This window comes from Silene latifolia, chromosome Y, assembly GCF_048544455.1.
Source record: "Silene latifolia isolate original U9 population chromosome Y, ASM4854445v1, whole genome shotgun sequence".
Lineage (NCBI taxonomy): Eukaryota > Viridiplantae > Streptophyta > Magnoliopsida > Caryophyllales > Caryophyllaceae > Silene > Silene latifolia.
The window spans coordinates 184010315-184082403 of NC_133538.1; the positions used below are offsets into that span (position 1 = coordinate 184010315).

General features: G+C 41.7%; 1 protein-coding gene and 1 pseudogene across 1 annotated transcript; one reads left to right on the forward strand and one right to left on the reverse strand.

Moving 5' to 3' along the window:
• Positions 1 to 42066: 42066 nt before the first annotated feature.
• Positions 42067 to 45158, forward strand: LOC141629586 (laccase-13-like; annotated as a pseudogene).
• Positions 45159 to 45579: 421 nt separating this feature from the next.
• Positions 45580 to 46635, reverse strand: LOC141634142 (SWR1 complex subunit 6-like). Its single transcript, XM_074446425.1, has 4 exons — positions 46466 to 46635; positions 46231 to 46342; positions 46040 to 46149; positions 45580 to 45945 (listed from the first exon to the last, which is right to left on the reverse strand). Exons 1-4 carry the CDS (start codon positions 46568 to 46570, stop codon positions 45742 to 45744), a joined length of 531 nt encoding a protein of 176 aa, XP_074302526.1. The 5' UTR covers positions 46571 to 46635; the 3' UTR covers positions 45580 to 45741.
• Between the last annotated feature and the right edge of the window lie 25454 nt (positions 46636 to 72089).

The window sequence follows — 72089 nt, forward strand, 5'->3', positions numbered from 1 at the left end:
GTTTTTAGCATTCTAGTTGTCAAATTAAGTCTGTCTAAGTAACCAAAAGGGGTTTGTTTGATTTGTGTTCTAAACTAAAGCAATAAAATAAAAGGTTTAAAGAGAGAAATTAAGTCGAGAAAAATATAAGAGAAATGAGCTAGGACATCGGTTCACCATGGATTATTATGGGTCATAAGTAGGGTCAAAGGTCTGTCTCAATTACTGGTCTATAGGGCAGTGAAAAGGTCCTCTTGGTCCGCTATTCGCCCTAGAATGCTTCTAGCGGGCTCTCGCAACTTACTAGGGCACTCTAATGTGTGTGACAGGTCTAACCCTTACCAGGCTTTCGATCTTAGGTCGGGGTTTACCAACTTAATTAATCAATTACGTCGAATTAACCAATTAATCACAATTAAATATCACAATTAACAACATAGACCAATTATATCGACTAATCTAATTACCTAATTAATACCGCCTCAATCCACGGCTCCCCTAAATTCCAGCAAAAGGAGGTTTAGCTACTCATAATGGAATTTGCAATAACAATTGAATAAGACGATAAAGGGGAAGAATTCATAATGAAATTAATTGAAAGACTAATAAGCATAAATTAAACTAATAAGACTAGTAAGAAAAGTAGAAATAATTAATAAAGAAGAACAAAGGGGAAGAGGAATTAAAATTAGCAAATGAATCCGAGTCCGAGTAATAGAGAAAAAGGGAGAAATTCTAGATCTAAAAGTTGTAGAGAATTATTACGTACTTCCGTTTTTAGCAGCCAAAGGTAGAATAAAAGATAACCTAATGAATTATTTTTCTAGTGTTTTTATACCAAGTCCCAAAAGATAAAACAAATAAATAACTAAAAGCCCAAGCACGAGATAGACGCGGCCAATGAAGCATCTGTCGATCGACACTGAGTCTCCGTCGATCGACACAGTTGGACCCTGTCGATCGACACAAACACTAAGTCGATCGACAGCCACCAATAGCTCCAAAAACAAATCTTCCTGTGACGACGCCAGGTATGTCGATGGACCATCTTCCTCTGTCGATCGACACACCTGTTCTGTCGATCGACACACCTGTCCTGTCGATCGACACAGCAACTCTTCACCGGTCGTCCGTCTACATCTTCCAACACAAGGTCGAACACGGACTCATCTCCTTCCTTAATTAATGGGTTTTGGCTCATAATCGCACATTCGGACCTAAAACCTGCACAAGTCACACAACTCACCCAGTAGCGAGAAATGGGAGGAAATAATAGTGTATGGTCGTAATAAACCATGAAAATGCGTGCTAAATGAAGGGAAATATCGTATATAAATTGCACGCATCAACCATGCATTATACACTTCAATTAGAGTCGTTCGCGAGGTCGCTCCGAGTCACGTTTCTCTTTCTCCCCGGTTTTTCACCACATGCCCTGAGTCGCTTGAAGAGTTACCCTATTAAATTTCAGTCCCAAATAGCAAATATTTATCCATTGAATTATCCGATTTTGCATGAGTCTTCGGGCTCCTTTATCTCATATCCCCCCTCTCCCCCCCCCCCCCCAACCCGAAACATCCTCTGTTGTTTCTCAAAATTTGTATTGAAGTTTTATCTAACCCGAGAAACCTTCAATGTGATTTACGGACATTATTATTCTGGAACCCTGTAATCCCCAAAACCGTGCATTAAACACTTTAATTTGAGACGTTTGGAAGGTCGCTCCGGGTCACGTTTTCTTTTCTCCCAATTTTTCCAGCACGTCAGGAGTTACCCTATTCGATTCCAGCTCAAAATAACATCTTTTAATCCATTTTTATTAATTATCCGATTTTCAGAGGAGGTTTGTTTATCTCACACCGGCACCCTAAAACGTCCTCGATTGCTTATTTGACCCGATAAACCGTCTATGTGATTTATGGACAAAATTTTTTTCCGGGACTATGGTATCGTGAAAATCGTGTAATATACACTTTAATTTGAGCCGTTCTGAAGATCGCCACGGGTCATGTTACTTTTTCTCCGAGTTTTACCACCATGTGTCCCGGGTCATTTCGGGAATTTCCCTATTCGGTTTTACCCCCAAATAATATTAACTACAAATCCATTGTTCCTAATTACTCCGTATACTATTTTCACACAAGACCCGTTTATCTCATACCGGCACTCTCAAACATTCTCTGTTTTTCTAACAATTTGATTGGCTGTTTTATTTGGCCGAGTAAGCATCCGTGTGGTTTACGGACATTTTTTTTTTCTGGACGCTGGAATTCCGGAAATCGTGTATAATATATTTTAATTTGAGCCCTTCGAGTGGTCGCTTCGGGTCACGTTTCTTTTTTTTTCGCCCAATTTTCTTCCACATGTTTTGGGCATTTCAGGAGTCACCCTATTTTATTTCAGCTCTAAATAACAGCTATTACTCTATTGTTCCTAATTATCCAATTTGGAACATGAGACTCGTTTATCTCATACCTAGACCCTTAAACATTTGCTATTAATTCTCAATATTTTTGTGGCAGTTTTATCTGACCTTAGAAACCGCAGGTGGATTTACGAACATTTTTGTTCCGGGACTCTGTAATCCCGAAAGTCGTGTATTATACACTCCAATTTGAGCCATTTAGGAGGTCGTTTTAGGTCAGGTTTCTTCTTCTCTTGATTTTTCCACCACGTGTCCTGAGCCGCTTCAAGAGTGACTTTATTCGATCATAGCCCCAAATAACAACTATAAATCCATTGTTCTTAATCATCCGATTTTCACACAAGGCTCCTCTATCGCATACCGGCACCCTCAAACATCACTTGTTGCTTCTCAAAATTTGTATGGCCGCTTTATCTCATCCAAGAAACCATCCATGTGATTTACGGACATTTTTGTTTCCGAACCATGGAATCTCGAAAACCGTGTATTATGCACTTCAATTTGAGTCGAACGGGAGGTCGCCCCGGGTCACGTTTCTTTTTCTCCTGGTTTTAACACCATGTGTCATGGGTCACTTTAGGAGATACCCTATTCGATTTCAGCCCCAAATAACTATTAATCCGTTGTTCCAAATTATCCGATTTTCACACGAGTCTCGTTTATCTCATTTCGGCACCCTCAAACGTCCCTCATTGCTTTTCAAAGTTTATGTGTGTCGGCTTTATCTGACCCGATGAACCATCCGTGTGATTTACAAACAAAAATGTTCCGAGACCTGGAATCTCGAAAATTGTGTATTAATACACTTCAAATGGAGCCGTTCGGGTGGTCGCTCGAGGTCACGTTTCTTTTTCACTCGGTTTTTTCTACCACGTGTTCCAACGACTTCAGGATTCACCCTATTTGATTTCAGACCCAAATAACAATAATTAATCCATTGTTCCTAATTCTCCATTTTAACACGAGGCTCGTTTGTTGGGTTCCTTATATTGATGATAACATGCCCATTTGATTTGTGTTATCTTAGTTTACCTTTTCAGGATTAATGATGTAATCAAGCTTGGATTAAGAAGTGTTGAAGTTGTTTATTATCCCATTGTAATTAGTCGCGTGTCATCTAATGTACAAGCAAGAAAGTTAAGTATAGTAGAGTAATAGAAACAGTCCAGATGACTGTTGCTTCAACAAGTAAACAGCTGAGTGGACTATGCCACAACTCGTAAAAACTTGAAGCTTCCTTTTTATCTTTCAAATGCTTTCACGTGACTCATATTTTTCAAAGATAAAAATTCAGATTTTTATTAAGGAGGTAGTATCCAATAAAGAGTGGTTTGAATTATTCAAAATGTTTCCTCTTTGCGCAAATTCAATCCTTTGGACTTTAAGAAAACAAAAAATGCTTTTTGCCATATTTGTGTTAACTTGTCATCATGTGACTTGTCTCACATCCTTTGTTTTCTGATTTTGCATGAGCATTTAAGGTTATCTTTCAAACCTTCTTTCTCTATTCTTACCTTTGCAAAAGACTCCTTTTTGGTGCAAGTTTTTAGGTGGTTGCTATTGCCCTTCACATGTGAGGTCTTTGACCCTTCAAAACCCTAGCAACCCCTTCACTCACCTCCTCTATAAATACCGAGTCCCTCCTTCATTAATTCCTAAGACTTTTCTGATTTAATTTTTCCAACTTTGCAAATTGTTTTAAGAGTTTAAAACCGTGTCTTTGCAAAATCGTTTAAAAGTCTTCAAGTGTCTTCAAGTTGTTACAGTCGTGGCCACTGTTGCTTTTCTATACTAAACTCTCTTGCTTAATAATTGTTGATCTTGTAAAAGTTGTCCACCTCTATTCTTTGTTAAGAATGTGTTAGTGGAAGCTTGATCCTATAACATTCTAAGTGTGTTAGTAGAGTTTAGGACGGAGTAGTCTTTAACTCTTGACAACCGGAGTAGGTTGTGAGTTGTTGAGTTCTAGGACGGAGTAGTCCTTTAACTCTTGGCAATCGGAGTAGATTGCGAGTTAGCTTGTCATAAGAACGGAGTAGTTCTTGTACTAGCTTTGCAACCGGAGTAGGTTGGCGTCTTTTATTACAAGGGTCTTTTAGTTGTCGGAGTAGATCACTAAAGGAAAGTAATAAAAAGGTAGATTGGACGTAGGCACTTGAGTTTCTTGCCGAACCAATTCAAAAATCTCGTGTTCAAGTGTTTACTTTATTTCCGCTGCTTTATACTTTGTTTGTTTGTTTTGTTTCGCTTAAACTTAGAAGTAACAATTCATCATACTGTCGCATTTGGTCTGCAGTAATATTCCACAAACTGAGACAAATAGATACAGTCAGAACGATTGTTGCTTTCATACTTCAAACAAACATTCATCGTGATACTTGTTCAATCTTTCTATATTATTCAAAGTATGCTCTAATCTCTTTTGTTCTTGTAACTCACTTTAATTCAATAAAGTTGAAGTTATAAATTTTTAAATAGTACCTAATTCACCCCTCCCCCTCTTAGGTACTTGAATCCATAAACTCAACAATTGGTATCAGAGCCTCGTGCTCTTGATCGAGGCTAACCGCCTTAGAGTTTGATTCGTGGGTAATGGATTCCGAGAAACACTCCAAGATCCCGGTCTTTACCGGTTCGAATTTTGGATGGTGGAAACTCAAAATGGAACATTACATCAAAAGTATCGATTATCAATGTTGGAACATCATCCAAAATGGACCTCTTGCCATTGAGGAAACCGATATTCTTAACGGTTTCACCAAGACAAAAGAGGAAAGAAATTACAATGAGAACGACTTCAAGCTTGCCGAAAAGAATTCCAAAGCAATGTCGATTCTTCAACGTTGTGTTGGTGAGGGGGAAGTTAGTCGAATCTCCGGGTGTCCTACGGCAAAATTTATTTGGGATTCCCTTGTACTTGCATATGAAGGGACGTCCCAAGTAAGAAAACACCGTATTGACCTTCTCATGCAACAATATGAAATGTTTAGAATGTCAAAGGACGAGTCTTTAAATAGTTTCTCTTCTCGTTTTTCTTGTATTATTAATGAGCTTCAAAGTCTAGGAAGGAATTTCGAGTCCGAGGACATCATTCGAAAAATCCTTCGTAGTCTAACCCCTAAATGGCAACCTAAAGTCACCGCCATAGAGGAAGCTAAAGACTTGTCAACCCTATCTCTTCATGAACTAATGGGATCACTAATGGCTCACGAGTTTAATCTCGATAAGCATTCTAGTGAGTCATCAAAGGGAAAGAGTCTCGCCCTCACATCTTCTCCAAGTGATGAAGAAGATGAGGAGGAAGACGAGTTTGCTATGTTCACAAGGAACTTAGCCGGGTTGGTCAATGGACAAGGTAACAAAAAGTTCACTAATAATTACTCGATAAAACGCTTTCCGAAGAGACGACCTACTTCCACCATGGGATGCTTTAAATGTGGTGATAAAACTCATCAAATTAAAGAATGTCCCAAGTGGGAAGAAATCAAATCTAAGGAAAGAAGAGAAAAGGTTAAAAAGGAATATAAACATAGAGTCATGAGTGCTATATGGGGAATGTCCGACTCCGAGGAAGATGAGGAACTCATCGAGGAGGAACTTGAGGCTAAAATGTGTCTTGCAAATCATGGTAAAGAAAAAGTCTCAAAAACCTCAAAACTTGAACACTTAAGATGCCTCATGGCTAACCCCGACGATTCCGACTCCGATTCCGACAACGAGGTAAATCATCTAAAGGCCAAGGCTAGAACTTACTCCAAAGAGAAAGTATGTAAGCTTCTTGACCAACTTCTTGATAAGTGTCGGTCTTAAACCAATAAGCTTGATATAATGCAAAATGAGATTGAGGAAATTGCTCAAGAAAACTTTAATCGAAAAATGAACGAAAGCAACAGATGCGTTCATTGTCACTTCGAGGCATATAATGAAGTCAAAAGAGTCAACAAGTTAAACAAACATTTGACTAAAGAACTAGAGCGTCTTAGGTTGACCCCCACGGACGTCTCGGACCTTGAAAATGTCAACACAACTTTGGTGATGCAAGTTTCCCAACTAACCAAGGAACGTGATGACATTTTGAAGGACAAAGATGCTCTTGAAAATGAGATCTATGACCTTGTAGTTGAAGTTGTAGACTTAAGAGAAATAGTCTCTAAGACTGTTGCTTCTGACCACGACTTAGACAAGTTTAAAAGAAAAAGTGAATGGTTGGAAAATGAAAATGAGTGTCTTAAAAGTGAGGTTGTTTGTCTCAAGAATGAAATAGAAGATCTCCATGATAGGCTTACTTTCTTTCAAAAAGGTATGCCCGAATGTAGCACTTCTAGGTCTTCTCCTCACCATAGATCCGATGAAGTTGTTGATCTAAGCAAGAGACTTGACGAGATGACATCTAAATATGAAGAGTCCAAAGAAAGAATCATTTATCTCGTGTCTAAACTCAACAATCACACCCATGACTTCATTGTTGAGAAAAGATTGTCCATAGAAAGTGCTAACAATGATGAACTTAAAAGAGAAAAGGAAAAGAATTTGCATCTTCTCTCTCGTGTCAATGACTTGACCAATGAACTTGTTAATGCTAAGAACATCACTGAAAAATGGGAAGGAAGTCAAACCGTGTTAAACTTCCTCACGAATCAAACCGAGAAATGTGAGAAATCTCTTTGGTTTGGGGTTCAAATGGACAGTCAGGTCGATTTGTTGTATCCGAAGCCTAAAAATGATTTTAGAGGAAGGAAGTATGTAGGTCTTCCCGAATACATCATTTGCAATTATTGTGGTGACAATGGTCATGTTTTTAATGGATGTACAAAACGATTTGATGACATTGATAAGAACACCAAAACATTAAAAGAAATGAACATTAAGAAGGACACCACAAGTTATGTTGATCACAAAAAGGGACCCAAATTCATTTGGGTTCCTAAACTCAAAAACTAATCTTGTGTAGGGCATGGTGAGAGGCGGCCGCAATTGGTACTTGGATAGTGGATGCTCTCGTCACATGACGGGTGATAGAAGCCAATTCCTCTCACTTAAAGCGTATGATGGTGGCACGGTAAGGTTTGGTGACAACAAGAAAGGTGAAGTAATTGGTATTGGAAAAGTTGGTAAGTCATCCTTACTTTGTGTCGACAATGTGCGGCTTGTCAAAGGTTTGAAACATAATCTCCTTAGTATTTCTCAACTTTGTGATAAGGGTAATGTTGTTGAATTTCATGCCAATATGTGTCGAATTTTTGATGCCACTACTAATGAACTAATACTCGAAGGAAGACGTGTCAAAGATGTTTACTTAACTAATTTGAACTTTCTATCCGGTCACACCATGTCTTGCATGAGTGTAATGAACAATGATCCTTGGTTATGGCATAAAAGGTTTGGTCATGTTAGTACAAAAACTCTTAATACCCTTAAAAGACTTGATTTAGTTGAAGGCATTCCTAATATAAAATTTGACATTGATAAGGTATGTGATGAATGTGCTAGAGGTAAACATGTTAAAAGTTCCTTCAAATCCAAAAGAATTATGAGTACATCTCAACCTTTGCAACTTTTACATATCGACTTGTGTGGACCAATGAGAACTAGAAGTAGAGGTGGTAGTCGTTATGTGTGTGTTATTGTTGATGATTACTCTAGGTTTGTTTGGGCACTCTTCCTAAGCTCTAAGGATGAGACATTTGATGAGTTTCTAATTTGGTTAAAGAAGATTCAAAATAAACTTGGTTTAAAACTTGTTTCAATGAGAACCGATCATGGAACCGAATTCGAAAACTCATCATTTGGTGCTTATTGTGATGACAATGGTGTAGACCATAACTTCTCGGCTCCTAGAACCCCACAACAAAATGGTGTGGTTGAAAGGATGAATAGAACCCTTGAAGGAATGGCTAGAACAATGTTATTAACTAGTAAGTTGCCTAAGAACTTTTGGGCCGAAGCGGTAAATACCGCTTGCTACATTTATAATCGTGTCATGATAAGGAGTATTTTAAATAAAACTCCCTATGAATCATTGCGTGGAAGAAAACCCAACATTTCTTATTTTAGATGTTTTGGAAGCAAATGATTTGTTCACAACAATGGTAAAAATAACTTGGGTAAGTTCGATCCACGTAGTGATGAAGGAGTATTTATTGGGTACTCCGATCATAGCAAGGCCTATAAAGTTTACAATAAACGAACCTTGTTAATTGAAGAAAGCATCCATGTCATTTTTGATGAATCTAGTGTGCTTGGGCAGGTACAAAACATGGATGATGATGATGAGGATGAGGATGATGAGTTTGAGATTGGTCTTGTTCGAAAAGACTTCGTGTTCACGGATGAAGAAGCTCCCAAAGACCGAATTGCAACAGATACGTAGATGTCACCTTCAAAGGAGAGCAAAGAACTCGGGGGAACACGTAATACTTCGATTCCTCTCTGGAAGCAACAGACCAACGACTGTTGCATCCACCTCGTAATCAAGTAACCCAAAAAAGTGAGGATGAAGAACCTTCCAGGCCAATAGAAACAATCATTGTGATTTCGATCTTTGTTGAGGGGGAACAAGAAACCATTGTTCCAAAGAAGTGGAAACATCAAAGCTCTCATCCACTCACTAATCTCACAAGCGATCTCAACTCGGGAATTCGAACAAGATCATCCGTCAACAATCTCGCTCACCTCAATAAATTGGGTGCTTGCCATGCAAGATGAGCTCAATCAATTCAAAAGAAATGAGGTATGGCACTTAGTCCCTAGACCGCCTAATCGTACCGTCATTGGTACTAGGTGGGTCTTTCGCAACAAGCTTGATGACTCGGGAGAAATTGTAAGGAACAAGGCTAGACTAGTGGTGCAAGGTTATAACCAACAAGAGGGTATTGATTACGATGAAACCTATGCACCGGTAGCTAGACTTGAGGCCATACGATTGCTTATAGCTTTTGCGGCTCACAAAGGCATTAAACTCTTCCAAATGGATGTCAAAACCGCTTTCTTAAATGGATATTTGGAAGAAGATGTCTTTGTAGAGCAACCACCGGGTTTTGAGAACAATGATTTGCCTAACCATGTTTTCAAATTAGACAAAGCTCTTTATTGTTTAAAACAAGCACCAAGATGTTGGTATGATAGATTGTCTAAATTTCTTATTGAAAATGGTTTTAAAAGAGGCTCCGTTGACAAAACATTGTTCTTGAAGCTTGATCCGTTGAACTGTTGGTTGTACAAGTATATGTTGATGACATTATATTTGGTGCAACAAATGAACTCCTTTACTTATATTTTTTGGAACTAATGAAATCGGAGTTTGAAATGAGCATGATGGGTGAGCTAGGATTCTTCCTTGGGCTCCAAATTAAGCAATCAAAGGATGGAATCATGATCCATCAACAAAAGTATATCAAAGAAATGCTTAAGAAATTTGGGATGACTAATGGTAAGCCTCATGATACACCTATGGTAGCCGGGTCCAAATTGGACAAGGATGAACTCGGTAAGAATGTTAGTGATAAGGTGTATAGAGGTATGATAGGCTCACTTCTTTACTTGACCGCAAGTCGTCCCAACATTCTCTTTAGCGTGTGTTTATGTGCTAGGTTCCAAGCAAATCCGAAAGAATCACATTTCAAAGCCGTTAAACGAATTCTTCGGTATTTGATTGGAACACAAAATCTTTACCTATGGTACCCTTTACATTGTCCTTTTGATCTTATAGGCTTTTCGGACGCGGACTATGCGGGGTGCACGGTAGATAGAAAGAGTACCTCCGGAATTGCAACGTTCTTGGGTCCTTGCTTGACTTCTTGGGCCTCAAAGAAACAAAACACGGTAGCTCTTTCTACGGCCGAAAGTGAGTACGTTAGTGCGGCACATTGTTGTTCTCAACTCCTTTGGGTAAAACAACAACTCTTGGATTTTGGTATTATTTTTGACTCCATTCCTTTAATGTGTGATAATACGAGTGCAATAAATATCTCCCAAAATCCTATTCAACACTCTAAAACCAAACATATTGATATTCGTCACCATTTTATTCGTGATCATGTTGAAAAAGGACATATTAAACTTATCTTTTGCAAGACCGAAAATCAAATTGCCGATATTTTTACTAAACCACTTGCAAGAGAACATTTTGAGAAATTTAGACTAGAAATTGGGTTAATTAATAGCTTGTGATTTTTAGTATGAGTTTTACAAAATTCCTTAATTGATTAAATTAAATTTGGATATATGTTATTAAGTGTTCTAAGTGCATTGACATCATGTTTAGACCAAAATTGACACCGTATTTGTGAGTCGGTAATCACTCAACCTCATATCTAAATTTACGTTTATTATATGCTACCTTGCGTTTTTATTTCGAGTGATTAAATTTTGTCTAGTCGGGGCAACCACCTCACTTACCTCATTAAATGGGCCATTAACTACTTCAATCCACTACCTATCCCTACCCGTCCAAACCGCCTAAACCCACTTACCCTTCCATCTCCCAAATCCATTAACTCCATCAAAGCTAACCTACCCTTAACCCACAATGGTAAAAACCTCCTTTAACACAACCATACCCATCAAACCCACAAAAATTACCTCCCCTGTCACATCAAATCCGCCTACATCACCAACTCCAACCATGACTCCAGTCAAAACATCTTATGCATTCCCTCCACAAACCTCAAACACGACCCCTTCAACAAACCCAGATCCACCTAACCCACAATCATCACCGAACCCCACTGCCCCTCCATCATCCGACGACATACCTATCGCCACTATGGTAGGACGGCGCACACGAGGTGGTCGAAAGAAAAGCTCCTCTATTCCAAGCTCTTCCTCTGAACCAGTGATTGTTGAAGATGTTGAAGAAGAGACCGATTCGATTTAAATGAGAATCGTCTAAGTCCGCGAGTCGACCCGACTCCGGCGAAAAAGACCAACAAAAGGAAAGAAAAATCCTCATCATCCCAATTACCCCCAATCTCAGAAAATGTTGAACAAAGTAACATCGAAAACCCCATTGTTGATACCCCAATTGAAAATCCCAGTGAACCTCCTCAGAAAAAATCGAAACCACTGAAGAAAAATCTTGTATACCTTGCTCCCTCTGATCCGGTCTCCCTAACCTCAAAATGGGACTTGGCCATGGTTTGGGATCACCTTGAGAGTATTGACCTCCCCACTTCCATTTATAAAAATTGTGAGAGGTTAATGAACATCAAAGCCATTCACTCCCCTCGGGCTTACAACCAAACTTGGTTTGACCCGCCTGCCTTTCACTCAGTCCGTGATATGGTTTTAGCTCAAGGTTGGGAGAAGCTGTTGGAAATGCGTGAACCGGTATTTGTGAGCGAGGTAATTCAATTCTTTGCAACGGTTCGGATCGAGAAGTCGGGTGAGGCTCTTACGGCTAAGGTGAACGGTAAGCCCCTTAAATTGTCTCAATCTGATTTCGCTACTGCTCTTAATATTCCAGTCGGAGGCTATGACAAACTCCCCTCCGAAACTTGGGTTGCCTTACCATATGCCTCCCCTCTTAGCATTGCTCAAACCGTTTGTCCCAAAACCGTTTCTCCTGGACCCGTAAGCAACACCCAAATCCCACCTCCTCGTCGAATTATTTTCAACATGTTGTGTAGGTCTATTTACCCCTCGGGTGATAGGGGAAAACTCACCATAGCCCAACAATACCTAATCTATCATATTGCTACCCATAAGAAGGTGAACCTAGTCGGGTTAATGTTTAAACGTTTTCACCTTATTTCGACCAAGCTTAAATCGACCTTCTTCTAGTATGATTTACCTACCCTATGGCATGTGGTTATCGGTTGTGCTCAAGGCACAAGGGGTGTTGGTAAACACTAGCTTGGGTTCGTTGGATATGTGTGATATTATGAGTGATGGGCAAATGGGGAAGATGTTGATCAAAATTGAAAATGATGAATTGATTTCTGTGAAAATTAAGAAGGACCCGGAGGTTGGGTCATCAAGTCAAGTGAATACGGGAAATATGCGGGAAGTGCTTAATGCCGTGGCTGAGTTGGGTGCGTGGATTAGGGAAGATGCTCGTCAAAAGGACTTGGCAATCTCGGCTCTTGCTTCTACTTTGGAAATCATCCGTGGAGAGGTGGATATCATTTCCACCCTTGTGTCAACAAAAGAAAGTGGTGAAGATGCTAATGTGGATGATGATCCGTTGGGTAGTGGCTCGGATGGTGAACAAGCCTCCTCCCCTTAGCCTTTCCCTTCCCTCTCGGCCTATTAATATTTTACCCTTGCCATCTCATTTTGTCCCACCGGTTGTGCCTTTCTAAGACTTGTTTTCTTGCTTGTTATTTTGAACATTTGGTGGTGTATGTTAAACTCTATTTAGCTTTGTTGAACTTTGATTAACATATGCTTAATCCTTGTTAATGTTGACCTTGTTACCTTGTCACATTTACATGTGTCGTTTTGTGTTTTCTTATGAAATATCTGCACTCTAATGCTTGTGACATCCCTATCCTTTTGATGATGTCAAGAGGGGGAAAAGGTAAACTCATGCTCTAAATCTCCTTGCTTATTGATTAAACTAATGGCTTGTCTAACCTTCTTAGCTTGATTCTTGTTTGGGGCAATGTAAAATTGTCAAGATAATTTGATTCTAGCTTTTGCCCTTGGTAAGATAATATTGTCCTTTCTCTATCATTTGATCTTGCTTGTTAAAATTCTTGAATCAAGGTGTTTACATTGTTTATACATTCGTTTGGGGCTTGTCATCATCAAAGGGGGAATTTGTTGGGTTCCTTATGTTGATGATAACATGCCCATTTGATTTGTGTTATCTTAGTTTACCTTTTCAGGATTAATGATGTAATCAAGCTTGGATTAAGAAGTGTTGAAGTTGTTTATTATCCCATTGTAATTAGTCGCGTGTCATCTAATGTACAAGCAAGAAAGTTAAGTATAGTAGAGTAATAGAAACAGTCCAGATGACTGTTGCTTCAACAAGTAAACAGCTGAGTGGACTATGCCACAACTCGTAAAAACTTGAAGCTTCCTTTTTATCTTTCAAATGCTTTTACGTGACTCATATTTTTCAAAGATAAAAATTCAGATTTTTATTAAGGAGGTAGTATCCAGTAAAGAGTGGTTTGAATTATTCAAAATGTTTCCTCTTTGTGCAAATTCAATCCTTTGGTCTTTAAGAAAACAAAAAATGCTTTTTGTCATATTTGTGTTAACTTGTCATCATGTGACTTGTCTCACATCCTTTGTTTTCTGATTTTGCATAAGCATTTAAGGTTATCTTTCAAACCTTCTTTCTCTATTCTTACCTTTGCAAAAGACTCCTTTTTGGTGCAAGTTTTTAGGTGGTTGCTATTGCCCTTCACATGTGAGGTCTTTGACCCTTCAAAACCCTAGCAACCCCTTCACTCACCTCCTCTATAAATACCGAGTCCCTCCTTCATTAATTCCTAAGACTTTTCTGATTTAATTTTTCCAACTTTGCAAATTGTTTTAAGAGTTTAAAACCGTGTCTTTGCAAAATCGTTTAAAAGTCTTCAAGTGTCTTCAAGTTGTTACAGTCGTGGCCATTGTTGCTTTTCTATACTAAACTCTCTTGCTTAAGAATTGTTGATCTTGTAAAAGTTGTCCACCTCTATTCTTTGTTAAGAATGTGTTAGTGGAAGCTTGATCCTATAACATTCTAAGTGTGTTAGTAGAGTTTAGGACGGAGTAGTCTTTAACTCTTGACAACCGGAGTAGGTTGTGAGTTGTTGAGTTCTAGGACGGAGTAGTCCTTTAACTCTTGGCAATCGGAGTAGATTGCGAGTTAGCTTGTCATAAGAACGGAGTAGTTCTTGTACTAGCTTTGCAACCGGAGTAGGTTGGCGTCTTTTATTACAAGGGTCTTTTAGTTGTCGGAGTAGATCACTAAAGGAAAGTAATAAAAAGGTAGATTGGACGTAGGCACTTGAGTTTCTTGCCGAACCAATTCAAAAATCTCGTGTTCAAGTGTTTACTTTATTTCCGCTGCTTTATACTTTGTTTGTTTGTTTTGTTTCGCTTAAACTTAGAAGTATGATTCATCATCATATTGTCGCATTTGGTCTCGCATAATATTCCACAAACCGAGACAAATAGATACAGTCAGAACGATTGTTGCTTTCATACTTCAGCAAACATTCATCGTGATACTTGTTCAATCTTTCTATATTATTCAAAGTATCCTCTAATCTCTTTTGTTCTTGTAACTCACTTTAATTCAATAAAGTTGAAGTTATAAATTTTTAAAATAGTACCTAATTCACCCCCTCCCCCTCTTAGGTACTTGAATCGATAAACTCAACATCGTTTATCTTATACCGACACCCTCAAACGTCATGTGTTGCTTCTCAAAATTTGTGTCGATTTATTCGACCCAATAACATTCCATGTACATTTTTGTTCTGGGACCCTGGAATCCCAAAAAACGTGTATTATTTGCTTCAAATTGAGCCGTTCGCGAGGTCACTCTCGGTCACGTTTCATTTTCTCTCGTTTTTTCTACCATGTGTCCTGGGTCACTTCAAAAGTTACCTTATTTAATTTCAGCTCCAAATAACAAATTCTAATCCATTTTTGTCAATTATCCGATTTTTAGAGAACGCTCGTTTATATTACACCGGCACCCTCAAACATCCTCTGTTGCTTCTCAACTTTTGTGTCCCGCTTTATCTGACCCAAGGAACCGTCCGTGTGATTCACGGACATTTTTATTTCGATTTGAGTTGTTCGATAGGTCACTTCGGGTCACGTTTCTTTTTCTCCTGACTTTTTTACCACGTGTTTTGGGTCACTTCCACATAAATTAAAGAGAGAAAAGGGGTGCTTTTAGCATGAGCAGACCTTTGTTGTCTCTCTTCGTACTTGTGATTCTGATTCAACTCTCTTTTTATTTATTTACTTACTCTTCTTCTGCCAATCCGTTTTCAGCTTATGGTTTTCTGCTTTCTTCTATCACGTTGGTCCATAGTATTAACAACCGCTCTTCATCGAATGGCCTGCTGGTGAACCTCGAATCACCACCAAGGTCGCCATGAAGACTTTTTGCTGGAACTGCAGAGGTTTAGGTGATCCAGGCACCCCCTTGGTTCCCTTTCTTGCCTGGAGTGTTCGCAAATTTGGTATTTCAGTTATATTTTGCAAGAAACTAAGTGCAGAGTCGAGCCAGTGGTGGATAAAACCAACTCTATGGATCTTCCCTCTTTTTGTGGCATTGACTCGGTTGGACTTAGTGGAGGGTTACTTCTTAGATGGGATGTTAATGTTAATCTTGTAGATTAAATGATATTGTAATGTTTTTTGCTTTTGTTTATGGTGAACCTCGGGTGTCTTCTCGGCCGTTACTTTGGAATCAACTTTCGAAATTGAGAAATATTTACTAGGCTTTGGTATTCATGGGTGACTTCAACCAAGTTGAGTTCTTTGCGGACAAATTGGGTCGCTCTCACGCAATTTGAGGCCGTGATGATTTCATTACGTGGAGAACTGAGAATGATCTCTTGGAATTACCTCATTATAGACCATCTTTTACTTGGACAAATTGTCAAGAGCAAGATCATTTGGTTCTTCAGAGACTTAACCGTGCTTACGCTACTCCGCCGTGGATGAAATATTTCCCCGATGCGTTTGTATTACATCTACCTATATTGGTTTCTGATCATGCACCAATAATTCTTCATCTTGCCATAGATAAGCATAAGGCTAAGAAACCGTACAAAATCGACAATTGGTGCTTACAACATCCGGATATTATGGATCTTGTTCGTCGTGCTTGGTCGACCTAGGTTAATGGTTCCTCCATGTTCGTCTTATCAAGGAAGCTGACCATCATCCACTATGCAATTATGGAATGGGCAGTACGACAACGACGAGTATGTGGTGTAAATTGGAATGAAATACATGATGACCTGATGCTTTTTGCTTCTGATATTGATAATAATATTGATGCTGCTTCCTTTTTATCTGCTCGGAGAGCTTCATTGGATAGGATTCATATTGCAGCGACAATACTGGCTTCAAAGAGCCAAGATAAAAGCAACAGCACACGATCGCCTCCTTCAAAGTATCTATTTATTAAAGCCAAGATAAGGTCTTCACGTCAACGCATTCTAGCACTAAGGGATTCCAAAGATCAATGGCTACATTCTAGGAAAGAGATCTCAGATCATATTATTTCTTTTTTTGAGGAACTTTTCCGTCCAAAAAATTTAACTAATCTTTCTGTTGAAGACTTGTTGGACTCACTTGATCTTCCTTTTCTCATTGATTTGGACCTTCACTCTCTGAATGCTCCGTTTACTGAGCGAGAAATCAAATCCGTCGTCTTTGCAATGGATGGCTCTAAATCTCCTGGACCAGATGGCATTACCCCTAAATTTTATGAAATCTTTTGGGACCAAATTGGTCCGGATGTTACCCTGGCAATCCTTCGATTTCTCAACACTAGCCACGTGCTGAAAGAGTGGAACAAGACCAATGTCGTCCTTATTCCCAAGGTCGACCACCCAAGAAATGTTGCACAATTCAGGCCTATTAGTCTTTGCAATGTCGTCTACCACATTGCATCCAAATGTATGGCTGCCCGGATCAAGAAAGTTACCCCGTCTCTTGTCTCTGACTCGCAGCAAGCATTCAAGCATTTATTCCTGGGCGCCAAATATCCTACAGTTGCCTACTTGCGCATGAGATCCTCCACTACTTAAATAAAACAACACGTGGAATGACGTGTCATGCTGCTCTAAACTACATATGAGTAAGGCCTTTGACCTTGTGTGTTGGCCTTTTCTAATGTCTCTTTTGAAGAAGTTCGGCTTTCCTACACACTGGCAGCAACTCATATGGGAATGCATATCTACTCTGAGTTAATAATATTTTGATTAATGGTGAACCTTCGTGTACTATCCACCCTTCTTGCGGAATCCGTCAAGGGGATCTTATCTCTCCTTAATTATTTATTCTGTGTATGGAGGTCTTATCCCAGCTACTTCTCAAAGCTACTTCTCAAGGCTGAAAAACAACGACAACTTCAAGGTATTAGGATCTCATGGTATGCTCCTCCAATTTCTCATCTTTTTTATGCTGACGACTCCCTTATTTGTTTTAAAGTTAATCCTTCCTCCTGTGAAACTCTTAAGGGAATATTCTCGTGCTATGAGCATGCTTCGGATCAGATTATTAATCATTAAAAATCATTTATTAAGTTCAGTCCAAATGCCCCGGCTGATTTCAAGTTAGACATTGAAGCCATTCTAGCTATGTCATCAAGACCCTCCTTGGGCACATACCTTGGTGTTCCTGTTGATATTCCTGCTAAGAAAGCTCCAGAATTCAGCTGCTTGGTTGATCGTTTTGCAACAAAGATATTGATAAGGTTGTTTTCAGTCGTTGGCCTATCAAAATAAATCCTAAATTACTACTAACTGGTAGCTAGTGGCAAGAAAGGGTCGAATCCACAGGGAGGTGAGTTAATTAATCTATTTGCTAATATTTAAGTCTGTCTTAAGGTAACAATTTCTTGAAGGTTGTTTGTTTGATTACTAACAACTAATGGCAATATAAAATAAAGGTGAATTCAAATACATTAAAAGAGTATAGGAATCGAGTTCACTAGGTAGTTATCCGGGGGTATTATTTAACTAGTTGATAGAGCAATTTTATATTGTTGTAGGTCATATGATCGGTCGATTCTAATATGTTCTCTAGGTCTAAACTTAACATGCGGTCGCTATCATTAAGTCAGCCTATTCAATTGTCGTAGCCTATATTAGTCTTAATCCGGACGGTAATAATCCTAATTCGCAATACTAATTAACTAATCCTGGCCAGTAATTAATCAATTAGGTTTAAGACAACAATTGAACAACAATCAAAAGCAATTTAACTATCAATTCATTATATAATCCCCTTCTAACAACCTAGATGCTCTTTCACCCTAGATTATGAAATTAGCTACGCATACTAATAGTAACAATAACAATAATATGAATGAAATACATAGTTGCAAGCATAAAAGATGAACAATGAAATAATTGTATAAACTAGAACTTTGAATTAATAATAACCAGAGAAAGATTAATTAATATCAAAATTAGAGGGTGCTTAGATCCTGGACAATAACAATAAAACTAAACTAAGAGTTTTCTAGGGTTTTAGAAGTAAAATAAAGTGTGTCCATAACATAGGGTACGAATTGGGTATTTATAATAAAGTGTAACTGACTTACGGAAATTGCGCGAAAACTCTCAGCTCGATGTGTACTTGATCGAGCCTAGGTGCACTGGATCGAGTACACTCCCATTCGATCGAGTTCGTGCCTACTTGATCGAGTATTCTCCTATTTCAGCTCTTTTCTTCGCGTTGTCTTCTTCACTTCTCTTCCTTTATTCTTCTAGATTCCTGATACTGTCGTTTCGTACCAAAAATAAAATACCTAGATTACTGCTAACAGAAGTCAGCGGCAAGTAGGGTCGATCTCCACAGGGAGGCGGTGTACTATCTATTTGTCTATTCTATCCGTCTAAATGTCACAATTGGGGGTTTTGAATTGATTTAACTAACTGGAGACTAAAGCGAGGGAAAAAGATGAGAGAAATTAACAATAAGAGAAAGGGAGTATGCTAGGAGTCGGTCCACCGTGGCAGCTATCAGATCTTATATTATCGAGAATACTAAGGCGATTAGACTATTGATAAGAAGAGCTATGGTCGTCACCTTTCGGTCCTTAAACCGCCCTAGAGCGTAAACAGCTTAACTTTCGCCCTCACTGCTATACCCTATTGTAATTAAGCAAGCCTTCCCTTCCAATCTTTCGATCTAGGTCGGGGTTAACTAGATTTATGGTCTCTCCCGCATGCATTCATTCGACCAGGATAACGAGTTAAATTGCCTAATACAATTCTTATCGCAGGCTAATCTATTTAATACAATTAAAGCATCGCTACCACGGCTTCCCTAATCCTAACATACTAAGGGGATTTAGCTAGACATGGAATAAATAAGTACAATAAATAAATAGGGAGAGGGAATAATAAACATTAAATAAAAAGAGAGAAAAGAGAGAAGAAATTACTGAAATTAAGGATCCGGAAATAAGAACAGAGTAACAGTAATCAGCATTGTAGCAAAAGTGTCAGAGAGAGCAGAGTTTATAATGACAAACTGACTTCCTATTTATAAGAAAATAGGATTAGGATTAAACCTAATGACGGAATTAGAGCTAAAAAGCCCAACCCGTAGCAAAGTCCACTCGATCGACTAACTAAAGCACTCGATCGAGTGATATTCCTTGGCATTCCTCTCGATCGAGAACAATTCCTCTCGATCCAGAATAGGTGGCTCTCGATCGAATAGAAGTAGTTCTCGATCGAGCACTTCTCAGCGCGTAATTCCTGCTTCGCGCACTGAACTTCAAACGGCTGCCATTTCTTCGTTACTTGGACAAATAAGGCGTGGTTGGTGGCGTTGGAAAGCTAAGAGGATAATCTTTCACCTCAAACTGGAATCACCTTAATAACTGTTGTAGAACTCGAGATATGGCTCTTACAAGCAGGAACTAGCAAATTGAAGCACTCTCTTGGCTCGCCTAACTTCCTTACTCCAATGCGCATCTCAAAATAGCACTTTCCAAGCTCCGACTCAGCTCATCTCCTAAATGCATGCGTAGGGACATGTTTTAGGCTTGAATCTACTACTTTATGGTCCATTCCTGCAATTAAGACAAAATACACCAAAGTAGCATATTCGGGGCATTTCGTAGCAATAAACTACGATAATAACATAGAAATACGTGCATAAAAAGGCCTAAAAAGACTATATAAAATGCACGTATCAAATCTCCCCAAACCAAACCTTTACTCGTCCCCGAGTAAACTAAAATGCAACTAATGGAACGGAAAAGATAACTCAGAGCTAGCTACAAATGCCCACTTAAGCCAATTTAATACAAGCAAACTAACACTTAAAGCAAGACAGTCAAATGCAAACGAGTTATAAGATGTTTATAAATAAAGCTGAACCGTCGACCTTGCAAGACCTTTAAAATCGGACTCTCACGGGTCACTCTTCTCTCATGAAGCAAAGGGTGAACATATATATGTAAGAGAGAAAGAAAAATAGTCGCTCACCTAGACTACGACCCACATAAACATGCATGCAACTAATATGATAGACAATTCTAGCTACCAAACATACATTCCAACCAAACAAGGTCCGTCACAGCCGAGGGCTTACAAAAATATGGTAAAGTGAGGCAATGGGTAAGAAAAGGCAAAACATTTATGGGAATGTGGAGGTATAGGTGATCAAGCTAGTACCTAAACAAAACCATGCAACAACATCCGATTCTTACTCAATTATGAATTAAGCACATGCCCTTCATTTGGCATAAAACTCACCAAACCAAACTGAAAATACTCCTTAATTGATATAGATAAAGCATAGGAGTGAAACCGTCAACCAACCAACATCGTTTTTTTCTCTTTCGATTTTTCTTTCTATTTTCTCGGTTTCTTTTCTTTTTTTTCAACTTCTCCTCTTTTTTTCTTTTTCACGAATTCCTTTTTTTTTTCTTTTTTTTCATGTGTTTTTTTTCATCATCCTCCTTTCCTTCATAAATTACCAACTCCAAGTCAACAGATACAAGCCAAAATTTGATACAATGAAATATATACCGCAAAACATACAATAAACTAGCTTGACAGGGCAGGCTAAATTTGGAATGTAGCTAAGGGTCAACTGGCAAATTTGGCTAATGTGGAGTTTAAATGGGTAAAAATAAAAGAAAGGGAAATTGTAAGCACCTCCCTGCATGTGACACCAACCACTAACCCGAATGTATGAAGGCAAGAAGCAATTGAATTTCATATACGTGCAAATTAATGATACATGATATGCAAGGAGTAACTACTCACAATCCTACATGAAACCGGTCACAAATGACACCGGTTTATAAGGCTCTAAATCTTAGAAATTATAAGTAGGTTGCCAAAATTTCAGGTCAAGTCTATATGTTCAGCTAAATTAAACATTAACTCGTAGATTATGCAAAAGACAAAGCTAAAAGATAACAGTTTAATGCAAGGCTTAAGCAAAAAGACAGTTGCAGTGCAATTTCATCATGGAAATCGACCGTTCCGACTCAACCTATATGCGAAAATAAACGTGAAATTTTTTGAATTTTTCTATTTTTTCAATTTTTATGGAATTTTTGAATTTTATGAAAATAAACAACGATGCAAACATAAATTAAATGTGATAACTGAAATGCAATAAAAACAATATGCAGACACAGATATGGATGCATAACCTCCCAAACCAAACCGTACAATGCCCCCATTGTACCAAAACATGGAAAGGAAAATGCAAACTAAAGGAGGAAGAGAGTAAAAGCGGAAAACTTACAAGACGCGCGAATAAGGGGACCTCCCCAAACCGACCATGAAATGGGAGGTTGCTAAGGGCCCGGAAAAACCGTCTCAGGAAGCTGATACAAGTCAAAAACACTCGATATCCGTCCAACAGTGGTCGATCGAGTGAGTGGGCATCCAAGAACAGCTCGATCGAAAAGAAACTAGGTCGATCGAGTGCTTTCTTACTTTGCAGGTACTCGATCGAGTATATATTAGCTCGATCGAGAGGATTTGGCAGCACAAGTGCTCGATCGAGCACAAAAGTACTCGATCGAGTACTTCTCATCGTATCTCCTGCAAAAACGCAATAAGAACGGCCCGCAAACTGACAAGACAAGCATACTGAGATAGTCTATGGTATAAAACCATTTATTATAACTTAAAGTAAAAAAAATGCAGAAATAAATCGCGGGTTGCCTCCGGGTAGCGCTAGCTTCACCAGTCCAGTCCCAGCTCGACCTTCTTTTTCTTCGAGCCACTCAAACTAATCACAATCAAAACAGCTCAAAGCGCGCAGCAACCTGTCAAATAGCTGCGCATGTGCTACACAACAGCATAAGTAGCACCATAGTGGAATAGCAAAGTAGGAAATAAAGATATGTAAACATTTAAGTCTAACAAATTTCCTATGGGCGCTCCTAAATTTATCCACAAAATATAGGAGCGCGGGAGCAGTTGACGATAATATAGGGCTCCAATTCAGATTAACAATTTTATAATGATAAGGACGGTGAAAAATCGTTAATTTGTGCGTCCACATATGAGGGGGTATAGCTCAAAGAAAAAACAGCATGAGTCAAACGAGGCAAAATACTATTAGGACAAACAATAATAAAATTATCGTTTACTACCTCAGATTGGTTGCTCTTGACCACGGAATCATAGGTAAAAGAGTTTATTACCTCTTCCGTGCTAGGAGCAATTACCGTCTCAACTGCTTCTTCATCAACCTCCTCAGTGGAATCCATCCCGTAAATCGCAGCTTCAAGTGTATCCGACTCGTTTGTGAATAGGGAGGTTTACCGTAACCTTCATCATCGTCGACTCGTCATCCAAATCAAACCAAAATGACGAACCAAAGCTCCCAATGGCCATTTCGATCGATCGAGCGAATAATCACTCGATCGACCAACTTCCTCCCGCATCTCACTCGATCGAGTAACAACATCACTCGATCGAGAACTATCCTCCTGTATGTCACTCGATCGAGAAGGGATATTACTCGATCGAGGACTGTCTTCTGGAAATTCACTCGATCGACCATTATAAGTCACTCGATCGAGTGATTCTTCCTGCATAGAGCTGAAATCTTCACGTGGGGCAGTGAAATATGAAAGGAACTCGTCGTCCGAGTCATAGAAGTCATCCTCATCATTGGGCAACACGGTTTCCTCAGGAGAAAAACCGCTCTCAGCAAGGTAAACCTCTTCTTCTTGCATCTCAGCTGCTAACTGAGCTATTTGTGACTCCAGTTCAGGGATTCGAGCGTCCATATACCTATCACTCTCTTGCATTTGTGATACAAGCATTCTCATTAAATATGTCAGCTCCGCGACCTCTTCTCTCTCCATCTCAGCTGCTAATTGAGCAACTGCAGACTCGAGCTCATCAAATCGCGAGACATATTCTTGCACTTGGAATGCCAGTGCCTCCATCAAGGATTTCAGCTCCGCAATGTCTTCTTCTTGTATATCAGGGGAATCTTGTTGCGGTGGCCATTGATAGGGCGGATGTGGCGGCACAAATACAGCTGCATTGTGCTCAGCAGAACCACATCTCCCGTAGCAGATCACCGGCTGTTCCATATAATGGGACATCGGTGATGGGTCAAAGGTACTCAAGCCTTCCCTTTGACTGTCTTTCACCTAGAACTGTCTAGGTAGTACCTGTAAGGCCTATCAAAACAACACTAAACAAAAGATTAAAACGGCCTCAAGGAAAAATCCCCGAGGCTAAAAAAAATAAAATTTAACAAATAAATAAATAGATTGCCTCCCGGCAACGGCGCCAAAATTTGATACTTTGTCGTTTCGTACCAAAAATAAAATACCTAGATTATCGCTAACAAGTAAGTCGGCGGCAAGTAGGGTCGATCTCCACAGGGAGGCGGTGTACTATCTATTTGTCTATTCTATCCGTCTAAATGTCACAATTGGGGGTTTTGAATTGATTTAACTAACTGGAGACTAAAGCGAGGGAAAAAGATGAGAGAAATTAACAATAAGAGAAAGGGAGTATGCTAGGAGTCGGTCCACCGTGGCAGCTATCAGATCTTATATTATCGAGAATACTAAGGCGATTAGACTATTGATAAGAAGAGCTATGGTCGTCACCTTTCGGTCCTTAAACCGCCCTAGAGCGTAAACAGATTAACTTTCGCCCTCTCATCGCTATACCCTATTGTAATTAAGCAAGCCTTCCCTTCCAATCTTTCGATCTAGGTCGGGGTTAACTAGATTTATGGTCTCCTGCATGCATTCATTCGACCGGATAACAGTTAAATTGCCTAATACAATTCTTATCGCAGGGCTAATCTATTTAATACAATTAAAGCATCGCTACCACGGCTTCCCTAATCCTAACATACTAAGGGGATTTAGCTAGACATGGAATAAATAAGTACAATAAATAAATAGGGAGAGGGAATAATAAACATTAAATAAAAAGAGAGAAAAGAGAGAAGAAATTACTGAAATTAAGGATCCGGAAATAAGAGAAGAGTGAAGAATCAGCATTGTAGCAAAAGTGTCAGAGAGAGCAGAGTTTATAATGACAAACTGACTTCCTATTTATAAGAAAATAGGATTAGGATTAAACCTAATGACGGAATTAGAGCTAAAAAGCCCAACCCGTAGCAAAGTCCACTCGATCGACTAACTAAAGCACTCGATCGAGTGATATTCCTTGGCATTCCTCTCGATCGAGAACAATTCCTCTCGATCCAGAATAGGTGGCTCTCGATCGAATAGAAGTAGTTCTCGATCGAGCACTTCTCAGCGCGTAATTCCTGCTTCGCGCACTGAACTTCAAACGGCTGCCATTTCTTCGTTACTTGGACAAATAAGGCGTGGTTGGTGGCGTTGGAAAGCTAAGAGGATAATCTTTCACCTCAAACTGGAATCACCTTAATAACTGTTGTAGAACTCGAGATATGGCTCTTACAAGCAGGAACTAGCAAATTGAAGCACTCTCTTGGCTCGCCTAACTTCCTTACTCCAATGCGCATCTCAAAATAGCACTTTCCAAGCTCCGACTCAGCTCATCTCCTAAATGCATGCGTAGGGACATGTTTTAGGCTTGAATCTACTACTTTATGGTCCATTCCTGCAATTAAGACAAAATACACCAAAGTAGCATATTCGGGGCATTTCGTAGCAATAAACTACGATAATAACATAGAAATACGTGCATAAAAAGGCCTAAAAAGACTATATAAAATGCACGTATCAATTCCCGTGCCATGCTCCGTGTATTCCTTCATGCCCACTCCGCGGTGCTCATTTCATTCCTTTGCTCCATAAATGCATCATTCCTGCATTAAACACCAAATAACAGAAGTATCTACATTCTGGCAATAAAGGCATATAATTAATATAAACTAGCACGAAACCGTATCAAAAGTAACTAAGGGGAGGCATAAATATGTATATAATTATGACTCATTAGACATCCCCTTGGTCTGACAATGCACTTCAACCAAACAGCGAAACTTGTTTTAATCAAAAGTATTCTTTTGGCCTCTCTAAACCACGTCATATCTATTGTACCGATCCCGATCAGTATCTGCTCCATAATTGAATCTCATGCTGAGATTTTGGTGGAGTAAAGCCAAGGAACGTAGATCCATTCATTGGCTTCCTAAAGAAACTCTTCAACTACCGAAAACGGAAGACGGTCTGGATATCAAGAGCTTACCTATTCTTAACCAAGCAGCTTTGTTAAAACAATATTGGCGGATTCACCATCATCCTAATTTACTTATGTCTCGCGTCTTCAAAGCCCGTTATAAGTCGGATCGTCCTATCCCGACTTCCCGGTCTAAGATCTCCAACCATTCATATGTTTGGCGCGGTATTTGTAAGGCATCACGTCTTGCGGCTGTTGGAATTGCTTGGAAAATTGGAAATGGTTTATCAGTTGACCTTTCTGTAAAGAATAAGAGAGGTTGTGAATATTTGTTTTGTGATTAATGAATAATTCTAATGTACAGGATACATGTTTTTATATATACAAATGACTAAAGCTAGGTTACTATAATCATGGAACTAACAGCTAGAAGTTAGGGGAAGAGATAATTTACATGTGCTAAATAATACTAACTAAAACAAGTAGCTATTTTATAGGAGGAAGACTAGGCTTCCGTTGTGCTGCGGTTGTTTGTTCAACACTCCCCCGCAAGATGGACGGTCGGAGACGGAAACCAATCTTGGAAAAAAGATCAAGAACTCTGGACTTGTGCAGCGGCTTGGTCAATGTGTCGGCTAACTGATCGGAACCATTAATATGTTGAATACGAATTAGACCTTTCCGAACTTGTTCTTTGACAAAATGAAAAGAGATAGCCAAGTGCTTCATTCTCGAATGGAAGACTGGGTTAGCCGAATAATGAGTTGCCGATAGATTATCACAGTAAATTGCCGGCGACGAAGAATGCGAAATACCAAGTTCTTGTAACAGAGATACAAGCCATAAAAGTTCCGTGGAGACAGTGGCAACGGCTCTAAATTCGGCCTCAGTGGTCGAGCAAGATGATACGGTCGTTTTGTACCGAAAATAAATACCTAAGTTACTACTAACAGAAGTCAGCGGTAAGTAGGGTCGATCTCCACAGGGAGGCTATTTTGCTAATTATCTGTTTAACTCGGTCTGTCTAATGTCACTAATGAGGGTTTTGATTATTTTAACTAAACTAATAAGAAGGTAAGAGAGAGATAAACGCAAGAAATTAACAGTAAGAGAAGGGGATATGCTAGGAGTCGGTCTACCGTGGCAGCTACACTATCGGGTCAACTGAGGCGATTAGACTATTGATAAGAAGAGCTATGGTCATCACCTTTCGGTCCTTAAACCGCCCTAGGGTCTCCTAACTTAGCTTTCGCCCTAATTAGGTATCACCTATTGTAATTAAGCAAGCCTTCCCTTCCAATCTTTCGATCCAGGTCGGGGTTAACTAGATAAATTGGTCTCCTGCATGCATACATTCAACCTGATAACAATTAAATTGCCTAATACAATTCTTATCGCCAGACTAGTCTATTCAAATCAATTATAACATGTTGCTACCACGGCTTCCCTAATCCTAACATACTAAGGAGATTTAGCTAGACATGGAAATAAGGAAAACTAGAATAAAAGAAATAAGAACAATAAACATTAAATTAAAGAGAGAAGGGAAGAAAGAATTACTAAATTAAAAGATCCGGAAATGAAGAACAAAAGTAACAGTAGCCAAAGTAACGTAATAAAAGTGTCAGGGGGAGAAAAAGAGACCGATTAAATGTCGTCCTAATCTTCCTATTTATAAGAAAATAGGATTATTAATTAACCTAATGACGGAAATAAGCTAAAAAGCCCAGCCCATAGCGAATCCACTCGATCGAGTGGAATAAAACCACTCGATCGAGTAAACTCACCTAAAACCTGCTCGATCGACTGAACTAGTTACTCGATCGACTAAAGGCTATTATTGAATTGGTCGATCGACCAGAAAAACTACTCGATCGACTATTTATTCATCCTAAAACCACTCGATCGACTAGAAAAGCACTTGATCGAGTGGATCTTGACTTCAGCAGCACATAATTCACGTTAGCTTGACTTTGACTTGTCCTTTTAGCTTCTGAAATAGCTTCACGCATCCCAAGACAGCTATAATTCCCGCTCCAAATCCACTCTTCCTTCAAATGCATGCAAAACGGACGGTAAAAGGCTTGATTTCACTACTTTATGGTCCATTCCTGCAATTAAGACAAAATACACCAAAGTAGCATATTCGGGGCATTTCGTAGCATAAAACCACGATGAAAGCATAGAAATACGTGCATAAAATAGGCTAAAAAGACTATATAAAATGCACGTATCAAATCTCCCCAAACCAAACCTTTACTCGTCCCCGAGTAAACTAAAATGCAACTAATGGAACGGGAAAAGATAACTCAGAGCTAGCTACAAATGCCCACTTAAGCCAATTTAATGCAGACAAACTAACACTTATAGCTAAATAGTCAAATACAAACGAGTTATAGGATGTTTATTATAAAGCTGAACCGTCGACCTTGCAAGACCTTTAAAATCGGACTCTCACGGGTCACTCTTCTCTCATGAAGCAAAGGGTGAACAAATATATGTAAGAGATAAAGAAAAATAGTCGCTCACCTAAACTACGACCCACATAAACATGCATGCAGCTAATATGATAGACAATTCTAACTACCAAACATACATTCCAACCAAACAAGGTCCTCATCACAGTAGAGGGCTTACAAAAATATGGTAAAGTGAGGCAATGAGTAAGAAAAGGCAAAACATTTATGGGAATGTGGAGGTATAGGCGGCCAAGCTAGTACCTAAACAAAACCATATGAGACATATCCATTTCCAACTCAATTATGAATTAAGCACATGCCCTTCATTTGGCACAAAACTCACCAAACCGAACTAAAAATACTCCTCAAATGATATAAGATAGAACATAGTAGCAGAAACCGTCTCATAATCAAACATCTTTTTTTTTTCTTTTTCTTTTTTTTTTTCTTCTCGGTTTCTCTTTCTTCTTCTTCTTCTTCTTTTTTTTCATTTTTCATCACGTTTTATTTTCTTTTCTTTCAACTTTTATTTTTTCAATTCATCCTCCTTCTTCTTTATTTCTACCAACTCCAAATAAACAGAATACGAGCCAAAATTTGATACAATGAAATATATACCGCAAAACATACACTAGCTTGACAAGGCAGGCTAAATTTGGAATGTAGCTAAAGGTCAACTGGCAATTTTGGCTAATGTGGAGTTTATGGGTAAAAATGAAAGAAAGGGGATTTGTAAGCACCTCCCTGCATGTGACACCAACCACTAACCCGAATGTATGAAGGCAAAAAGTAATTGAATTTCATATACGTGCAAATTAATGAACATGCTATGCAAGGAGTAACTACTCACAATCCTACATGAAACTGGTCATAAATGACACCAGTTTATACGGCTCTAATTCCTTAGAATTTATAAGTAGGTTGCCAAAATTTCAGGTCAAGTCTATTCGTTCAGCTAAATTAAACATAAACTCGTAGATATGCAATAAGACAAAGCTAAAAAGATAACAGTTCAAAGCAAGGCTTAATCAAAAAGACAATTATAGTGCAATATCATCATTGAAATCTACCGTTCCGACTCAACCTATATGCAAAAGTAAACATGAAATTCTTGAATTTTTGAATTTTTCTAATTTTTATGAGATTTTAAATTTTATATGAAAATAAAAACAATGCAATACATAAATTAAACGTGATAACATAAATGCAATTAAAGACAAGATGCAGACACAGATATGGATGCATAACCTCCCCCAACCAAACCGTACAATGCCCTCATTATACCAAAACATGGAAAGGAAACGCCAACTAAAAGAGAAAGAGAGTGAATACGAAAAAACTCACAAAATGCGCGAATAAGGGGACCTCCCCAAACCGACCATGAAATGGGAGGTTGCTAAAAGGCCCGGAAAACCGTCTCGGGAAGCTAATCCAAGTCAAATACACTCGATAGCAGATGAACAGTGGCCGATCGAGTAGAATGGGCATCCAAAACCGCTCGATCGAGGGGAGTAGCGATCGATCGAGTGGTTTTCTTTTTTAGATTGCTCGATCGAGTAGAAAAACTACTCGATCGAGTGGATTTATCGACAACGAGGTGCTCGATCGAGTAGAAAAACTACTCGATCGAGTGGTTCTCAGCGTGTACCTGCAAAACGCAATGAAAAACAGCCCGCAAACTAACTAAACAAGCATACTGATAAAGTCTATGGTATAAAAACCATTTATTGCAACTGAAATTAAATAAAAAGCAAAATAAAGTCGCCGGGTTGCCTCCCGGGTAGCGCTAGCTTCAGATAGGTCCCAGCTCGACCTTCTTCTCATCCAACACAACAAATCATTGGCCCACTACTAGGCCTCTGACTGGACGCGGTAGCTTCAGCAATCGTCAAGCGGACATCCGGCCTCCACAGCTTGGCAATGTAAGAACAACAGCTTCTCATGGCGTCAGGGTCCCAAACTATTATCTCGTCACGCAGCTTCTTCCTAGACGGTGTAGCCTTATCAACACCTCCTCTTGGGTCGTCTATTCAGGCAGTTCCGGATTCCAGACTCGGAGCACCCATCTCACCTCCCTAGTCTTTAAACTTGTCAAGACCTGTAGAAAGAGAAACAAACAAATGTTCCTCCAATTCGCTCTCAGAATGGGGCGGAGGTGTCGTAACAGCAGCGATAAGTGACACACTAGGAATATCAGACGGAATATCAATGGAGTCTACAAGGGGAATATCAATGCAAGGTATGATAGGTATGGATTCCCTAGGGTCATCGGACTTAGTAAAAACCAAGTCCTCTCCTCCGACCTGAAAGGTAAGTGTCCCAACCCCGACATCAACAATTGCGCCAGCAGTGCACAAAAATGGTCGTCCCAAAATAATGGGAACATTGCGGTCTTCGGGTATGTTTAAGACAATGAAATCTACGGGAATATAGAAATTCCCAATCCTAACAGGTACGTCATGTAAAGCTCCTTTGACCCGAACATAAGAATGGTCAGCTAGCTGAACAGTCGTTTTAGTGCGTGTGAACTTAGTCAACCCAAATTTCAAGGCAAGAGACAAAGGTAAAATGTTGACATTAGAATCGAGGTCACATAAAGCATTATCAAACGAATGGGTCCCTATTGAACACGGAATAGGAAAACGACTTGGGTCAGACATATTAGGGGGGGTCCCATTCCGAAGAAGTGTGCTACACTCTTCAGTCATAGCAACATTCATTACCGTCTTAACATCACTAGTGTCCCTCTTAGACCAATTAATTTGACCGATAAATTCAGAATAAGAGGGTACCTGGGCAATCATCGCTTTGTAGTGATCAGCGACATTGAGATCTCGGATACGGTCCAGGAATGCACGGTGTGGCAGCAACCGTTGTGGATAGGGAATTGACCGAACCGTAATACTACTCGATCGAGTAGTTTCCTCATCATCTATAGTCGGTTGAGGATCAGTGAATAGCTGAATGAACGCTTCTTCCTCAAGAGTCTTCGATCGAGTGTTTACATCCTCTCGATCGAGGGTTACAGCATCAATCTCGTTCGATCGACCGGTTTTATCACTCGATCGAGTGATTTCTTCAGCAATTTCAGTCGATCGAGTAAAAATTCCACTCGATCGACCATCCTCAATTTCTGTAATGTTTGATCGACAATAATTATCACTCGATCGAGTGATGGGATGAATAAGTTCACTCGATCGAGTTGATTTTTCACTCGATCGAGTGTCTGCATTGCACGCAGCAAGTATTAATTCCAAAAACTCGTCTAAATCATCCTCCGGGGTATCTTCATGAAACGGAATGGTGTCGGTGTTGATAGCATGCACCGTCTCACATTGCTCTTGCTCGGTAATTAATTGATCATACCGAGCCTCTAGCTTCTTCATACGGCTATCAAATTCCGCACTAGAATTATGACACTGTAGTGCAAGTGCCAATATCAGTGACTTAACTTCTTCAGCCTCATAATTCCTAGCAAGTGGGGGAATTGGTTACGGTGAGAAAGAATAACAAGGTGGTGGGTAGCCTTGTTGCAAAGAACGGTTGTGGTCTAGGCCTCGGTGGAGGAGCAGCGTCGTAATGATTACCACAACCCCAAGATTCTTTCCTCTCCCAATTAGTAGATCTTTCAGTTTGAAGCTCAAACTGAGCAATAAGTCGAGAGACGGACGTCATCTTGGCAAAATAGTCGAAGGTACTCAAGCCTTCCCTTCGATAATCTTTTTCTAAAATCTGTCAAATAGACCTGTAGGACCTATCAAAACAGCACTAAAGAAAAAGATAAGGACGGCCTCAAGGTACTTAGTCTTCCCTTGAGGTGAAAAACAAACAAAATAAAACAGATAAAAAGCGTCGCCTCCCCGGCAACGGCGCCAAAATTTGATACGGTCGTTTTGTACCAAAAATAAATACCTAAGTTACTACTAACAAAAGTCAGCGGTAAGTAGGGTCGATCTCCACAGGGAGGCTATTTTGCTAATTATCTGTTTAACTCGGTCTGTCTAATGTCACTAATGGGGGTTTTGATTATTTTAACTAAACTAATAAGAAGGTAAGAGAGAGATAAACGCAAGAAATTAACAGTAAGAGAAGGGGATATGCTAGGAGTCGGTCTACCGTGGCAGCTACACTATCGGGTCAACTGAGGCGATTAGACTATTGATAAGAAGAGCTATGGTCATCACCTTTCCGTCCTTAAACCGCCCTAGGGTCTCCTAACTTAGCTTTCGCCCTAATTAGGTATCACCTATTGTAATTAAGCAAGCCTTCCCTTCCAATCTTTCGATCCAGGTCGGGGTTAACTAGATAAATTGGTCTCCTGCATGCATACATTCAACCTGATAACAATTAAGTTGCCTAATACAATTCTTATCGCCAGACTAGTCTATTCAAGTCAATTATAACATGTTGCTACCACGGCTTCCTTAATCCTAACATACTAAGGGGATTTAGCTAGACATGGAAATAAGGAAAACTAGAATAAAAGAAATAAGAACAATAAACATTAAATTAAAGAGAGAAGGGAAGAAAGAATTACTAAATTAAAAGATCCGGAAATGAAGAACAAAAGTAACAGTAGCCAAAGTAACGTAATAAAAGTGTCAGGGGGAGAAAAAGAGACCGATTAAATGTCGTCCTAATCTTCCTATTTATAAGAAAATAGGATTATTAATTAACCTAATGACGGAAATAAGCTAAAAGCCCAGACTTATAGCGAATCCACTCGATCGAGTGGAATAAAACCACTCGATCGAGTAAACTCACCTAAAACCCGCTTTCGATCGATCTGAACTAGTTACTCGATCGACTAAAGGCTATTATTGAATTGGTCGATCGACCAGAAAAACTACTCGATCGACTATTTATTCATCCTAAAACCACTCGATCGACTAGAAAAGCACTCGATCGAGTGGATCTTGACTTCAGCAGCACATAATTCACGTTAGCTTGACTTTGACTTGTCCTTTTAGCTTCCGAAATAGCTTCACGCATCCCAAGACAGCTATAATTCCCGCTCCAAATCCACTCTTCCTTCAAATGCATGCAAAACGGACGGTAAAAGGCTTGATTTCACTACTTTATGGTCCATTCCTGCAATTAAGACAAAATACACCAAAGTAGCATATTCGGGGCATTTCGTAGCATAAAACCACGGTGAAAGCATAGAAATACGTGCATAAAATAGGCTAAAAAGACTATATAAAATGCACGTATCACAAGACAATGCTCGTTGTTTTTTCGAAGACCAGGATATGGGATTTTTGCCAAGATAAACTATAAACCCGGTTGTAAATAAGTAATCCGCGGAGTCTCCAGCGAAGTCCGCGTCACAATACGCATGGAGATGAAGAGGAGTTGAGTGATGAAGATGAATGCCAAGGTGAAGAGTACCATTAAGGTATTGTAGGACACGTTTAAGAGCGAGCCAGTGCGTGGTGGTCGGGTGAGTTAAAAATTGAGCAAGTTTATTGACAGGAAATGAAATATCGGGTCGAGTAAGAGACAAATATTGGAGACTTCCAACTATTGCCCTGTAGTCGTCTATATTTTCAACAGGATTATGTGGTTCTTTTGTAAGAGGCGGGTGTGCTAGCATGGGTGTGGTGGCGGGTTTAGACTCATGCATATTAAATTTGTGAAGTAAGTCGGAAATGTATTTGGTTTGGTTAAGGTGAAGACCGTGTTTGGTCGGGGTTACCTCAACGCCGAGAAAGAATGACAGTGGACCGAGGTCCTTTAGGGAGAACTTACGGGAGAGTTCATTAGTAAAGGCTCGGATGCGTGTCGGGTTTGGTCCGGTGATGACTATGTCATCGACATAGACTAGTACAAATAGGATATGGGTCTTATCATTTAGAATAAAGAGAGACGGGTCAGAGACCGAATGTTTAAATTGTAATTGTAATAGGTAATTCTTGAGCTCGGTGTACCAAGCCCGTGGGGCTTGTTTGAGACCGTAAATGGCCTTTTGTAAGTGACAGACATAGTCGGGTTTGTCTGTATCTGCGAACCCGGGTGGTTGGTCCATAAAAACAGAATCGGTTAGCTTACCTTGCAAAAACGCATTATTCACATCGAGTTGATGGAGGGGCCATCGGCGAGTCACGGCGATAGACAATACAAGGCGAATTGTGGCTGGTTTGATGACGGAGCTAAAGGTTTCCGAATAATCAACACCGGGGCATTGATGAAAGCCCTTGGCAACTAGTCTAGCCTTATGTTGTTTAATAGAACCGTCTGGGTTGTACTTCACGCGGTATACCCATTTGCAACCGACAACGTTTTGAGCACTAGATCGAGGGACGAGGGTCCAGGTTTTATTGCGAAGGAGAGCTTGATGCTCGTCAAGCATGGCGGTTCTCCATCGTGGGTCCATCAGGGCTTGTTTGGTGGTTGTGGGAGTGGCATGAGGGGTTGGAATAGTGGCGGTTTTGGCGTGTTTCGAGGTGTGGGCAGCGGAGGTGGAGGTCGACTTAGCATACTTCGGGTTCGGTTTTATGATGTTGTTAGATAAACGAGTGGTGACACGGGAGGAGGGTGGAGGAGGAGGTGGTGGGGGGTGGAGATGGGCTGGCTGTGGTGGTAGGACCAGAGGACGGAGTGGTGGGAGGGGAGGGAGTGTCGGGTTGGTTTGGGGAGGGGGGTTCGGGATTGTTGTCGGGCGCATGAGGGGGTTGGTCAAGAGGAGGTTGCTGTTGGATGGGCAGGGCCGGAGCAAGGAGGGGAATGGTGAGCTCACAACATCGGTCAGCGGTGGCAATGGGTGACGGGGTGGAGTTGAGGAGTGAGGTGTAAGGAAAAATGTGTTCGATAAATCGAACATGGTGAGATGTGTATAGCTTAGTGGCGACGGGATCATAGCACAAGTAAGCACTCTGAGTATTCGAGTAGCCTACAAACACACAGGGGGTTGATTTTGGGTCTAGCTTTTGAGCCGTGTAGGGTTTGAGCCACGGGTAACAGAGACAACCGAATGGTTTCAATTTTTTGTAATTCGGGTCACGACCAAAAAGGATTTGGTAAGGGGTTTTGTTATGTAAAGTGGATGTAGGAAGACGATTAATGAGATAGGTTGCAGTTGAGAAAGCATAGGGCCAAAATTTGGTCGGCATTTGAGCATGAGTAAGGAGAGCAAGACCTGTTTCAACCACATGGCGATGGCGTCGTTCGACAAAACCATTGTGCTCGGGTGTGTGAGGTGGTGAGGTGAGGCATCAAGGAGGGCCGGGTTAAATTTTTTGTATTCTCCCCCATTGTCAGAATAGAATTGTTTAATTGGTTTTTGAAAATAATTTTCAATAATGTTCTTAAATCGAGTGAAAGTGGTTGTTGTGTCGGATTTATTTTTTATGGGATAAAGCCAAAAATAGTGTGAATAATGGTCGACAAAAATTATATAATATTTGAAGGAGTCGATGGATAAAATAGGTGAGGTCCAAACATTGGAAAAAATGAGATCAAACGGTGCAGTGGACTTTAATGTGGAAATTGAAAAGGGTAACTTGTGGCTTTTATTGATCAAACATGAATTACAATGCGAATAACTTGAAATACGGAAATTGAAAATGGAGTTTAATTGTTTAAGTATAGCATTGGAAGGGTGTCCCAATCGAGCATGCCACAAATCGCTGGGAGACAAACTAAGGCTGGAGTAGGCGCGGGGCTTGGTGGTGGGTGGTTGCCATTGATAGACGCCATCTTGAAACGGTCCTTATATGAGAATTTCACCCGTCAAGCGGTCCTTAAAACAAAAAGAAAAGGGTGAGAAACAAGCAGTAGCATTATTGTCAAAACAGAATTGAGAGACAGACAAAAAGTTTCGAGCTATGGTTGGAACGACAAGAACATTATTAAACAAAAGAGAGCGAGAGGAAGAGGGGGTAGTGAATGAACCGTGGTGGGTGATTGGAAGGGTCGACCCGTCACCTATAATTAGGTCATCCGGTCCTTCATAGAGACCGTGAAGAGCGAGGTTCTCGAGATCGTTGGTAATGTGGTGCGAGGCACCGCTATCAACGATATAGGCAGAGGTGGAAGGGGTTGCAGTGGTAGCGGTGTGGGCTTGAGGTCGGGCCTGTTTGGGTGGGGGAAACGAGACCATTGGGTAGTCACGTTTGAAGTCGGGGCAGTCACTAATAACATGGCCTGTTTCGCGGCAATATTGACAACGCCCTTTAAAGGGTCTCGGGTTCTGGTTGTGGGCAGGTTGGGTCGTGTTTTGTTGGCGGTTGGTGTTGGTGTGTGGGTGATAGGTACGGTTGTTTTTCGAGGAGTAGGTGTTATGGTGGTTGTAGCGAGAAGTATGGTGTTGGTAGCCACGGGATGCGACGTTGGCGGTGGGTGAAAAGGTGGTATTGCTTGGTTCTCGTTTGACAACGAGTTCATGTTGGATGAGCCTTTCATGAAAGGCTTCAAAAGATATGGGTGTGTCTCGAGCACGGACCGCATCAATGACGGTTTTGTACTGCTCAAGAGGAAGACCATGGATGATTTGAGCAATGATGTCCTCGGCATCCATGGGTTTACCAAGATGCGCGAGTTGATTGGTACAGGATTTGATGGCAAGCATATACTCGGAAATCGTGCCATCGCCAAGAGTAATATGACGAAGACGATCCTTAATTTGAAGTATATGGCCGCGGGAAGGGTTAGCATAAGTAATGGCTAGGGTTTGCCATGCTTCATGGGAAGTATTGGCATCAAGAAGAATGGGTGAGACGGATTCGTGGAGTGTTCCGGCTAGGGCTCCTAGGATGAGGTTGTCTTGCTTAAACCATGTAGTGTAGGCTGGGTTGGGAACCGGTTCAGGGTTGGGTTTGGCTTCGGTTGCGGGTGGGGTGATGGTGGTGGGTGGTGGTGGGTTGGTTCCATCGAGGTAGGAAAATAAGCCATAGCCTCGAAGGAGTTTCGTGATTTGGTATTGCCAAGATCGGTAGGTCGATGGGGTGAGCTTAATGCAAATGGGAAAGGAGATGGAGATGAGTGGTTTTGTTGGTTCATCGTGGTTGGGAATAAGCGAGTTGGTTTGGGTCGACATAATGGTTGCGTGAAGAACAACGAAGACAATGATGGTTAGGATCGATGAAGGCGTGATACCATGTAAAGAATAAGAGAGGTTGTGAATATTTGTTTTGTGATTAATGAATAATTCTAATGTACAGGATACATATTTTTATATATACAAATGACTAAAGCTAGGTTACTATAATCATGGAACTAACAGCTAGAAGTTATGGGAAGAGATAATTTACATGTGCTAAATAATACTAACTAAAACAAGTAGCTATTTTATAGGAGGAAGACTAAGCTTCCGTTGTGCTGCGGTTGTTTGTTCAACACTATCCAAGATTGGGTTAACTGTTGTGTCCCACAAGTGCGTCCGCAATTTTTGACGGCGGAACCCTCACTTGATTTACTAATCGACAATAGCACATGGAATCCAACTTCTATTTATGAGTTCTTTGAAGAACTCTCAGCAATTGCAATTTTAGCCATGGAATCTCCTATAATATCCGAAGATGACTTTAATTACTGGGAAGTTCACGTTTGATGGTCGATATTCTATCAAGACTGGCTATGCTATGCTTCAAAAAAACCCATCTAACCGCCCAAAATCAATCAAACAGTGCCGAGTTATTTTCCATGGAAGTTTCTCTGGGCTCTTCCTATTTCCCCCAAGTCTGCTTTGTTCCTATGGAAATTAGCCCATAATATTTTGCCAACTTCTGCAGTCTTACATCGACGTGGGCTTATTCCGACTGACTCTTGCTCTTTGTGTCAAATGGCGCCTGAATCTACAGAACATCTTTTGAACTAAACATATATGGAATGCGTGTTTGCTTGGCTTAAATGTGACTGCCAACCCCTGTGTCCCTTGTGTCCCTTTCTTACAGTGGTTAGCTGATTTGCTTCGGCATCTTGCCCGCCTTGATCATCTCCCTTACGAGAGGTTAGTTTATTTTATTTTGACCATTGAGGTGATTTGGAGACATAGAACTTGATTCTTTTTCAAGGTGCGTCACCTAATCCTCTAATCATTTTGTGCTCTATTCGCTCTCTGAACAACTATTTAAAAGCGCGGAAAAATGATCACTTACCGTCGAGACTCTGAGCCCATTTTATCCTCTTGTCTTAGAAAACGTAACAATAACATGCTGACCAACAGGAAATCGTACATGCCGTGTTTTTTTTCTAAAAATGTAAGGCTAGTTAGATTACTAAAATCGTAAACTGCTCCGCTTATTCGTATTCACTATACTATCCACAGGCTATGTCACCTGTTAGCTATACATAGCTTGTGGTCGGTTAGCCTTGTAACTGGTTAGTTTTATTAATAATAAGGTTTCATTGTTGTCAAAAAAAAAAAATAGAAGCTGCCATAAGAAATTTGGTTCATCTTATTTTGTCTGACTAAAATTTGGAAACCCTAGTGCTTTAGTGTAGACAATTGAGGAGTAAATGACTAAGGGGCGTTTGGTTGGGGGTCTATAAGAAAGGGAAAGGGAATAAAATTATTGATTTCCTTTGTTGGTGTTTGTCTGACACAAACAAAGGAAATGAAATTTCCTTCCTTACCCCTCAATCCATCTAATTCCTTACTCCCCGCTCCCGAAGGTATGAGATTTTATTACCATTGTTACCCTTCAACCACCTTATTCGCCTACCACCACACTTACGATTACCACCACACCAGCCACCACCAAAGCACCACCAGAACGCCACCACCTCCATGAAGCCGCCACCACAACCGCCCCATCTAAACCACCACCCGCACACCAAAACAAACCACAACCCACCAATCTTCTCCCCGAGTATCCCAGACCGCGGGAACAGCACAAGATCCTAGTGTTTTTGAGGGTGGGGAAGGGGATTTCGAGGGTAGGGGAGGATTTTTTAGGGTGAAGAGTGACGGTTGTGATGTTGGGGTTGTGTGAGGCAACGACGGCAAGTGGACGACAGTGTCAGGTGCGGCGACGCGGCGGGGTCTCAGCAGTGGGGTGGGGGAAACGGTGGTTGCAGCCATTTTTGAGTAGATAAGTGGTTGTTTGTGGTGGTGTGTGTTAGTGGTAGGAGTGAGAGTGGGCCGACCATTATTTCCCTTTCTTTATGTAACCAAACAATTAGTTAAGTTTTAGGTAATCCCTTACCTTTCCCTCCCTTATCCTTTCTGATTTTTTTTCCCTTTCTCTAGCCAAACGCCCCCCTTAAAAGGTATTTTGCTCCTAAAAAAAATACTCCTACGCAAAATCCTCGCGGCAATCCTCCTTTTTTAAATAAGGCAAGGGATTAGGGGAAAATAAGGTAGTAGGTCTTGTAAACTATACTCCCTCCAATTTCCTATTATCTTCTCTTTTTCCTTTTTCACACTAGTTTGATTATCTTCCCTATTTTCTTTTTTGGTAAGTTTTATCCATTCTTTATTATTTTCTCTCACATAAAAAAATCAACAACCACTATTTTATTCATTCTTTATTAATTTTTTTTCCTATAAATTTTACAACTTACACTATTATTTTAATTATTTCCATTCTTTCTTTCCCTTTTTTATTTTTTGTGCCTAAAAGAAAGAGGAAGATAATAGGAATTTGGAGGGAGTAAGTAGCGCAACACAGTAAAAAGAGCAAGATGGAGACGCGCACCATAAAATGTGGGTTCTTTCTAAGTTTGTCCTTGGCCTTCGCACTATACTTTTATCTAGGGATGGCAATGGGTCGGGTCTGGGTCGGGTTCAATAAGATCCAGACTCAGACCCGTGCCACTAACCTTGGACCCGTACCCGACCCAGACCCTAAAGAGTCTAAAATTATTGGACCCATACCCATACTCAACGTGTCCGGGTCGGGTCTACCCCAGGTCTGGGATTGAACAAGAAAGAAAACACCTGTGCATTAATTAAACTTTTGATAATTAAACAAATTGGCAGAGGTACTATACAACTCATTATAAGCATCTAAAAGTACATGAATTTGTGATTCCAATTACAGTAGACAAACAGATCACAAATTGAACACGCTAAAAAGACAAATACATAGATCTAACCAACTAGAAAATCAAGAAAACTTATGCATAAAATTCCAGTGGTGTTCTCGTCTTTAAGACAGAAATAAATCGTGGCTACAATCGTAGATCAAGAGTAATCGCAAATTAATCTCATAAAACGAAAACAAATAATGAAATCGATTACAAAAACTTAAGATCCGTACATAATAATTAAAAGGAAAAATGATGAATACTCCGTAATTAAAGAGGGGTTTAACTTCTTGCTCTTCGAATGCCTATGGTGGCTTGTCGTCGTCCTCGCTGATCGCTGGTCGCCGTCGGACCCCGTACAATCTCAGTTTAGATTTAGGGTTAGAAGAGAGTTTAGGGTTGAAGGGATTGAACTTTGACTGAAGAATGAATTAAAATGGAACAGTGTGTCTTTGTGTTTGTATGTTAAAACTTGAGTTTTTTTTTTAAGGGGTTTTCTACAAGGTAACCCGTGTTTTTTCAATTTCTATACGGTAATCCTGCCTTTTTATTCAACACACGTGATAACCCTGTACTCTATAAAAACTGTCTAACGTGACCTTTAATCTTGCATTCCGTTAAATTACCAAGTTAAGTTTGATGATTTGCCAAATTATTTATGCTAATAACACGGCAATTACTAGACAATTAGTAATGAGTAAGCAATGATATGGAAACTCAAAAAAAAAAACATCCAACCACTCCCTTTTATTAAGATCACACTAATAACATTTTACACCCTCCTTTATCTCTCCTAAAATCCTCTCTTACTTCTTATATCTATGATTTTTTTACCCAGGGAAAAAAATCATTTTTTATCAAGTACTCCCTCCATTCAACTCCACATTACAAGTTTCTCTTTTGTACACTATTCACAAGTGAACATTCAATGTCGATTTTCTCTCGATATATAAGTGAAAATATATTCATGTGAGATCTTATTTAATTCGTCTTTAGGAGTACATTAAGAATATTTTACTTCTATAATTTTTGCAAATACGTAGCTAAAGATATTTACCGTGTAAAACAATCGTTGGCAAATATGAAAAAGCAAACTTGTAATGTGGAGTTGAATGGAGGGAGTATCTTTCATCAACAATCTATGCTACCATCCTTATTCTTTTAGGCATTCATCATTATTCCAATTTTTAATTTTGTTTTAAATTTGTAGTTATTTTCCTGTTTTCATATAAAAAAGAACCCTTGTTTTTTTTGTGATGGATGTAAATGTATTGAACTTAATCTCAACTTTGCTAATATATAAAAAATTTACTTTAAAGATAAAGTTTGGAAATCAAAAGGAATGGGAGATGAAGAATTGTGGAAAATGGAGAATTGAGGTTGAAAAAATAGATGGAAAGAAGGATGTGAATCAAATGGTGTTTAAATTAGAGGGAAAATAAAATTGTAGATGAAAGAAAATTGAAAGGGAGTTATTAATGGAGTTTAGTCCATGTTAGCATACAACATTTTCCAAATCATCAAAGTTAACGTGGTAATTTAACGGAATGCAAAAGTAGAGGTTATGTTAGGCATTTTTTATAGAGTACAAGGTTATCACCTGTGTTGAATAAAAAAGCAGGGTTACCGTGTAGAATTGAAAAAACACGAGGTTACCTTGTAGAAAAACCCTTTTTTTAAATTATACGGGTCTAGGGTCGGGTCCGGGTCCCGTAAATAAGACCCGGACCCGAAATATTTGACTAAGACTCATACCCGATCCATACCCGTTTGGGTCTCAAAAATTCAGACCTAAACCCGACCCATTAAGGTCCGACCCGAAGGGTCTGGGTCGGGTCCCCGACCCACTGCCATCCCTACTTTTATCTATTGAGCAGGACTACTTTTGAGATGAGACTCAAGAACTTCTTCCCTGTGTTTATTTTTGGACGATCTGGTTGCAACAACTGTAGCCCAATTAAATGTGATGGCACATGGAGAAACTAATTGTTGTGCTGCTGGTGGATGGGTTATGTTTGACACGCGTGGTTATAGCTCTGATACTGGTTGTGCTGTTTTTTTTTGCTGCTGACGCACTTCACAGGCTATGGCTCTTAGAAGAGCGACATGGTGGGCGATTGAAAAAGGAAAGCTTCGTTTGGATTAGTGCTCTGTCTCGAGCTTGTGATGCAGGTTGCTGGATTTCAACGACCTTATTTTCATATCCACCTCATTATCCAAGACATTGGAGAAGCTGCTAATAATGTTCACTGCTTTGCCCTTAGTCATTGTCCTAGGGGTGTTAACAAAGTACCCCATAAGCTGGCAAAAGATGTAATTTAGGCTGTTTTGTATCCGTTTATAAAAAAAAAAAAAGAAAAAAAGATTAAACCAACACCAGTGAGTCGATTGTGTACAAATACAACCCAACACATTATGACAGTGAATGGCCAATATCCAGGGCCAACTCTGAAGGTACGCAATGGAGACATACTAATCGTCAAAGTCACAAATGCTGGTAGATACAATATCGCTCTGCAGTCTGCACTGCTAAGTGACTTAGTATCTCCTAAATATCAGAACCCATTTTGTATATTAATCTGAGCCTTCAGCAACCTTGATATATCCCAAGTCCTAACCATCACTTTTCGAATAATCAACTCAGGCATGAAATCCGTCAAATGAGAACACCATGGGCAAACAGAGCAGTATACATTACACAGTGCCCAATTAAGCCGCGAGGAACCAACACATACTGGTTCCCGATAGAAAACCAAGAGGGTACTCTTTGGTGGCATGCTCGCAGCAAATGGTTGGGAGCCACTGTATACGGTGCACTCATTATATACCCCAAGCTCGGATCTTCATAACCCTTCTCAAAGCCTGCAAGAGAATTCCTAGTTCTTCTAGGTAAAGAAAATACTCGGACATGCTAATGCTATAACAAATGTGAAAATTATGAGAATTATGAGGGTGACTGAAAATGGTTTTTGAGAGGGGAATGGTGGAACAGCGATCCAATGCACGTCCTTCGACAGGCTACTATAACAAGAGCAGCTCCAATTATCTGTGATGCTCGGACTTGGATACGAGTATCTGACACGAGTACGGATCCGAATGTCGGATCCTTGAAATCTCAAAAACAAGGACTCGGATACCAGGATCCAAATTTAAATTTGGACTCGGCTAATTGTTATTTTTTCTGAAAAAATTGATTATTAGTTAAAAAAATCAAAGCAAAGAAACGAAAAGTAGTTTCTTCATGTTTAACATTACATTAAATTCATGTCAAGATCACTCCTGATATAGGACTGCTGTACAAAACAGAGGGTAAGAACAAAACACTCTCACACCGAAGGATCTGATTTCTTATAGAAGGATCCATCAAGGATCCATGTCCGGATCCGTGTCTGGATCCTGTCCATCGGATCCAGAGGGTCAGGTGAAGAGTCCAAGCATCACAGCCAATTATCTCCGATGCATACAATATTAACGGTCAACCTCGTGATCTCTACAGATGCTCCAGCACAGGTTGGTCCCAACAACTATTCAGTCCTTTAGATAAAGCATCTTCAACCATATAAGTAAATGTCAAAATTAAGATGTAAAGCCAGATGCATTATGTAGCTTACGTAGATAGGACCATGCCGCCCACCTTAATATTGAACCATAAGATAAAGCAGATGTGTTTTCAAATATATACAATACTTATAGTAAAGCAGAGCTCTAATAGTCCAATTAAAAGTGGAACTCAGACATCAGTGTAACAAAGTATTCTCAACCATCACCTTGAATTTTGATATCTACAACATTAGATAAGCACATAATTTCATATATTTTATAGATAAACAAAACAATATCAGAGCAGTCTGAATGAAGTATATAAGTACAAGACCTAGTTTTTGGAAATTTTGGCAACATTAGATAAGCACGTGGTCAAAGCAATGATTACCTGAATAGAGCTTGATATTACGACTGTCTTTACTGCCACACAGATACGACACTATACATAGTGCAAGCGGGTGAGACAATTCTTTTGCGGATTATCAATGTTGCACCCAATCAACAGATCCTTCTCGTAATTGCAAACCACCAAATGACAGTTGCAGAAGGCAGATGCGGCTTATTATAAGCCATTTACCACCAATGTCATCATGATTGGAACAGGTCAAACAGCCAATGTCTTAGTGACTGCTAATCAACCACCGGGAAGCTACTTCATGGCAAATTGGCAACAACAGCCTACGGCCTACACCAGTGCTCCTGGTATAGCCTTTGACAACACCACCACAACTGCAATTCTTGAATACAAGTCTTATCACAGTAAACATCACATAGGAGGTCGTTCAAGAGCAAATATTTCCACGACTACAAGTCTGGAATGACACCCAACACTGCCAGCACATTCACCCCTAACTCAAGGGGAAAAGTCCCACTTGTGATCGATTTTGCTTCTTTGCTGTAGGACTGGGTGTTATTAATTATTCCTGTCCAAACTTCCGATATCAAGCCCCTAATAATACTAGGTTCACAGCAAGCATCAACAATGTATCTTTAGAGTGCCGAAAAGGAAAGGAATGCCATATGCAAGCATTGTACCAAAATACCCCTGGTGTTTTTACCAGGGACTCCCTCCAGTTCCCCCTGTGCAAGTTGAGTACACTTGAGTACACGGGCAATGTACCCCAAGGTGTGTGGGCACCTGTTAGGGGGACCAAAGCATATAAGCTGAAATTTGGATCTAGTGTACAGATTATTCTTCAGAACACAAATATCTTTAGGATTGAGGACCACCAAATGCATCTTCATTGCTATCACTTTTTCGTTTTCGCCTCGTCGGAACAGTAAAAATTAACTTTAATCCAATAAGTAATCCAACAAGATTTAGTTTGGTTGACCCACCAATAAGGAACACAATTGGAACAATACCAGAGGGGTGGGTTGCCATTCAATTTGTTGCCGATAATCCAGGTATTTCAGCAGAAACTTAATCCTTTATTCCTTTATATAATTTTGCACATTGTCCATGACTATGCTGCTATCCTAATCTATGTATATTGTATATTACATGGTAACGTCCCATTACTTGTTGATTATTCAAAAACAGGAGTTTGGCTGATGCATTGTCACCTTGATGTCCGAACTGGCTGGGGTTTGTCTATGCTCTTCTTGGTTGAGAACGGTGTCAGTGAACTAGAGTCAATAGAAGCTCCTCCAAAAGATTTTCCTCGGCAAAAGCTTTATAAAAATTACAAGAGCTACCTATTTGAAGGAGTGAAGTCTAATAGATGTTCTTCATCCAAGAGAACCTATTGTTTTCTGTGCTCTAGAACAAGATTAAGTTCATTAGATACCCTTGTAGTCTTGTAGATGTATTGTTTTGTATGCAAGAAGCTTGGTGCTGCATATTTTCCTTGGTGTATTGTTTTACTTATGCCACTCATTCGAGGATTGCAAACGAATAAATAGCGATACACATAAAAATAAGCAGAGTGATTAAGAGAATAAAGTAAGAGCAGTGCAGCAAACACAAATTATGATGCATAAGAGATTAAACAACCATCAGTAAGCTTTGCTTAAACTATACTCATACAAGTTTAACCGCAGAAGCTAGTCCCGAGACTTAGAGAGTTGAATGGGAAATGCAGCGGCTTGTAGTAAGTCAAGCAACAAATTTGAGACAACGAGTATCATTGTGAATGTGTTGGCAACGAATACAGCAGAAACGAACACCACACCTGACACAGGTATAATTAGCAGAGAAACCACAAACAGTGCAAAAATTGCGAGGAGAAGTAGAGGTGGGAGGACCATCAGCAGCCCTAAGATAAGTGGGGACATGAGGAGGCAAGGATTCCAAATTGGCCTGTTTGAAACACGAAACAAGAAGCATTACACAACACATTTCGAAGCTAAACTAGAAGAAAAACACAAAAATGATGAATGAATAAAAAGAGGACCTCATGAACAAGGTCAAGAAAGGATTTAGGAGCCTTCCTGGCAATTTCGCGAGCTTTGCCTTGACGCGTCTTCCTCTTCATACTCATGGACTGCTTCTTCTGTATAAAAGCTGTACAAGTGAAATAATCAGAAAGTAATCATAATATTCAATCATATCAGAGTGATGCGAAAGAGACAAAATTAAGAAAACCTAGATCATGATCATCATCATCAAGGTCGGCATCATCATCGTCATCATTAACATGAACAGTTTCGATGGCAGCATTGTCGTTTTCAAGAGCTTCGAGCCTTGCTAGAGCTGCCTAATTCCATAATTAGAATCCAAATGATGAACAAGTAGGAGTAGTAGTTTCAATCAACACGATATACAAATTATGAAGAAGAAGAAGAAGAAGAAGAAGAAGAAGAAGAAATAAAAAGTGGACCTGGGTACGATTGTCGTGACTAGCGAGAGCAGCGACCATTCTAGAAGCGACCTTACGAGAACGAGTGGACATTCGCCGTCCTGAACCACTCATTTCTTCTTCCATTCCTACTTCCTAGTTCTTAGATATCCAATTCTTCTCAATCTCCTCCTCTACTTGCCACCTTTCTTAAGAAGAATAATAAATAGGATTATTTAATAGGAATACTCTAAACTATAAGAATGCTGCTCAAAATACTCCAAACTCTATTTTAACTACCAATAAAACCAACTAATACCCAATTTACTTATATTATACTAGGTCGACCGGCTCTATTTTAAAATACTCTAAACTATAACATTCATTAATGGTTTTTCGATTTCATTACACTATCAATTTTTCTTACTTTAGAGTATTTCAATAATTTCAAATTGTATATTTATGTGCGAAATTAATTCTATATTATTGATTATTGAGGTTTATTGTTTGTTTGTCAACTCTAGTGAATAAACACAAACAAGAAAACAGAGAGACAATGCAATTACCAAAGAAGCAAGATAACCTAATCATCAGCATCAGGTTTCTCGGAGGTGAGGGAGGTTGAAGCGACAGTGACGGAAGAATCTTATCTATATTAATGCGAAAGACAAATGCTGATGCGCCACGTCATTCACCCAATTTTTCTTTTTCTTTTTTTTTTTTGGGGAAATTCAGGTAATGGTAGGTCCCGTTTACGTGGAAAGAGTTTATTTCTTTAAATCGTCTCCGACAAACATGCGACAAATTATGTCATAGAAAATATTTTATGACATAAATAGATAATCGGCAGAAGTAAAAGTAATTGCATATCCGCCCACTGAGGTACTCGGTCGAGTACATAGCATACTAGGTCGAGTACAGGATACTCGGTCGAGTAACTATATTACTCGGCCGAGTTTTCGACTCCAGAAGCGAACGTAATTATCACAGAGGATTACTCGGTCGAGTATTGGGAATACTCGGCCGAGTAGCCCTTACTCGGTCGAGTATTACTTTACTCGGTCGAGTACCAACACAATTCTCAGCATCGTCCAGTTTTCGTAAAACAGTCATATCTCACTCGTTACTTGGTCGTTTTGGGCGTGTGACCTATCGTTAGAATCGTAAGAAGACAAGATATCACCTCAACTTGGAATTACAGCAATATCATTTCTAGAACTCAACCTATGACAGTTTTAAGACAACCCTTCCATAATCGATCATCATACAAATCAAATTTCCTAAACCAAAACAATTTGAACATGCATAAGGCAATGACAACAACAAAATATTTCAAGAAACAAGTACATAATTGAACTCTTATCATACCCACATGCAAATTTAAACACAACATTTATATATATATATATATATATATATATATATATAGACATGCCCTTAATCACATGCTACTACCAACAAACCAAACATTAACATCATCATGATCATATAGACATATCCTACCTCACATTACATGTACTCCAATTTCACATTTCGGTAACACAATTAAACAAGATTTTCCATCTATATATGACACTCCACACCCCGTTTCAAAAGCCAAGCAGTAACCACATAACATGCTTTAGGTTTTGTCACACACAACTACGCAATTCCTTTACCATATACCACCATGGTCAGATCCTTTCATTTCATCCAACAACTATACAAAGCTCAAGTTACAAGTATTACACACACATGACTCAAACATACAAAATTTCCCCCCATGTGACCGGCTTGAGATCGTAAGGGCCTTAGTGCGACTCTGGGACGTCTCCCAAGTCTTTGCGGTAGCTCCAAACAACTCTCCCCGGGTTCATTTTATTTAGACTCCCTAAGTTCATTGGGTTCATTTGTTTCAGGTGCCGGAATCTTCGGCTCTGATACCACTTTGTAACACCCCCTCATACCAAGGTACCTTATCAAGGACTACTCAGCATGAAAGGTCATTACCATCTCGGTTTCAGGGTTAGTATATCAAAGTTACCAATTCCAAACAACCTTTATTAAAGTATAAAGAGTTAGTGATTACATGTTTCCAACACTAAACCAAAGTATAACTGTGAAAGGTCTAACAACTACAAAGAATGCAAGCTAAGTCTCTTGACGGCGGAAGCTAGACTTGAGTGATGACTCCCCATGACTGTCCCATAGCTAAACATCTACATTACTGTCATAATCGCTCACCATCCCCGAATGGATCACCGCAGGTTTTACAAAACAACAACAACGGGGTCAGTACCGTTCAATCAAGATAAGACAAACAAACAATGTAACCGGCTGATCATCCTCTATCCCCGGTCTCCCGATCTCACACAGTAACCGACTACACACCGAAATGTGTAGCCCTGCCAGATTATCCATCGTAACAGGTAATCCTCGCCGCTAGTGGGTGACCGCAGCCCATCCCCACCTAGTCCAGCTCATCAACGAGCGACTAACAATCCCTGTCCCTTAATGTGCACATCCCCTCCCGTGACGGGTTCCACGGAGGGCGAACGAGGGTGTGAAGCCACTCCCGCAAGTGACTCCACCACAACCATCACAACATCGTCACAACCACCACCACACTAACACTCCGATGATCAGCAGACAACAATCATACACAATACATAAACATCTTAAATCAATTAGACAAAACTGAGTAGGAAAACCCTACCTTTTCGCAATCCGCTACGCTGCAATCAATCATACAAATGCACAACTAGTAACACATCATCACCTACAACAACGATAATCAACAATCAACAACATATGATGACCAAAACCCTAAACCCCCAAATTAACCAAATTAGGGTTTGTTAACTTATAAGAATGACAATAGATGAACAAGGATAAGACACTTACTACGGCGATTGACACGGAATGAGATGCTAGAACCCACAATCGACGACCTTTGACTTGGAATTGATAAAGATGATTAGATAAGAATGAACGTAGTTTATGTTTTTGGGAAGAAATGATTTTAGAAACTGACGAACGATTATATATAACCTCTAATCATTTTAACCAAAACCGCGGAAATAATACCCGTCAGGCTGGATACTCGGTCGAGTATAGGGTATACTCGGCCGAGTATCCTCTACTCGGTCGAGTATTACCCATACTCGGCCGAGTATTCCTGGGCAGAAGCCAAACAGAATACCTAACACACTTTACTCGACCGAGTAGGCCATACTCGGTCGAGTACCAGCCTATAAAATCCGTAGTATTACAATAGCAACCAATGACCCAAGCCTAGTCTTACGACTAACAACCACCTCAACCCCTTTTCAAGTCAAGTTACTCAATGTGTTCTGATTTGAAATTGCATGTTTTATCGAGTCTAAGCCTAGTCTTACGACTAGCAACCACCTAGCCCGTTTCCAATGTCCTTTGATCTGTCAAAGGCGACATCCATTTGCACTAAAACAAAAACCCTCTGAACTACGAGCATGGTTTGATTTCACCTCTTCAGGTGGATACGTAGGCAGTCCCTCTTATGCGTGAGGGATACAACCACAAAACCCAATCAAATTTACAAAACATTTCGAACTACGATCATGGTTTGATTTCACCTTTTCAGGTGGATACGTAAGCAGTCCTTTCTTACACAAGAAGGATACAATCATTCCCACAATAAAAAAACAACCATTCCCACAATAAAAAAACAACCATCCCCATAATAAAAAAAAAACATCACCCACATACAAGACATCCCCATAAAAAAAAGAGAGGAAGGAAAACCATTCCCCTTCCCAACAAAATACAAAAATAAGTCTTTCTCTCTTTCCACAAAATACCACTTTCCCAAGTGCAAATGTTTAGGATAATTCAAATCGAATTGCCTTCACCAAATGGATGGAAGAAACAAGCGTTCACAATTTTCGACATGGGCAATCCTCTTATTTAATTAACAATGGGAGGGATTACAATATCAACAACGAATAAAGCTCGACGAGTCTAGAACTTATCGAAGCTAAGGTGTCAACTAAAACACCTCACATAATAAAACTAGCACAAAACACACAATAACTAGCTTGTACAACATAATAAAAAACTCACAACAATAATACAACATAATAATAAAACGGGTAATGGAGGTCTTCACTCTTCCATTTTACCCTTGCCTTTTCCCTCGGGGTACATCTTCCCCTTGTTCTTCTTGTTGGCCCGCCTAGCATGGACTTCCTCCTCGGAACGGATCCTCAACGGATCTAAGACGGCGATGGCCTCCGGTCTAGCACAAGACCTCATGTTTCACCCAAAAAGAACCAATGCACGGCTCACCATACCCTTAGGGCCGGAACTCCTCCTCTTCGGTGGTCTTATCACATCGGGGGTATCTCCATCAACATACTCTTCAAAGAAGGCACGGTTGGCCTTGCCAACCTCTCGGTACTTCAAGTCGACGACTTCGTCCTTACGGAATTTAGACCTCTCTTCCAAGGACGCAGCACGTGACCACTTGACATAAACGGGAGTCACCCATGTCGTGGCAACGGGGTTCGGTACCTCCCAAAGCGGCCGAGTGGCCCACCATCTTTAGAAGACCTCCACAAGCTCGTAGTTCCGAAAAACATTCTCTTGGACAAGAGTATCTTGAGCGGGCATCTTTTGTTGACGCCCTATTTGCCTCATGAGCCTTTCGGGATAAATGAAGGAAACAACCTTCAAACCCACCACCATCAAAGAACGAGGACTAGCACCCGAAGCAGGCAACCCCGTGAAGGACCTCAAGTGCCACAACGGCACCACCCAATGGATTTGAGGACCACCCTCCTCCGCCAATCTCGCGACCCAATAAGCCTCGGCAGAAGCAAAACTATCCGAGTACAACTTCTTCCTCATGGTAAGGTGACGGAAAGAATAAGAAGAAGAATCAACAGGAGGCTCTACATACCTTAGCCTCTCCAAGAGCCACACTTGAAGGATCCTTGGGGACCCAAATGAAGGAGCTTGTCCATAAGAGCCTTCCTTGTACAAGGCTTGGATGATCTCGCCAAGCACCAACCATGATGGATCTCTATCATGCTCCATTAGCTCGACCACGTGGATAAAGGTCATGCTACCATAGCACTTTGGCCCCTCCTTCTTTAAAACATCAACAAAGAGGTACACATGGACAAGGCAAAAGGCAAGAGCCCTTCTCCTAGCCACCTCCGAGACATTGACATCTAATCGGTTAGAAAAGATGTTGATAAGAGCCAACATATCCACACCATGTGGAGCAAGAAGAAAGTTGACTTGACTTGTCGACAAACCCAACATGGAACGGAATTTCTCCTTGTTGCACAACCGAGTCGGAGGAAGCACCGGAACACAACCCGGACACCCACCAATGGCTCCAACTTCTTCGGCAAGAGGACAAATCTCACCCTTCGGGAAAACGAAAACATGGTGTTTCGAATCCCAAAACCGAGAACATGCTTCAAGAAATGAAGGTTGCACCTTGACTTAACGGAGCACCAACAATTGACCAACTCCCATACAAATGAGTTGATACTTTTCGGGAGGCGACAAATCCCGGTACCATTGTCGCAATGCATTCTCAAAAGCATTCATGAAATATTTTTGTGGAAGAAGAAGAAGTTTTGTAGAGATGTTTTGTGTTTCGGATGATGAAACAATGAAGCGCAAACATCACTATTTATACAAAAATGGTCAGCGCATTTTTCAGAATAAAGGGAGAGCCGGCTTCCATCGCCAGGTTGCTCGCGCCTCTTTGGGCCTTCCCCCAGGATTCCCGCTGTTGACTTGTCTCTTTCAACTTGTGTTTTCTCGTGACACCTCAAACCTCCCGCCAGGACGCTCGCGCCTCTTCGGGATGATCCAGGACGTTTGTGTGTTTCCTCACACTCACATTTCCTTATTTTCACGTTTTACGAAATCCAACACAGTTTCCATATCGCAGCTTTAAACATACAGATTTTTCTTTCTTTTTTTTTAAGGGGGAAAGGGCTAGTCGCCCCGATCCGCGATGGATCATTTCCATGTTAGTCGAAATTCTGAAAAATTTTCGCCTTTTCGCAGTTTTGCATCAAAATAAAAATCGAAAATTGATAACACGACGTCAATCTCTCCTTAATTATTGTTCAAGTTTATTACTCTTGAGTAATTGAATATTATTGGGTAATTATTGGAGGATTGATTACCCTTCATCAATCAATCGAGTTCTCTTCTTTCACTCTTTGCTTTACTATTTGCATCATCTCAAGTTTGGTATAATTCCTTTACTCTTTACTCTTTATTGTTCATTCCTTCATTCTATTATCATGTTTATACTTGTTGTGATGATTGACACCATTAATGACATGTTTTCCATGATAATTAGTGAGTAGTCTTTTAGCTAGGATTAGTGGGTAACTACGGGTAACCAACATGGGGAATGATCAATGGTTAATATAATATGTTTTCATAATTAAATTGCTTGCTTGTTGTGATGTCAACCTATGCACATGTTATGTTTGATGAAATGCTAAGCCTATGAATCCTTGCATTTACAACCATCTCTTATCTACTCAACAAGACTTGTAAGATATAAACCAACTCGAGTCTTGTTAAACCATGCATATAAGTGATTAGGAGGAAATTAAGTCGACTTGTAGGTGTTGTACAATCTAATCGATTCGGCTCCGGGACCCAACTCTTCCTAAGAACCGTAAGACATAAACCAACTCGGTTCCTTTACAACATTAATTGCTTGCAATTTTGTAAACATGTTTGTATGATCAACACCATGAATCCCCTATGACCTCATGATATCCTAGCACTTTTAATCATTTGTTTACATCCTTCCTTTTATTTCTTGTTTTACTTTATTGCTTTTATTAGTCTAGAACACAACTAAAAACCCAAATAAATTGTGACACTAGCATAAATTGAGATAGATAGACTTAGAACCCAAAGCACACCGTCCCATGGATCGACCTCCACTTACCACTAACTAGTTGTTTGTTGAGAATTATAAATGTGTTTGATTGGGAGACCCGACGAAATAACCCATCAAAATGGCGCCGTTGCCGGGGGCGGTGCTATGTGATTAAGTTCTTACTTGTTTGTCTATTTTGATTTTGCTTTCACCTTGAGGAACTTGTTCCTCAAGGATTGTTCTTACCATTTTTGTGTAGTTTCCATTCTTGTAGTTGTTTCCTGTCTTAGCCATGATGGCTCAAGACTTGACGTATGGAGTATGTGGTGGATATTTTGAGTATGACTATAGGTATGGGGAGTTTGAGAAGCAAGTCAACACAAACCTACCTTACTATTTGTACAATGAAAATCCTAACCACTACCCCAAATTTTCCCACCAAAATCACCACATCCAATACCCACAACAACCACCCACTCAATATCCACTTCATAATGACTTTCAATTGCCGCAATACAACCACTTTCACACGCGCCCACAACAATAAGATGAACCCATTCAAAATATGATTCTCCAAATGATGGGAGATCAACAAAACTTCTTCAAAAAAATGCTAGAGGAAAGCCAAAAGAGGGACGATGTTCTTCAAGGCATTGTTGCCCAAGGTGAGGAATTGGAGTTTCAAATTTCCCAAATGAAAGAATCCCAAGCAATCACTCCCCACCATTCTTTGGACATTGATCATGAATGTGAATTTGAGGTAGTAACCTTTGACATGGAAAATGAAAAGTGGGAAGAGCCGATCTCCTTGAGCTCTTGTGAGTATGAAAGTGTGATGTTTGATGAAGAAGACATGAGGTTGAGTAAGCCAAATACTCTTAGCCTTTGTGAGTAGGAGGGTGTGTCTTTTGATGTGAACATTGGGATGATGGAGAGAGAATTGCATGAAGCGCCCACTTATGATTCATATGACGATAGTAATGATGACAAGACCATAAAAGAGGCTTATGAAGAATACGTGTCTTACAAGGACCTTTGGAATAGGGGAGAGGTATGGACTTGTGATATCACCTTGCTTGAGGAGCCTAACCTTTAGATATTCGAGATATCTTATGATGAAGATGAATGTCCCTTCCCTATTTTCCATGAAGACTACTTGGCACCTACCATGGAGCCAATGATTGTTGGAGATGATATGGTGGACCTTCTTCAAAAGGTCAAAGCATCATACAAAGGGTACTTGGTGGAAAAGCTCAAAGAGAAACTTGCACGTGAAGCTACTTGTGGAAATTTGGCACCCACAATGTCAACTTCTAAGGAACTCGGTCATCAAGGTCGTGAGAATTCTCCTTCTACTCTTGAAGGATTAATAAATTTGAATGATATCATCGTCACCAAAGTTGGAAAAGAATATAGTGAGTGGAAGTCTTCGAACAACCATGAACCATACTTCTTGCCTTATAATGACAAGAATCATGGGCTAATCGGTTTGAAGCATCGTGAATATTCAAGTGCCAAGATGAGGAAGAAAACAAGAATGAATGACAAATTCCCTTGGCCAAGCTTCGTCTTGAAGTTAAGCAAACCATACTTATGCTTATTTGGAGCTTGTTCACAAGCTTTCGATCTCCTTCTAAGAGCCTTGAGCTCTATGGACAAGAATTTCTACAATTTGAACTAGTTTGGTGGAGTCCTATCTCAAACCACCATTTGTAAGATATTTCTAGGACCTTTACCTTGTATAATATTGTACATTTTCGCATTTTTATTTACAATTTCTTGCATGAGATTAGTGAGAGAGAGTTTTCTTACATTCTTATTGAGCAAAATTTCAGAAAAAGATAAGGAGGAATATCAAAAGGGTGCAAGAGTACCATCTTGAAAAATAAAATAAAGAAAAGTCTGAAGAACAGTGGAAGACGCTCGTCCCGAAGCCTGGACGCTCGTCCTGAGCCTCCCTCCATGTGGTGTCAAGTTCTGTAACAAAATCCGAGCGGATTGTAGCACAAGACGCTCGTCCTGAAAAAGACGCCTGTATTCCTTGTTGGACGCTCATCCTGCTTGATACCTGAAGAAAAAAATAAAATTTTTGGGACTGAACAAAATCCGAGCGGATTCAAAAGAGGACGCCCGTCCCGTTTAAGCCGCTCATCCCAAAGCGAAGACGCTCGTCTTTTGCTTCTCCCAGAAAAAGGCAAGACCCTGTAACGAAATCCGAGCGGATTATTCATACGATGCTCGGACCACCTAGGAGAAGACGCTCATCCCACACGCGAAGACGCTCAGATTCCTGCGTTTTCCTCAGATTATCCGCCCAGGCCCGACCCGAAGCCGCTCATCCTACCCCTCTTTTCTATATAACTACCCTCACCATCCCTCATTTCCTCATCTTATCTAAACACAATATACTCATCTTCATCCCCAAAACACTCCATTCTCAACAAAAACAACAAAACCCTAACTTACCCAAATCTAAAATGATAAACATCAAGGGAATAGCCAAGAAACTTGTTGAAGCCGCTACGAAGAAACGCAAGGGCTCATCTTCTTCATCCCCTCAACAAATGGTGATACCAAGAAACTTTCATCCCGTGATAATATGAGGGGTGGAGCAACTTGAGTACTTTCCGGAGGTACTCTTCACATCCAATGCCCACCGTACCAAGTTCGTCAAGTTGCTAGGTAAGCATTACGAACCCACTCAGTTTATTGATACTAGGGTGTTAGAAACCGTAGGGATAAGGTACCAGACCGAAATTTTCTTTGACGGTCTCGGGATAGGGAAATTGTTCCATGCCCATGAAGAGACGTACCTTAGCCTCACCTTGGAATTTTTGGGTAGCCTTCGCATTGTTTCGAACACGAGGGTGAATGTTGGTATGGAGTTAAGGTTGTGCAACATTGACCATAGCCTATCACTTGACCAATTTGCTCAAATTTTTGGTCTTACTGTACCAACAAACAACATCAACAAACCCTCCGATTTTGATGTGGACCTATTATGGAAGGCTATTTCCGGGAGGGATTTCATTCACCAAAAACAATGCTACACCTTTGCTATTCAACACCCGGTGATTCGGATCACCGAACGTTTCGTAACCGGCACAATTAATGGGAGATATGAGCAAGATAGGTGCACTCTCCTCGATTTGACATTCCTTGAGTCCTATCTAAATGTCCGGGGGACAAGGAGGTATAACTTCAATACCCCCCTTGAGATCCTTACGAGATTCGTTGATTTCTCTCAAGGGAACACCCAACTTAAGACCTTTGTGATGAGAGGTCTAATTACTATCTTAGCAACCTATCTTTGTCCCGGGTTCAACCAATATGAGACTTATACACCCCTTGAGGGGAGTACTTTGATTGATGAGGATGTCGTCTTCAACCACCACCGGTGGTGTGCCTACACTCAAGAAGGGAGTGTAGAATGGTTCACAAAAGGGTGCACTTCTATTGTTCTTTCGGGGTGGAATATACCCGGTACCGACCCAAGGTTGAGCCCGTATTCGCCTAGGCCGAGCTACCTTCTCGATATCCAAATCCTTGGCAACCCTCCTCTAAGAGAAGAAGTACCCCGCCAGCCACCACAACCTCGTGGGATACCGGCAAGGCCCATTCCCCCACCATCCTATGTGCCTATCCCACCGTACCCTACTCCTCATACGCCATTCGAACCGCAAATCCCCGATGCCCCGGGTATTCATGACTTGATGAACCTTATGAATAGAGTTGATCTTGGGGTGCATGAAGGGAGGGTCGATAACTACATGGCCCTTTATCCCCAGTACTATCAAATGGCATAACAAGGGTATATCGATCCTAATGGCCCTCGACCATCTTGGGCTCAACCACATCTTATGTTCCCTAATCAAGGGAACCAAGCCGGGAACTTTGGTGGTCAAGGTGGAGTATACTCTGGTCAAGGAGGAGGGTATGACCAAGAAGGAAGCTCTAGTAGGTATGGCTACCGCCAAGATGATGATGACGAGTGAGAGATGCCTACCTCACCACCTCCATTTGTATGATACCCTTCTCTCCCACTCTCTTTTGTATAGTGCATTGCATTTAGTTTAATCTTCACATGCACTTGTATTATATTTCATATTGCATTTTCATGTAGTATAGTTTGCATTGTGATATACCTCATGTAGATAGTTGCATATAGACTAGAATTCATGCATAATCAGTAATGACCAATCCTATTCTTTTCTACACTAGAAATAGTGTTTAAATCGGTTTGGGGAGGTTTGATCATAAGTGACTTAAGAATCTATCATGCATCACATAGTATAGTTTAGATTACATTCATTTGTTATATATGTCATATAGAATTGCATTTAGTTAGAGCATTCATTAATATAATATCATTGCATTTGTACTTTATTTCAAAAAATCAAAAATCCAAAAAAAGTATGTCTTTTTCATTCCTACTCCTACATGTACATTGAGGACAATGTCCAAAATAAAGTGGGGGATGGGAATTTATATTCCAAAAACACATAAAAATTGAATTTTTTTGAAAAATACAAAAACATGTCTTTTTGTTTCATAAACATAAAAACCATAAAAATTAGAAAAATTGAAAAACTCAAAACATGTCCATTTCCTTTTTAGTGCAGTATTGTATATATTGTTATATATATTTTGTTTGTTCATCCTTGTTCATATTGATTGACTACGCCACATCCGAGACATGAGGATAATGAAGACCGCATGGTATGATCTTTCCAATCTCCTTTTTCCTCTTTATGTTAATGACTATGTGACTTTATTTTGATTGATGCGGTAAAAACAATGTGAATTTAGGATTGCATTTAGTTTATATGACATACTAGTTGGTAGAATCATATGCATTAGGATGTATAAATGTTAGTTGCATCATGGAATGTAGTTTGCATGTTAGAAAAATTTTGAGAAACCGTCTATTTGGGAAGCTTGACAAGTGTATATAGGCCCTAGTAGATGCTTTTTCTTCTTAAGACTTTGCTTGTTAGAATACTTGTAAAACACCCTAAGATGTGTCATGCTAGTATCCTTTGACCCATGGATTAAGGCCTAGTCAAGAGTACCTTGTGGTGTGATAACTCCTTGGCTACCGTTTATTCCAAGGCGACCCTTGAAACCATGCAACCATCATCCATGTTCTACCATATTTTTGTCATCAAAAAGGGAATGGGCACATAAATTGTTCAAAAATTTGAGTTCAATAAAAGAAAAGAAAAAAGTTTGCAAAATACATCAAAAGAAAAGAGGAGCAAAAATAGAACTCCTATGCTTCAAATATAAGGCACCCTCACTACATATGGGGTGACTTTGAAAATGTTCAAAAGAAAATGCAAAAAGTTGAAAGTTGTCAAGTATAGAAATGCCAAAAATCAAAAGAAATGGCAAAAAGAAAGTGTTCTCAAATGTTATATGCCACAAGAAATTAGGGGGAAAAACAACAACAAATGCAAACTCCCACATGAAACTCAAAATTCTATCGATCCCTTTATCCATCGTATCCACTTTTGTGCATGGTAGAGAGGGGACGACCCTTCTTCTTGTCTAGGCAAGAGGGGGAATTCCGCGATCCTCCAGTGTTTCTAACACCATAGGGAGTCTATTCTTGACAAAAGAATTTAACGATTGAGGACAAAGGTACCCTAGCTTGACACAACTTGGAGGTGATTTATTGGTATCCTTCTAGGCTTAGTAGTTTGAAGAAATTGCATCTATGAAGGAGTGTGTACCCTTGAATTGCTTCCCTTGTAGATAATTTCCGCCACTTAGATGAGGAAAGTGGCTATTCTTTTGTAGATGCATCCATTACTTGATTTTGTGTGCTTTAATGTTTGGATGTGTCGCCATTTTGGCAAGACCCACCTTGTCTTGCAAGAAGGCATCCTACCTCATGGTTGTCTTGTTGTGAGTTGAAGGGGCGGAGTGAGACCCGCTAATTGTCTTATATCGGTTATATTATTAGGATAGTTTAAATAAAGGTCTAGTTTTTGTCATCTCTTTACTCGGGACGAGTAAAGGTTCGGTTTGGGGATATTTGATGTGACTCATATTTGCGCACATTTAGTCCCCTACTTGAACCTATTTTGCATATTATTATAGCGGCTCATAGCCATTTTTCCCGTCAAATGCTTCCTATTTTGCTTTCCTATTGCTTTGTGTTTAATTTGTAGGAAAGGAGACAATTGGGCGGAAAATTACCGTCTCTTGAGCCTATTCGGAAGGACATTGACAATCTTGGTTGAAGGAAGAGCAAGAACTAAAGACCAACATAGCAAGAATAAGAAAGTTACGTAGGGAAGGATTCTGAAGAAGAATCCAAGCGTCCAAGAAGCCAAGACGCTCGTCCAAGAAGCCCTGAATCCGAGCGTCCCAGCCTCTAAGCTGCTCGTCCCTTCATGCAACAATCCGAGCAGATTTACCTCCTGGACGAGCGGATCGTGGCGTCCTCAGCAAAGATGCCCATCTCTCCGAAATACTAGCGATTCTCTGCTTAGAACTTAGAATTGTTAATTACTAGTTTATCCTTAGTTGACCTAATGAGGCACTACTATAAATACCCCATTTTGATGATAATCAAAGGGGGGCTTCCATATTAGAAAACCCTTTTAGATTAGATTAGGAGTAGATTAGAATAGACTACTCTTTAATCTTTCCACAAATTTCACATTAATCTCTCCTTAATTATTGTTCAAGTTTATTACTCTTGAGTAATTGAAGATTATTGGGTAATTATTGGAGGATTGACAACCCTTCATCAATCAATCGAGTTCTCTTCTTTCACTCTTTGCTTTATTATTTGCATCATCTCAAGTTTGGTATAATTCCTTTACTCTTTATTGTTCATTCCTTCATTCTATTATCATGTTTATACTTGTTGTCATGATTGACACCATTAATGACATGTTTTCCATGATAATTAGTGAGTAGTCTTTTAACTAGGATTAGTGGGTAACTAGGGGTAACCAACATGGGGAATAATCAATGCTTAATCTAATATGTTTTCATAATTAAATTGCTTGCTTGTTGTGAGGTCAACCTATGCACATGTTATGTTTGATGAAATGCTAAGCCTATGAATCCTTACATTTACAACCATCTCTTATGTACTCAACAAGACTTGTAAGATATAAACCAACTCGAGTCTTGTTAAACCATGCATAGAAGTGATTAGGAGGAAAGTAAGTCGACTTGTAGGTGTTGTACAATCTAATCGATTCGGCTCCGGGACCCAACTCTTCCTAAGAACCGTAAGACATAAACCAACTCGGTTCCTTTACAACATTAATTGCTTGCAACTTTGTAAACATGTTTATATGATCAACACCATGAATCCCCTATGACCCCATGATATCCTAGCACTTTTAATCATTTGTTTACATCCTTCCTTGTATTGCTTGTTTTACTTTATTGCTTTTATTAGTCTAGAACACAACTACAAACCTAAATCAATTGTGACACTAGCATAAATTGAGATAGATAGACTTAGAACCCAAAGCACACCGTCCCATGGACCGACCTCGACTTACCACTAACTAGTTATTTGTTGAGAATTATAAATATGTTTGATTGGGAGACCCGACGACATCACCCATCAATTAGGTGAAAGAAATCGAAAATTTGGGGATAAACCCTAAAAATTCCAGGTTGAATTTTACATAAAATCGGTTTCAAATTTGTAGTTCCTAGCATCAATAAAAAGGATTCAAGATCATTTCTATCAAAATCTAGTAATTGTAACTGATGGGGCATATTCTGCACCCGCTGACCGAGTCAACATATTGAGCAAAGTCAAAGATATCCACAGCAAGTCAACACCTTGGACAGCCTAACCGACACAAATACTGTCACCACTGTCACTTGATCTCTACTGGTCAATCACCACCGGGAGACACATCCGCGTACTCACATCCAAGACCCCTCGGCATGGAGTCAACAGGGCCCGCCGGCCTGCCATGGGTCCCTCGGCCGAGGGTAGAACAGTCTTTCCACCTGCTAGCCACTTGGCCACTACTTGACAAAAGGTGAAAGCCTATAAATACTCCTCAACCCTCATTGAGGAAAGCATCCGAAAATAATCAATTAAACATACTAATCTGTTTACTGACTTGAGCGTCGGAGTGAGTTCGCTCGGTACCAAGCCGAGCCCTCAGTTTGTTCATTGTTTCAGGAGAGGCCGAAAGGAAGAGTCAAGCAAAGTCATCATTCTACAAGCTTACGTGGTCATAACACTGCTCCGTAATCACACCCGGAACAATTTGCGCCGTCTGTGGGAAAACCATACTAAAAGCTAGTTAAATTCCTTACAAAAAAAAAACACAAAACAAAACCCACCCAACAAGCTAAGAAGATGTCGAAACAACAAGAAGTAATTGTGACCGACGAAACTGCATTCTATCAGGATGACACACTCCACAATTCTGAGATTGGGCAGTCCCCCACCGGCCGGGTAATTCAACCGGCGTACGGGATGCCAATAATACCAGAAACACCGCTGCCCGCCGGCCATGTCACTGTCATGGGACATGTGGTCGATGGAGCCAAACTGAAGCTGCTCCTGGACCTGATGGGTAATACGCCGATCACCCCCGCCGCAACGACGATGACGGCAAAGACACCCGCAGTGACCGGGGCCCATAAAGTGACTCCGATCAACTTGACCAGGAGCAATACAAGGAGCCGAGCATGCAAGGACGCCGACGGTGCCCGTGGTGTCGATGGCGCACCAAAGTCCTTACCCACCTCGCGGGAGGACAGCGTCGCGCGGCAAAAACAACGAGGCCACCCCCGAAGAAACGAAGAAAGGAGCCCGACTCACCAGAGTCGGATAACAAGAAGCCCTTCCCGCTACGGGGAGAGAAGCCGGACTAGGGATGCGAGGAGCCGATCGCCGCGTGTCATTCGGCACGTGGTCAGACAGCCCCTCCATGACTACGTCCTCGAAGTTCCGGTGCCGACCAAACTGAAGCTGCCGTCCCTATCATACAAAGGGGACAGTGACCCGACCGACCACGCCGAGGCTTTCGAGTCTTACATGTCGGTATGGGGAGCACGATGAGATATGGTGCCGAGTCTTCCCAACAACCCTGCACGAGATGGCCCAGAGTTGGTACAAAGGGCTACCTAATGGCTCGGTGTACTGTTATGCCGACCTCAGGGATAATTTCATAGCCCAGTACGCTTGCAACAAGCGAAGGGCCGTGGAGACATCGGATCTCCTGACTATCCGACAGGGGGAAGACGAATCCCTCCGGAGCTACGTCAAGAGGTTCGACGCTAAGGTTCAGCAAATTCGTGAACTAAACCCCGAACTGGCGGCCTTCGCACTGATGAAAGGCCTGCCGAAGGGCGATTTCAAAAATGAGCTCATCAAGTGCGAATTCCTCAATCTAGCCTCCGCCAGGAAGATGGCCGACCGAGCCATAAAGGTGGAGGACTACCACAAGACCTGGGTAGGCCACAGCGAAGCTGGGCAACCAGAGAGGAGGAGCCGCCGGGAGAACAGTGACGAGGGTCGCCGTGACAATAATCGGTCACGACCTGAAAGATCTAACAGGAAACAGAACTCGGCGGGCGCCGGGGGGAGTTCGGGACCATACACCCAGAAGCGGTACCACGGTCTCACCCCCCTGGTCAAATCACCGGCCGAGGTCTTTGCCCTGAGCAAGAATGAAGGGCAGAAGTGGGCAAGGCCCCCCAAGACAAAGGCGGAGGGCGACGCAAGCCAATTTTGCGATTACCACGGCCAGCCCGGCCATAAGACCGATGATCGTTTAAGATCGAAGAACGCCATCGAGGAGCTGATCCGAAAGGGGGCCCTCAGCAAGTATGTAGCTGGGCCCCCGGAATCAAGCTCCGACGGGGCGAATAGGAAATCGGTGTTCCAGAGGATAGGAGTGATCCAGGTGGTTATCGGAGGTAACGAGAACGGAGGGTCAGCTAATGGGCACAAACGGCACCTAAATGAGCTTTACCAAGCCATCAACTTTGTGCCCACCACAGCGATCCCCGCTTCCACCATCCCCGATATAACCATCGGAAAGAAAGACTACGAAGGAGTCGTAGCCCCACACAAATGACCCGACCGGTGGTCCACCTTGACATAGCCAACCACTTGGTTAAGAGGTGCCTAGTTGATACAGGCGCCTACACAAACATCATGTTCAGGGAATGCTTCCTCAATCTCGGTCTGAAGATTGAGGACCTGAGCCCCTGTACCAACCCACTATACTGACTTCTGGGGCCGGCCTGGTACCCCCGGGATCAATCAAGTTGCGGTGATGTTTGGCCGGGAGGATACGGCCAAAAATGTTTGGTCTGAGTTCGTGGTCATTGATGGTTCGTCCGCCTATAATGTTCTCATAGGCCGAGTCACTTTGAGCGAGGCCGATCTTTGTAATGTCCATCCGGGCCCCGACATTGATGTATGTCTCGGACCGGGGGGAGGCACAAAAGCTCGTCTCAAAGGACGAGAAAGACGAAATTGTCAATGTCCAAGTATCTGCCAGAGGGTGTAACATGCAGTCCCTCAAGGTGGCGAAGAAATCAGAGAAAGGGAAGAGCCCATCCTTACGACAGGAGGGTGATCCAATGAGCACCAACAACGTCAGCATGGTCAAAGGGGCCGAGACCGAGCAAGTGGAAATTGACCCAGGACGCACCGAATCGCGGTGTCGGCACCGGGAGTCAAAGTTCAGAGCCGATCTCCTAGACCTGCTGAGGAAGAACAAAGACGTCTTCGCGTACTCAGACGCCGAGATGCCAGGAGTGAGCCGAGAGGTGATCATTTACAAGCTGAACGTGCTCTCCAACGCTCACCCTGTCAAGCAGAAGATGAGGAACTCCTCGGCCGAGAAAGATGAGGCCTTCAAGGCCGAGGTAGACAAACTGTTAGAGGCGGGCTTTATCATGCCTTGTACTTACCCCGAGTGGCTGGCAAATGTTGTAATGGTGAGGAAGTCATCGGGGGGTGGAGGATGCGTGTGGATTTTACAAATCAAAATAAAGCATGTCCTAAAGATTGTTATCCCTTGCCTCGAATAGATAGCTTAATAGACGCAACGGTAGGCTACACTATGCTGAGCCTGCTCGACGCCTTTTCAGGGTACCATCAGGTATTCATGGCCGAAGAAGACATGCCTAAGTGCGCATTCATCACCATACACGACACATACATGTATAAAATGATGCCGTTCGGTTTGAAAAACGCTGGCGCAACTTTCACTAGGCTGGTGGACAAAGTGTTTCAAGATCAAAAAGGGCGAAACATCGAGGCTTACGTCGACGATGCTATTGTAAAAAGCAAGTCTGACAGCGAGCACTTGGCCGACTTGAGCGAAACATTTTGTTCACTTAGAAAATACAAGATGAAACTTAACCCAATGAAATGCAACTTCGGTGTCCGGGCAGGTAAGTTCCTCGGCGTGCTTGTCAGTGCCAGGGGAATTGATGCCAATCCGAGAAAATCCAAGCGATCTTTGGACTCCACGGAGCCAAGGAATCGAAAAGAGGTTATGATGTTGACGGGAGGATGGCGGCTCTTGCCGTTTCATCTCTCGGTCAGCCGACAAGAGCACCCCATTCTTCAAAGTGTTGAAGGGGAATAAAGACTTCAGCTGGGGGAGGAACAGAGCACGCCTTTCGGTAATCGAAAGCTCATCTTCAAACTCTCCCAACCCCGTCCGGCCGATCTTTGGGGGAGACGCTATATCTATACATACATAGCGATTACCTCGGCCTCGGTCGAGTGCCGTTATCATCAGAGAAGAAGACAAACAAAGAACACCCAATCTACTTTGTCAAGAATACATCGTTGCCCGCCGAAAGAAATTACCCACCGATTGAAAAAGCGGCCTTTCTTTGTCGTCGTTGCCGCAAGGAAACGAAACCTTACTTGACGCACATCCCGTGACGGTCTTAACCGACCAACCATTGGAGAAAGCATTGGAAAAATTTGAACAATCCGCAAAGCTCATCAAATGGGCGAGAGTTATCGGCTTCGACATTCAATACAAGCCGAGGCCCTCGATAAAGGGGCAGGCACTTGCGGACTTCCTGGCCGAGTGCACATACCAAGAAGAACCAAATCCCGGAGTTTGGGAAGTATACACCGACGGGTCCTCCACGGCGAACAGCCTCAGAGCCGGCATCCTTATCATCGGCTCAAACGGGACGAGTTTGAGTATGCCTTGAAGTTTACCTTCTCGGCCTCAAACAATGAATCCGAATACGAGGCGGTGATAACCGGAGTCGAGCTAGCTAGAGCCGCCGGAGCAGAGCACATTGTGTTGAAGACGGACTCACTATTGGTTACTAACCAAATCAGAGGAGAGTATGAGGCTCGGGACGACGGGATGGTAAGATACCTGGAAAGGGTAAAAGGCGACACAAAAAATTGAAATCTTTCCAAATCCAATGCATTCCCGTGTCCGAGAACAACCGAGCCGACGCTCTCTCGAAACTTGCCAGTTCAAGCATCAAGAATGTCACCGGACCGTCTTTGGTGGATATCAGAATGCTAAAAGCATCACTGAGACCGTCGGCATGGTGGGCGACATAGAAGCCGAGACGACGTGGATGACTCCGATAATGAAATTCAAACTTACAAATGAGTTACCGGAGGATCGCAGTATCTCCCAGAAGATAAGAAGGATCGCCGCAAGGTACTTGGTGTTCGAAGGAGATCTATACATAAGGTCCGTGATAAGACCACTTTTGAAATGTGTCGGCCCAGCCGACGCGGAGCTCATACTGACAGAGATTCACGAAGGCATCTGTGGACATCACATGGGGGCAAGAACACTAGCCCACAAAGCTCTCCGAGCCGGCTACTTCTGGCCTACCATGCTTGAGGATTCCAGAGCTAAGACCAAGAAGTGTAAAAATTGTCAGATGCATGCTCCGGTGATACATGCACCTTCCCGAGACCTGCAACCGGTGCTTAGTCCCCTTCCTTTTGCACAGTGGGGGATGGATTTATTGGGGCCATTTCCAACGGCCTCCGGAGGAAGAAAGTACCTGATTGTCGCCGTTGACTACTTCACCAAATGGGTCGAGGCGGTCGCGGACCGCCAAAACCACGACTAGTAGTAAGAAAAGTAATTTGGGAGAACGTCATAACTCGATTTGGGCTACCCCAAGTCATGGTGTTTGACCACGGCCGAGAGTTTTGGAGTGACATGGTGATGGCGGCTAGAAGAGCTCGGTATCAAGTTTGCATACTCCTCCGTCCGCCACCCTCGAGCAACGGGCGGGGCGGAGGCAGCTAATAAAACAATCCTAAACGGGCTGAAAAAGAAGGTTGAAGATCTAAAGGGAACGTGGGCTGATGAACTACCCGGCGTCCTATGGTCCCTTAGAACCATGGAGAAAGAAGCAACGGGGTACAGTCCATTCCACCTAGTCTATGGGTCTGAAGCCGTCCTGCCAATTGAAGCATCGGTGCCAACATTCAGAAGGCAAACCTTTGACCTAGTCGAGAATGAGGAAGGTCTGAGAGTCTCCCTAGACCTGGTCGAAGAAAGCCGAGACACGGCACGACTTAACTTGGCAGTATATCAAAATCGAATGAGAAGAGCATACAACCGTAGGGTCCACAAAAGAGACTTAAGAGTAGGAGATCTAGTCCTAAGAAAGTCAGCCGCCACCAACAAAGGAAACATCCATGGCAAAATGACGGCCAACTGGGAAGGACCCTACAAAGTGGCTGAAGAAATGAGGCCGGGTACATACCGGCTGACAGACATGGGGGGAGTGCCTCTAATGAGCCACTGGAACACCGACAATCTTAGAAAATACTTTGTATAGCGGCGGAGGTGTCGGAGACCGTTGTAGGCACCCCAACGCTCGATTATATCTAATGAAGAATGTTCCAAGTTTCCTATCAAAATGAAGTGTCCCTCCCACAGTCATACCAAGATATTTACAACAGCAGTCGAAACGTAAACTCGATCACCTCGGCCAAAGCCGGGGGTGACGGGGGAAACACGACTTGCCCCACAGCAGTTGATTCAACATGCTTAGGAACGTATAAGTACGGTTGAGAAACGCAAATCGGACGCCTCGGCCAGGCCGAGAGTGAAAGAGGAAGCGATCAACACGTCTACTGGATACGAACGCGTCGCAACAGAACCCCGATTGCCTCGGCTAAACCGAGAGTGACGGGGACACAATGACCGATACGCTAACATGTTCACAACGGCGGTTGGGAACGCAAATCGACCGCCTCGAGCGGTGGAGGAAGCGAGCGACACGCCAACATGTTTAAAAACGTTAAGTACAGTTGAGATACGCATTCTAACTGCCTCGGCCAAAGCCAAAGGTAGAAACGAAAGAAAAAGCGCTCAATTAATAACGAAGGAAGACAACTCAGACAAAAATGAGAAAAAGACCTCGGCCAAGCCAGAGGAAAAATAAACAAACTCTTATTAAAAATGTTTACAGGTAAATACAAGAAAGAAGTCGACGGCCGTCCCCATAGGGATAGCCTAAACACTACCTACCAAGGTTTACAAAAAAGAAGGAACAGAAAAGGGTACGGACATAAGACATGAAGTGCCAAAACATGGCGGGGAGGAAAGGCTTAATAATTGGCCCCGAACACCTGAAGCTATCCGAGATGCCGGGTGAACCGGTGACGACCGCCCGTCTCCCTATGCCATGGGCCTGCTCGCCACCGGCGACATCAAGAAGATCATCTTTGGCGGGCGACCAGAGGCGACTTGGCAGCTTCGCCTTCACTTACGCCTTTGCCTTCTCGCTTCCTCCCCGGCCGCCTTCGCCTTTTCAAAGATGGACCGCCTTCTCCGCAGCCTCCTCTTTCTCCTTCTTCACCCGCCTCCTCCTGACCTTCGCCTCCGCGGCCTTCGCCTTAGCATCAAGCTTATCATCAAACAGCTCGTCAAATTTTTGCCACGGGAAGGAGCCTTCAGGAAAGAGCTCTCCGATCACTTCCCTGGCGGCTTCTTCGGCCAGGTCCCGGTATTGGGCGCACATGTTAGGGAGGACGACGCTTCGGAGCGTCTCAATGTCCTCCTCCCTCTGGGTGAGGATTGCCTTTGTGTTCCTGTGTGACTTCGCCTGGGCCGTATACAGGGACTTCCATTCCTCCCTCTTCTTGACAGTGAAGTCGAAGGCAGCCTGAAGCTTGTCACGCTCCTCCAGCAGCTTAGCGGCATCAGCCTCCGCAGCCTCAACCTTGGCTCTCTCAGCAAGGACCGCCTTTTCAGCGTCCTCCCTAAGTTTTCGCTCAGCAAGGACCGCCTTTTCAGCCTCGACCTTGGCCCTCTCGGCTTCCTTCTTCGCAGCAGCGAGCTCAAGCCTGAGCCGCTCAAGCTGTGGGGCAGCTTCGGCCATGACCTTTTCTTGCTCCATAATATGAGCACCGGCCATGTCAGCCCACTTCGCCAGCATCTTCCTAATCTGGGCGGGGGAAGGCTTCTGGAAGGAGGAGACGACGGCGGCATCATTATCACCCGACTGCGCAGGTCGCTTCTCAATACGCCGTTCAGTAGGACCGGTAGACGGCGGTGGTTGATCTACAAAAAATTCGGACAAAGCATCCATGTCAACGTTCATCGACATGCTAGAGAGCCTGTCATCAGGAACGCCTAATGAACCCGGCTAAATCGAGCCACGGGTTAGATCCGTACCAGGCTTGGCCTTCTTGGTTGGAGGACCCATTTCTTTCTAGGCCTCGGTAGCGATGGCAATGGCAGCGCAGCAGACGCCTGTCTCTTTCCTCTTACGTAAAAGAGGAGATTCCTCGGCAACGGTGACCTCCTCATCGGTAATGTCGACGACCACCACCTTCTCCTTTTGGACCACAGGGATCGAAGACGGAGCCGGAGTTGACGCCGTCGCCGCCATAGATATTGCCTTTGGTTTACGGCGCGGCACTTTCATCGGCAACCTTCGCCGGACCGTCACATCTAGGGCCTTCAATCGCCGATCCATGAGGTCGTTTGGCGCCGGTCTGCGATCACGTGTCTGGGCCTTAGGATGCAAATCAACAACTTTCTTGTCCTTGTCAAGTCCCATCCTCTTGAGGATATCCGCAGACAGATCCGGGCCAAAACGATCTGCAAAGGAAACCATGCAAGAGTTAAGTAAAAGAAATAAATCAAAGTTCAAAAACAAAATCATTAAAAGCAGAGATGGGCCTCACACCGACCCCACTCACCCTGTTCGAAGGCCGGTATGAGGCCGACGTGGCAGAGCAGCTCATCCTGAAGAATGATCTGCGTCGGGGGTATCCATCCCTTCGGCGTCCCATCCTTCTCAGCCTCAAACAGCTTCATTGCCCGCCTTTCGTCCTCATTGAGATGGACCCCAAAGGCGTCCATCTTGAGCTTACTCCGGGAGACATATTTCTCACGCTCCCCCCGACTCTCACACCGCAAATTGACGCGGCTTTGAAAGGACCGGGGCAGTGGATAATCCCCTGGAACCTCAACATATACCCACCGTGCCTTCCAGTCCTTGCAGGAAGTAAGCTTAGAGACGGTGGTATAACCTGGCTCGGTCTGTATGCTATACCACCCCTTGCCACCTTGGACATTCAGGCGAAGGTGATGAAGCCGGCGGAATAGGTTCACCGTTGGGGCCTCCCCCTTAAACTGGCATAGCCACACAAAGCCAACAATCGTCCTAATGGCCAACGGATGCGGTGTGCCGTTACAGCCGACGTTCATTGCTTTAATTATGGCAAGCAATGTATGCGTTCGAGAGGAAACCGGAGCCCATACTCCGGTGTCTCATGTATACGCCGATACAACCGGGGAGGGCAACAGACGGCCGACCCTCTTTAGGAATAACAATCCTATACTCCCGCCGAAGGAGAAATGATGTTCGAAAAGTTCGTAACTGAACAATCGGCGAACTTGTTGGTCCAAGCACGATCCGGGCCGATCTTACAGGCGTCGCCGTGATCCAGGAGATGCGGCCTCTCCTCATCGGAATGAGTCCTTTCCTCATCATCACCATCATCATCACCGTCATCATCACCATCATCATCATCCGAGAAATCCCCCAAATACTGATCGTCAACCTCAGGAGAAGGAGACCTAGGGCCCCCAGACCTTATCGGGATGGCGGCCAGTGCCTCCTCTTCATCAAGGCGCGACGGGGAACCCCCCTGCGCAGGATTACTAGGTCCGGCATCGCGAGAAGACATGACAACGAATATTTAACAAGAAAAAGATTGAAGAATTTGTTTGATTACCTTGGAAGGAAATGTTACACCGAGTAACGCTTCGAGAAATTAGGAAGAGAAAGGAACTCTGCGAAAGAAAAACTAAACGAGAGGAAATTTTTTGAGAAAATGAAATTTGGAAGGCCAAAATGAGGGGGTAACTGCCCTATTTATAGAGCAAAGCCCACTCAATCCGACCAATCAGAGCAAAGCCCATGAGGCGTCAACCAATCAACGCCGAGCCACGTGTCAAGCACGCAGCCACGGAATGTCAATCGACAAACAGTTACAAAACTTCTTCAACACGCTCCTTGACAGAATGCCAATCGACGTATCTTCTTCAAACACGATCCTTGGTATCTACTTGCCAAACGGCCCGCTGTTCAACCAAGCTTGGCAGCACCGGCTGGGGGCAATCAAAAGCACACGGCACTCACAACCTCGGTCTCGGCCAGCGTTATTTTCTTTTCCACATTTGATGCCCTTTACACATCCATGTGGAGGGGGGATACGGTACGACTTAAGCAAAACCAAGCCGAGGAAGAAGAAGCCGGGGCAGAAATTTTTACTTGCGCAGAATACGCTCAACACTCATCGAAGGTCCATACCACGGCATAGACTACGCTGGGGGCAAATTGATGGGGCATATTCTGCACCCGCTGACCAAGTCAACATATTGAGCAAAGTCAAAGATATCCACAAAGAAGTCAACACCTTGGATGCCCTAACCGACGCAGCGACTGTCGGCTGTCACTGGGTCTCTGGTCAATCACCGGTGGAGACACATCCGCGTACTCACATCCAAGACCCCTCGGCATGGAGTCAACAGGGCCCGCCGGCCTGCCATGGGTCCCTCGGCCGAGGGTAGAACAGTCTTTCCACCTGCTAGCCACTTGGCCACTACGTGACAAAAGGTGAAAGCCTATAAATACTCCTCAACCCTCATTGAGGAAAGGATCCGAAAATAATCAATTAAACATACTAATCTGTTTACTGACTTGAGCGTCGGAGTGAGTTCACTCGGTACCAAGCCGAGCCCTCAGTTTGTTCATTGTTTCAGGAGAGGCCGAAAAGAAAAGTCAAGCAAAGTCATCATTCTACAAGCTTACGTGGTCATAACACTGCTCCGTAATCACACCCGGCACAGTAACACAATCTTAAGACATAAAACTAAAATTTCAGAAATTAAAACACTACCATATGCTTCTAATTCCATCAAAATCAAAAGAATGAAGTGAAATTACCTTGAATTAGTTTACAAATCGAATATGGTGGATGTGTAACACCCCTATATACCAAGGAGTCTTAACAAGACCTTCCTTAGCAGATAAGGGCGTTACCATATCGGTTGCCTGAGGACAGTAATGATCAAATGTCGATAAAAGAACGTTAATTTTATTTTACAAGTGACTTAAAACCAACAGGCGATGTAAATGATACAACTCAAGACTACTATCAGCTATGTGGAACTATCTCTGCCATGACTCGTGGTAGACTCGTCCCTCCAGACACCCAGCTAAGATCCAACATCAACTTGCCAAGACTGACTGCTTACCATAGTGGATCACGGCAGACATAACACAAAC

Bases quoted from the DNA above. Each gene is read 5' to 3' on its own strand.
- LOC141634142 (XM_074446425.1), bottom strand. From the start codon at position 46,570: ATGGAAGAAGAAATGAGTGGTTCAGGACGGCGAATGTCCACTCGTTCT. The intron at 46,343-46,465 runs GTCCACTTTTTA...TTATGGAATTAG, and splicing joins GTCACGACAATCGTACCCAG to GCAGCTCTAGCAAGGCTCGA. The intron at 45,946-46,039 runs GTCCTCTTTTTA...TGTTTCAAACAG, and splicing joins TTCTTGACCTTGTTCATGAG to GCCAATTTGGAATCCTTGCC.